The sequence below is a fragment of the Liolophura sinensis genome, chromosome 10, assembly GCF_032854445.1.
Source record: "Liolophura sinensis isolate JHLJ2023 chromosome 10, CUHK_Ljap_v2, whole genome shotgun sequence".
Lineage (NCBI taxonomy): Eukaryota > Metazoa > Mollusca > Polyplacophora > Chitonida > Chitonidae > Liolophura > Liolophura sinensis.
In genome coordinates this window covers 5,984,665-6,044,171 of record NC_088304.1, presented here as the reverse complement: position 1 = coordinate 6,044,171, position 59,507 = coordinate 5,984,665, and the positions used below count along the sequence as shown (strand labels likewise).

Sequence of the window (59,507 nt, the reverse complement as noted above, 5' to 3'; positions counted from 1 at the left end):
TAAAAAATCCACATGCAGTTGACGCTTGATTTATTTGCACTTGAGCAACAACACCTTTTCCAAAATGTCTGTACTTCTGGAAGTACCTTCTTGTAGTCACAAATCCGCAGTGACGTCCAGCACTAGCTTGTTAGGAGTTGAAACCGAATCCACCACTTGTGGTCATTGCATTATCTACGTGTACTTAGTCAAGGACAAGCACCCATTTTATTGCCACTGTATTGCCATGATATGGCTGAAATATTGTCCAGGTGGCGGGTTAAGACATGATCATTCATTCATGCATTATTACCATTGTGACTGTAAACGTAGACATATTCCTTCACTGTCTGATTGCATTCCACATACTAGTATGTTATAAAAGCCCCAACAGATTCCAATTTCTTTTCTTATACTGGCCTAGCGTCCTTGAAATTTCGACGCTTAAAATATTCAGTTCGTGACCAGGGAAGGTTAAGGACGATTTCATTTGTTATCGAGCAAGTCTCGTGCAAGAAAAGGATACCAATATTAAGACTATATCGGGTACCACGGAATATAATTTCACATTGACCTTCAAGAAAATAACAAGCCATGGTAGTATCTCATTACCATTGTATTCTCCTGTTGACACACTTATCAAACACATCATTCGTAACTACTACAGCTTGTTATCAGAACAAGGTATTTGCTAGGTTTGTGATTTTTTTTCAAGCCCATACGCCTATATACATATATCTATACATCTGTAGACCCACACTAACCATCTGTTAAATAGACAAGGTATAGAAGAGGCTTAATTCCAACAGTATCGCCTTCAGCTCCCCAAAAAGTCCAACCGAAAAGATAATATAAAATATAATACGAACGACTTATTTTCAGAGTAGCTCGTATTGACCCCCTAATCAAAGACAAGCTATTGAAGAATCTTACTCCCAGAGTACCATTAATCAAGCAGACAAGCTATAGAACAACCTCACTCCCAGAGAGCCATTAATCAAACAGTCAGGATATTGAACAACCTCACTCCCAGAGAACCATTAATCAAGCAGACAAGCTATAGAAGAATCTCATTCTTAGAGAACCATTAATCAGACAGACAAACTATGGAAGAGCCTTACTCCTACTGACCGACTATACAGGCCTCTCACCGTACACTCAGTGCCAAAGGAGGAAGTACCGAGATAACTAATTTTTTATAGTTTTTACCCTACTTGGGATTGAACTTACATTTACGTATTTGTTGATTCTTTACCACACTGTGATTGAGTATAATTCATTTTATAAGAGAAACCGGGGTACAGCTACACCAGCTGAGAGCCATTTTCCACTTGACATGAAATAAATAAATAAATAAACAGAACAAAGTTTGTACTCTACCTGAACATTAGCCGTAAAAATACAGCACTAGCTGGTATATATGTAATCAAAAGCCGATACCTTCCTATACCTGTCATTTGAGAAAATAGTAATGGAAAAGAAAACAGTACTCAAATGATCGGTGAAGTATATATACCTCAGGGAATTGAACGTATTCACTGTTGAAAGATACTATAACTATATCAGCTGAAGCTTGAACAATGCGTTTAAAGTTGATGAAAATTGACAAACAAAAAATAAATCATATAAAAAATAGGCCTACTAGTCAAACAGAAGGCCTTCCTAAATGTTACATCCTATGATAGCTTGTGACCTACATGTGCGTTTCAGTAAACATATATTTGTCCTCTCCGGCCGTACGTGGCAAGGTGTGTCAACAACCTGCGGATGGTCGTGGGTTTTCCCCGGACTCTGCCCGGTTTTCTCCCACCATAATCTTGGCCGCCGTTGTATAAGTGAAATAATCTTGAGTACGGCGTAAAACACCAATCAAATAAATAAATAAATAAATAAATAAATATTTGTTTCTGAAATTTCACCTTTCAAATGACATATTGATCATATGTTTCCTCCGGATAGAAAGAATGATTTGTTTATCTTTTGAGCGACTGCAGCTGGACGCCCGTTACATCATGCATATTTATTTCTTTAACTGTTGATTGAAGCGATACTGAAGAATTTTTCATTTAGAACATGCCGATCGGTTTTCATGTGTGGATGACAACGAGTTTAACCAGCGACACTTTGACGAGTTGCAGACGAATTTTCTCATACAGAGATATATGCTGATATATCACCGGTGGCATTGGACTGCGCAGATGGACTTCTTTGACGACTTGTTGTTACTAAGGCGCCGCGAGCAATGAGAGCAGTGAGATCCATAAATTTCTGTCCAAGATCAGGATTGAACCCATACCTCGTGTGTCCTACAGCGATTAAAGGGCAAACCTTAGAGCAAACACCTTAATTAGCCTCAGTGACGAAATTGTCCTACAATGACGAAAATGAAAACACCTTAATTAGCCCTCAGTGTCCTATAGTGATTAAAAGACAAACACCTTAAACAACCTCGAGTATCCCATAGTGACTAAAAGGCAAACACATTAATTAACCCCGTGCGTCTCACAGAGACTGAAGGGCAAACATCTTTGTTAACCGGATGCTTTCTACAGAGACTGAAAGATAAACACCTTAATTAACACCATGTGTTCTACAATGCACAAAAGACAAACACCTTAATTAATCTCGCTTGCCCTACAGTGACTGAAAGGTAAATACATTAATTAACAGAGGCTGAAAGGCAAACACCTTAATTAACATCATGTGTCCCACATTGACTAAAAGACAGGCACCTTAATTAACTCCGTGTGTCTTTGCAATGACCAAAACGCAAACACCTTAGTTAGCCCCGTGTATCCTACAGTTACTAAAAGTTAAACACCTTTGTTAACCTCGTGTGTCCTTCAGTGACTGAAAGGCAAACACCTTTGTTAACCACGTGTATCCTACAGCGACTGAAGGGCAAACACCTTTGTTAACCTCGTGTGTCGTTCAGTGACTAAAAGGCAAACACCTTTGTTAACAGGTGTATCCTACAGTGACTGAAAGGCAAACACCTTCGTTAACTATGTGAGGCCCCATATACATGTACAATCTCACCACAGTGACTGAAAGGCAAACACCTTCGTTAACTATGTGAGGCCCCATATACATGTACAATCTCACCACAGTGAAGTAACCATCTTTTGTAACATTTTTTTTGTTAACTGTCATTGTGGCACAATTTTCTGTCAGTATTTTTCATAACCTGTAATGAATAACATAAGGAATGAGTGTTCGTGTGTTTGGGACAGCTTTACTTCAGACGCAAAGGACTGTGGGATCCGGCACTCATTTACCATCCTTGAGACGATCGCCACGTTTTGATTATGTCCTAACGAAATTCCATTTTAATCTTTTTCAGAATAAAGCCATGTGATCGTGTATATAGTGTGTCATCTGGGTCTTTTACAAGACTACAAGTCTTTTAGATGTATCCTACGTCGACTGTAAGGCAAACACCTTTGTTAAACAGGTGTATCCTACAGAGACTGAAAGGCAAACACCTTCGTTAACCAGGTGTATCCTACAGTGACTGAAAGGCAAACACCTTTGTTAACCTCGTGTGTCCTTCAGTGACTGTAAGGCAAACACCTTTGTTAATAGGTGTATCCTACAGCGACTGAAAGGCAAACACCTTCATTAATCAGGTATATCCTACAGTGACTGTAAGGCAAACACCTTCGTTAACCAGGGTGTATCCTACAGAGACTGAAAGGCAAACACCTTTGTTAATAGGTGTATCCTACAGAGACTGAAAGGCAATCACCTTTGTTAACCAGGTGTATCCTACAGTGACTGAAAGGCAAACACTGAATAAAACCCTCCACAACTACCCACTCCCTTCTCACAGTTAAACCTAGTATGGCTATACCAATGTTATTTATTTATTGATTTGATTGGCGTATGGTAGTAAATTTTGCACTTAGACGGCGGAGGTGAGGTAAATGGGTGGAGGAACCTGGATATCTCCTAATATAATACTATGCATGTCATTATACATACCACTGCTATTTTCGAGACAGAAACAGAATGTTTCTAGATGTTTGTGGTGATAAATAACCTCTCACCATAGAGGTTCCATATTTTGTTGTCGTTTCCTTTAGTAAAATATAGTTATATATTTAGGTAAACGATAGCCTTATACAAGTAGGCATACAATTCTGCCAGGTAAAAAAATTAATTAAGCGACGCTGTACGTACATATATAGGCCTATATACACACCATTGCTCCATTAATTCAGTATCACCTTAATATTTGTACAAGTGGTGAATGTACTAAATAAAAATTCTATAATCTAAACCCGTCATTTTCTGGAAACATGCGCGTTTTTGTTAGGCCACCTAATGGTGCACTTGAAAACAATGTATGCGGTGAGCCCCGTATACTCCTTACAGCGTAGGTGCCGCTTTCTACTCTGACTTTACCTCAGTGCCAGTACGACACCTGTTGGCTCGTTGAGGTTAGCCCTACCACTGGTGTCCTTGCGCGGACCTATGAGCAGCATTCATTCATCAATTAAACTATGTCAGGTGATCGTTAAAATCATGTTGAGCATACTTTAAATGAAGAGAATGCATGTGCATCTAGTATTAATAGAAACAAAAGTTGAGGCAGAGATTAAGTGTTTTCTGACATCATTCCTGCCTTATAACCGTGACCCCAGTGACCTCTGCGTTGTTCAAGATTTCTGTATAAAATTTGATGTAAAGCGAACGTAGAGAAAAGACGCAAGTGTATGGCGAGACCCCTTCGTGTGGACCCTCTTCTCCCCTGCGCCTGCTACCATGGTGAAGCTTGAAAATGGCTTACAGTGCTTGTGAGCGTGAAGTCTTGTAACACAGAGTGTCGATTTACACCGATAGATTCTCTTAAGTTGACACAAACTGGACTTGTGCATGGTTGTTTTACTGTCGGGTAAGTTTTATGAACTGTGTTAAGCCGCCATTTGAGTTCCTCGAACAGGAAGAGGACATAATCCAGAAAGCAAGGTGTGAAAATGCTTGTCACAAACCAGTCATAGCGCATAATACAGTATGTTAACGATATCACAAGGCTAGAAATTTCACGTAAGGCGTCTGACTTCACTGTTCGAACTATTAGACTATTGCGGTAGATAAAAATATTACCATTAATAGTATTAGCTAAATATTAAGTTATACTGTTAAGCTTAATTGCAAGTAGGGTAATAATGCAGTTTCTTTTTTGTTTGTTTTTTTAGTTTTTGTATTTTTTTTTGTTGAATACTGTATCCACTACTCTCGGCCAGTTTTTATATTTATTAACAAAAATTAAGAATGACATTTTTTTCTAAATTTTTATACTCATGTGTTATGGTGTTTGAACTTGGGTCCAGTTGTTCAAAACAGGTTAAAGACTTAATAGCAAATTTAAGTTTAAGCCAAATCTTCTATTTTACACTTATCCTTAAAAATGTGCGTAACATTATATTAAGTATAAACTAAAACCGCTGGTGTTATACTCTGTCTTTGGAGTACTGAGTTTCATGATGAAGTATGACTTAATAGGCCTACCAGTATTAGCAAATACACTTTCGAAAAACTGGGCCCATGTTTATGATTATTGCATGGGGTATTATAAAAAATGCCTATTGAAACAAAATGGGCCTACACTTCACATTATTATGGTATCGCAGTAATGTGTCATGCAATCCTTTTCATATCTTTAAGGATTTTCAAACTACCGGCAATTCTCCAAACAGTACTTCATTGTTAATGTTGGTATGTATGTATTGTAATTTCTGCGTAGACCAAGTACACGAGTGTTGCTTTTCCTAACAATGGCCGTAAGCTTAACTGTTAGGCCTATTGATGAAAGCTTCTTTTTTTTTTTATGCAAACAGTTTACATCAAAATACTGGTTATGATGCACTCTTAATCAAAAATAGGCACTGGGCAGATCTGTCAGCAACCTGTGGATGGTTGTGGGTTTTCCCCGGGCTTTGCCCGGTTTCCACCCACCATAATGTTGGCTGCCGTCGTATAAGTGAAACATTCTTGGAGTACAGCGTAAAACACCAATCAAATAAATAAATAAGCGAAGAAATGTAGTCAAGCAGCAATTTTCGGATGGCTCTTTATGTGTTCAAGCACAATCAAGAAAGCTTCCTTGAGTCTGGTTAGAAGGATCAGTAGTTATCTATAATAAATATGTGTGGCCAGTAAAAGTTGAAACAGTAAACATATAATTGAAGGCCTGAAAATGAATTTCGCATAATGAAAGATTTCACAATTTTAATGTGATTGCTATACATGTACATACATCTATGTACACATACATGTGTCCTACTTTGTTAAAGCGTAATGAAGAGTGTTTAAATATAATGAGTTTAAAAAATCGAACAATGGCAGTTTAAGTTCCCCAAAGTGACACCAATTTTATTTTGTGTTTTGTGGGTGAGCCTACACTAAAAAACCCAAAAATGGAATAAAAAAAAACTGAAAATGAACCTTTTCAGTTTTTTTTTTATCTGATCTTGAGCCTTTTAAGAATTTCCTTATTTCCAAGGCTTTCTGATCATGTCAATATGTCTTCAAAAAGAATAAATTTAGGGAAAGTCAAACATTTTCCACAATTTAGCTGACTTTTGTTTTAATCAGTTTTATTGTTATTTTTATATCCTCCTCTGACATCGAAATTCCACCCGTAAAACCACAGTTTGAATTGATATGACCTTATTAATGACTGTTTCAAATGATGTGGCCATAAAATTTTATATTGATATATGTATATACATATATGATCAGTGCTTAACATCATACAGTTGGTTTTTTTAAACTCATACAACATTGATCAACTTTTTGGCTGGAGCTAACTGGATTAAATTTACAAATAGACCAGGGGGGAGAATGTATGGACTTTGATCTCAAGGGTATGTGTTGTTTTGCGTTTTTGACCCTGACTGCATGATAAAGTGGCACATATAAAGTGCTGTTCTGTTCTGTTCCATTCTTATCCCTCTAGTACAATCCACTAAAAAACCAGACGTGTAACTCATCTTGTATTTACTTAATTTATTGGTTTGGACTGCAGGGTAAATAGTTAATCAACTTCCCCTCAGTTGTCTCCCCTTGTGAGGTTGACCAGTGTTGTAAATTTTCAGGTTTACGAGCAAAAGAGCTCTGAGTTGATATTAGGTTAAATATAAGATATTTCAGTGGAATCAAGTTTTATCACAAAAAAAAATCACAGGAAGAAATTTAGCGATTATAATTTATTATAATGAAGAAATGGAGAAAGTTCTTCATTTCTCAACATAACTACTATCTGCGAAAATTGAAACCATTCACTCACTGTCTTGCCAGGCACCTGATTGATTGACAGTGTGTTTGGTCACTCATTCAACCAGTGTGCTGTAAGTCAGTCTATCAGTCAGTGTGTTAGGTCACTCAGTCAGTCAGTGTGCTATAAGCCAGTGAGTCAATCAGGGTGTTAGGTAACTCAGTCATTGTGTTACGTCAATCACTCAGTGATTGTGTGAGGTCAATCTGTCAATCGATGTGTTAGGTCACACAGTCAGTGTTTGGTCAGTCAGTGTGTTAGGTCGATTAGTCAGTCATTGTGTTTGGTCACTGGTTCAGTCAGTGTGCTGTAAGTCAGTCTATCAATTTATAAAACAGTGTGTGTGTACATGTCTGTCTGTGTGACCATCAGATTGCTGCTGTAGTTGTTCTGTTGTATTAAGCAGACCTACTGTCTGAGTGTTACCGTCCACCAGTTCTACACATGAGCATAATTATTAGCCAGCCGGAGGAACAACTTTTGCATTGTAGAGAATGGTCAGATTGCCGATTTAAACATTCTCTTTGTGTTTTCATATTTCATATGTCTTACTTTTTGTAAATCCTTTTTTTTTTCCCTCTTTGGAAATGACTTTTTCTTATTTGCAAAAGAAATTTATGAGATAGGGTATAAAAATATGGATTTCCTTAGTAGGTAGAAAATCTTTCAAAGAATGAAAACAATTAAAAATGTTCAATGAGATTGTGATTGATGTGTTTGTTTTGTGCAGTCGCAGGATGTCCAGTCTTGTGCCAGGCTCACTGTTTGAGACGTCTGGTCTGAACCGGCGGTACACTCCCACAGAGGTGGGCCTGAAGGCAGGTGATATCGGCCGCAAGTTTGCCAGGTATGTTGTTTGAGACGTCTGGGATGAATTGGCTCTACACACCCACAGAAGTGGGCCTAAAGACAGGTGATATCAGCCACAAATTTGCCAGGTATGTTGTTTGAGACATCTGGGCTGAACTGGCTCTACACACCCACAGAAGTGGGCCTGAAGGCAGGTGATATCGGCCACAAGTTTGCCAGGTATGTTGTTTGAGACGTCTGGGCTGATCCAGCTCTACAGACTCACAAAAGTGGGCCTGACGGCAGGTGATATCAGCCATAGGTTTGCCAGGTATGTTGTTTGAGAAATCAGGTCTGAACTGGCTTTACATACCCACAGAGGTGGGCCTCATGGCAGGTGATATCAGCTGTAGGTTTGCCAGGTATGTTGTTTGAGACATCAGGTCTGAACGGGCTCTACAGGGCATGACTGCAGGTGATATCAGCCGTAGGTTTGCCAGGTGTGTTGTTTGAGACATCAGGTCTGATCTGGCTCTACAGGCTCACAAAAGTGGGCCTGATGGCAGGTGATATCAGCCGTTGGTTTGCGAGGTGTGTTGTTTGAGACATCAGGTCTGATCCGGCTCTACAGGTTCACAAAAGTGGGCCTGACAGCAGGTGATATTAGCCGTAGGTTTGCCAGGTATATTGTTTGAGAAATCAGGTCTGAACGGGCTCTACAGTGGGCATAACTGCAGGTGATATCAGCCATATGTTTGCCAGGTATGTTGTTTGAGACATCAGGTCTGAACCTGCTCTACAGGCTCACAAAAGTTGGCCTGATGGCAGGTGATATCAGCCGCAGGTTTGCCAGGTATGTTGTTTGAGACATCAGGTCTGATCCGGCTCTACAGGCTCACAAAATTGGGCTTGCCAGCAGGTAATATCAGCCGTAGGTTTGCCAGGTATGTTGTTTGAGACATCAGGTCTGATCCGGCTCTACAGGCTCACAAAAGTGGGCCTGACGGCGGGTGATATCAGCCGTAGGTTTGCCAGGTATGTTGTTTGAGACATCAGGTCTGAACCGGCTCTACAGGCTCACAAAAGTGGGCCTGATGGCAGGTAATATCAGCCGTAGGTTTGCCAGGTATGTTGTTTGAGACATCAGGTCTGATCCGGCTCTACAGGCTCACAAAAGTGGGCCTGACGGCGGGTGATATCAGCCGTAGGTTTGCCAGGTATGTTGTTTGAGACATCAGGTCTGAACCGGCTCTAGAGGCTCACAAAAGTTGGCCTGATGGCAGGTAATATCAGCAGCAGGTTTGCCAGGTATGTTGTTTGAGACATCATGTCTGGTGTACAGTGTTATAGGGAATGGCATGAAACATTTTGTGCTTTGTTTGTCCCTTGTACATGTAGCGTCTGTTACATGTGCAAATTACTATTTGGTTTATCACCATAAGAAATATATCAAGGCTGGGTGTAAATATAAGACCTCAGATGAAAAGGGTATAGGTGTCTCAATTACATCTCAGATGAAAGGGATAATTTAGGTGTCAAATATAACACCTCAATCAGAACTAATTACTAATCTAGTTCGGCGTCAATCATAGCAACTCATATGGAAAGGGTAAGCTTGAAGTCAAACACACATGAAACACCTCAGATTGAAAGTTTAAGCATGTCAAGTGTAACCCCTTAAAATGGAAAAGGTTAATGAATCCTTGAAAAAGCATATGTAACTTATTTAATAGTTTAGCTTAAATAATAACTAATTTTGTATATAATATGTAAGATTATCAAACTAGAAAATATGTCAACTATTCTTTGTTTTTAGAAAATTGTAAAATCATTTTTTTTTTCATGTGGATTTTAAAAGAATGATTATTTGTGCATTTTTAATTTTATCACATGCCTACAGTAATTGTTACATGCAGACAACTTTCTCTAAAACTCCTCAGCTTAGCATGTTCCACATAGCCTTCCTCGGTAAAGTTTTACCATTGACCAATGAACAACTTTATTTGCCCTAAAATACTGTGTACCCTTTGAGATTTATTTAGACAGATTGGGTTACTCAACTGCCTATATCAAGTTTCAAAATTTTTTTTCTTCTTAATTTGAACGTGGCATAATGTGGTCCTTAGTCTTCATATAATTCCGACTCAAATCCATTTACATGTGGTCTTGTTTGATTTTAATACCTTTATATTGGAAAACTGCATGTACCTGTCAGCAAGACCCTTGATAAATGGGGATTGGCTAAGGCCGAAATGGATATCCTGTCAATGTGGCTTTAACTGATAACCTGTTATCAGACCTCACCTTTGCCATTATGGTTCCACCTGAGTGAACTCGTTAGCTATAGCACAGGCAGATGAGGGCTTTATTGGCTCTACACTCAGCCAGGTGCTTGTACAGCTGTGCTGGAATTTGAAACCCACAGCGCTATGCCAGGACACAGGTATGGATATTCTCTTGTACTGTGTATGGATGACAGATTTAGTTTAAACAGCAGAGTATGTTAAACAATCTAACATTTCTCCCGTTGACTAAATTGCACTATTATCCTGATTTTGAAAGGTCTGTTTATCTTAGAAATGTGTTTTGTGATTTGTTTGAAGTGTATGACGAAAGTAATATTTTATGACATTTATATGCCTTTAAAAGTACACTTTTGGGGGGCAAAATCTTGGTTGTAAACTGGTTAGTACGGGTATTCTTCTGACTTTCCTTGTGTATAGATCCATATAAAGATGCTCTGTCTGTCTCTCAAATTTTGAAATCTTATCTTTTAACAGAAAGATAAAATATTCACAGAAAGAGTTGCCCGAGTGCATGACAAAATCAATTTTTTGCGGATAATTCCAAATGTACATGTACTTGTTCTGTTTTTTTGGTGGGATTGAGGGAGGGGTGGCCTTGATGTTTTAGGTTTTTATACTTTACAGCTATCTTTTTTTGCCCAGGCCTTTTTTGGGATGTATTTGGTGTCTTTTTTTTTTTAGTAAAAGGAAAACGAACATATGTACTTACCCCTTGTGCTGCAATTAAAATGATTACGTTAGTTTTGTGCAGAGTGATGGTTTTTATTATGTAGGAAAGGGAACGTAGATGTGTGGTACAGAAGACCTGATTGGCTCTTCACTAAAGTCGTTTACAGGTGCATTTTGACAGCCATACCTTAGTATTAGAGCAGTCAGTGAAATGTTTATCACATGTATTCATCAGTTCATAGTGTGTTACTACAAGTTAGAACAGCAGTCCTGGTTAAACAGAACTCTCGGAGTTTATAAGTATAGAAGATACAGATGAGCCCCCTTAATCCCCAAAATTTTTTTTCTTTGTTTTGTTTTTTTGATAATTGAGTTACAAGACAGAAGGTCAGGTAAGATCATTTTTGTTTTGTTTTTTTTTATTGATAATTGATTTTTTTTTTTTTTTTTTTTTTGATTGGTGTTTTACGCCGTACTCAAGAATATTTCACTTATACGACGGCGGCCAGCATTATGGTGGGTGGAAACCGGGCAGAGCCCGGGGGAAACCCACGACCATCCGCAGGTTGCTGACAGACCTTCCCACTTACGGCCGGAGAGGAAGCCAGCATGAGCTGGACTTGAACTCACAGCGACCGCATTGGTGAGAGACTCCTGGGTCATTACGTATTGATAATTGAGTTACAAGACAAAAGGTCAGATAAAATAAGTTTTGTTTCATTTTTTGGATAATTGAGTTACAAGACAGAAGATCATGTAAGATAATTTTTGTTTCAACCTTTTTGACAATTGAGACAGAAAGTTAGATAAGATAATATTTGTTTTGTGTTTTTGACAATTGTTGCAAAGGTCAGATAAGATCATTTTTGTTTTGTTTCTTTGACAATTGAGTTACAAAACAGTAGGTCAGATAAGATCATTTTTGTTTTGTTTTTTTGACAATTGAGTTAGAAGACAGAAGGTCAGATAACATAATTTTTTGTTATCTGTAATGGATGAGGAATTTTCATTGTAACATGATACGATCACATCACATCATCTAGCTTTTTCTTTTATATCCTCAAGAAAGCATTTTTTGATTTCATTCAGGAGAGATATGTATTCTTGGTTATTTAGTTGCACACATCACCCCCACTTGGTCGTCACACAAAACATGATTGGATCCTGAGTTAGAGCTCACCTCAGAAATTAAACACGCATTTCACCGCATTTATTTTTGAGCGAAAAAGAAGAAGTGACAGCTTTTCTGGATAAAAGTTCTTAAACCAGAATAGTCAACAGCAAGTTTATTTGAATATGATTTCGATTTTGACTTTCCATTAATCATTCTTGAATCAGAATGCACATGTATATCTTCATTTTATATGTTCTGTTATGATAAAGCATTGTGCGTCTGTCTGTCTGTCTGTCTGTCTGTACCATGTTTTGGAATTGCAACCTCATCTACAGAACCACTTCATTTAGAGAAACAAAAATTTGTTGACACTCATGTCTCTTCCAGCACAATAAAAGACTTTTGCAAATAAGTCACATGGCTTTCATATATACAAAGTCTTTCTGTGAAATTGACTTTTCATGTCAACTCTGTATTTGGAGAGTATTTTACTTAAGAGTTATGATAAAGCATTGTCAGTGTGTCTGTCTGTCTGTCTGTCTGTCTGTCTGTCTGTGTCTGTCTGTCTGTCGCAACCTCATCTACTGGACCACTTCATTTAGAATTACAAAAATTTGTTAACACTTACATGTGTATGTCCCTTCCAGCACATTAGAAGACCATTACAAATAAGTCACATGGCTTTAAAATATGCAAAGTCTTTTTGTGATATTGACTTTTCATAGCATCTCTGTATTTGGAGAGTATTTTGTTTAAGAGTTATGATTGAAATGGGACAATCCTGTGTATTAATAACCTTCATAGCACGATCTATAATTCATTTATTCAAGATAGACTCGTCTTGAGTTTGTGAAATCATTGGGAAGCTAGGAAGTAACCAGAAGGATGTGGTCAATGTTAACACCAAAGTTAATTTGACAGGAACTAGCTGTTTGGTACAGGACAAAACTATTGCCATAACATTGCAACTTTTTCAGTACCGTGAATAGCTGGAAGATTATCCATTTTCTCCTGTAAAAACTTAAAAATTAATTCCAGACTTGATTCTTGAAAGAGAAGTCATGCAAAGGTACATGTGCAATATCAACCTGTCAGAGCTTATTCCCTGCCTGATTTGTCAGTGTATTGAGCAGTGAACGTCCACATGTCCATGGCATATTGATCTCTGACATGTTTGATCACTTGAAATGCCCTTACTGTCCCGAGACTGTCAATAAGGGAAGCCTTATACACAGGCAATGAATGGATTATTGATTATACACTCAGTGTTTATAGGATAACGACCGAAAAAAAGATATTATTATTCCCGTCCTCAGCAATATTTCCGGACGTTAATTGGAAGTCGGCAAGTGTGAGACTCAACGAGTGCTTTCTACAGCAGACTTTTCTTTATTTGCAACACGTTGTTTCCTACCATAAGTGGTGCCATTAATGGTATGACTGCAAGTTATTTGCTTGAGTAATTGAAAAAAGTGTTCACTGCAGTTGTAGCCTTTGAGATAAGTAAATACCAGTTGTATCAAAACATTGAGAGAGCGTGCATGGCCATTGTACATGAATATGATGGAGTGTCAGGGAAAACAAATGCTGCGCTTGTGTCTGTTCAGATTGGTCTGGTGACAGGACTAATAGCTAAAGCTTCACAACGTGTCAGGCAGATTTAATTTTTCATTCATATTTTGTATTTTGCCCCTTTATACCCAGCTTAATAAAGCAGATTAGAGAAGGCAAAACCGTATAAAGTTGGCCTCCTCATTGGATGTTCATTAACAATTCTTGTTCCTTGCTGGACTAAATAAAGCAGATTAGAGAAGGCAAAACCATATACAGTTGCACACCTCATTGGATTTTCATTAACAATTCTTGCTCCTTACTGGACTAAATAAAGCAGATTAGAGAAGGCAAAACCATATACAGTTGCACACCTCATTGGATTTTCATTAACAATTCTTGCTCCTTACCGGACTAAATAAAGCAGATTAGAGAAGGCAAAACCGTATAAAGTTGCACTCCTCACTGGATGTTCATTAACCATTCTTACTCCTCACTGGACTAAATAAGGCAGACTGGAGACAAAACCCTATCAAGTTGTTCACCTCATAGGATGTTCAGTAACAATTCTAGCTCTTTACTCAGTTAAATATGATATTTGAAATGCTTTGTTTTTCTTTGGAAATTTTGGTACTTTCACTTACTTCCCCGTTAATTATTTCTGACCATTTTATACTGTGTTTGCAAGAACAGTCTGTCTCCTTCTGCTTTTCTTGCTTAGACTTCATTTAATAAGAGGAGTAACACCTTTCAAGATAGTCCCTAATCAATAGCACTGCATTAAGACCTGGTTTAGGTGACCAATTTCTGTTGCGTCCTGTGTGAAGCCTGGGGCCTGGCTGTCACCATGGGGATCATGATTTGTGATATTGCACAACTCCCTCCATTCTGAAGTCAGTTCCAAGGCGTCACTTTAGGTTTGTCCGTAGCAGAGCATGGGCACAGGCTACACGAAACCATGGCTCCCCGCTGGGCACCTGACAAATCTACTAATGTATAATGGCAGCCGATTCATTTTGAGCAGGATTTGAACTCTTACCTTCATGACAATCACATAAGTGTACAGTCTACTTGTCTGAACAAGTGAATTTCCTATGGTAGGCCTGGTTGACAACCAAATGTGCTGTCCTGCAGATTTGAATACACAAAATACATACAGTATTAATGAATGTAACAGGGATTGTTATTTGTCTTCCGCAGAGAGCCCTTTAACGGTCACCCGTGGCCCAGAAACAGTCCTGTGTCCCGAGTGTATGATGTGGTCAACACACCCACCAAACTTATACTCCTCAACAACAAGAAAACACGGGTAAGGAATGAAAGCAGGAGATTCTCTTGTTCTTGTTTATTTATATTTAATGATCTTTCCAGGCTCATTCTGCTGAAGCACTGTTTACATCCAGCAGAATTCAGCTCCTCACATTATAGAGGTCGCATGAATTTAGCTCCTTGCATTATAGAGGTCGCATGAATTTAGCTCCTTGCATTATAGAGGTCACATGAATTTAGCTCCTTGCATTATAGAGGTCACATGAATTTAGCTCCTCACAGTATAGAGGTCGCATGAATTCAGCTCCTCATATAATAGAGGTCACATGGTTTCAGCTCCTCACATTATAGAGGTCGCATGTTTCAGCTTCTCACATGATAGAGGTCGCATGAATTTAGCTCCTCGCATTATAGAGGTCACATGAATTCAGCTCCTCACACTATAGAGGTCGTGTAAATTTAGCACCTCACACTATAGAGGTAACATTTTCAACTCCTCACACTACAGAGGTCACATGGTTTCAGCTCAAATTAAATAGGTGGTATGTTTCAGCTCCTCACATTATAGAGGTCGCATGAATTTAGCTCCTCACATAATAGATGTTGCATGAATTTACCTCCTCATATTATAGATGTTGCATGAATTTACCTCCTTACGTTATACACGCCACATAAATTCAGCTCCTCGCATAATAGAGGTCACATGAATTTAGCTCCTCGCATTATAGAGGTCGCATGAATTCAGCTCCTCGCATTATAGAGGTCACATGAATTCAGCTCCTCGCATTATAGAGGTCGCATGAATTTACCTCCTCACATTATAGAGGTTGCATGAATTCAGCTCCTCACATTATAGAGGTCACATGAGTTTAGCTCCTAACATTATAGAGGACATTGCATGCCTTCCACATCTTTCAGATTTGACTTTCTCTAGGCTTTAGAGGAAGTGAATAGGGCAGTGGCATAATTTAAAAGATAAATGAAAAAAGCTGTGCCGATGTGCGTGATTATAGCTATCAAAACAACTTTGTTGGGGGTAGCCCCAAATTGGAGGCACAAAGCTGATCTTGCATTTCTAGATTGTTCCTCAATGATGTCATTTGCAGATATTTCCCGCTGTTGGTGGAAAATATGCATAAAATAGAAGTCTAACTAGGGAATATGCCTCAAAAATGGAATTTTTTTTTCAAATTGTTCCTTAAAACATATTCATCATTATATAGTACCTTTTCATATATCTTCTTAGCCAGAAGGTTTGTCCGCTACCTGGCAATGGCCGATGATTGCTACACCAGTAAACCTGGCAGCCAATGTGTATTTGAATGTTAAAGTATGGCATTCAAAGAACATTCAAATATGTAAACAGATAAAAATTTATTATGTGTTTTCTAAGTTTGTTACTCAACATTTTCGTGGAATACACCAGAATGGTGTCATGTTTGGTGTCAACGGCACAATGTTTTAGTGAAGCAGCTGTTAAACTGTGGCAGTAAAGCTCTGGACTGTTGTGTTATAGGGAGACACCATTATGATGGAGGAAACCTACATGTATGTTGACAGATAACAGTGATAGCAATACCAAGTCTCCCTATTTGAGTACAGCATAAAACACCAATCAGTTAAATAAATAAACCAAGGTAGTCAGTTGATGACTTAAGTGACAGCAGTCTGCTGTCCCTGAGTGTGAATTCAGGAACAAAAAGAAAATGGCTGGCTTAATGCATTGGGCACAACACCTGTGCTGAACATTTTCAAATAGTTGATGAAATTCGGCCAAAGTAAAAGTAGTTCTGTTTTCTCTTACATAAAGACAAGAAATGTGTAGCTTGCACCTGGATTTTACCAGAAACCAGCATGCTTATACATGTACACTTTTACTACACAGTTTATGCAATAGACAAATTGGAATTGATGATTGCTTATCTCGGACTCAAACTGCTGATTAGATTTATATTTATAACTGTTAATGTACATGTGCATACATGTAATGTTTCATCAGATATTTGCAGTGAGCCGTATGCCTATATGTAAGCCTCTCAGGTAGTACGTGAGAAGGTCTGGCAGTAACCTGTGGATGGTTGTGGGTTTCCCCTGAGCCCGGTTTCACCCACCATAATACTGGCCGCTGTTGTATAAGTGATATATCCTTGAGTGTGGCGTAAAACACCAACCAAATAAAATAAATAAATATGTGTAAGCCTTTCGTGCTGAGAGTTCTAATAGGTTTGATTGTATACGTGGGTGTCCGTGTGTTATCAGAAATCCCACCTGTCATCTTCCCCACCAGATCGATCTTTCCTCACATTCACTGTAGAGTCATGTCAAACTTTTAGGTAATAAATTGATTACACAACCATGCAAACATTGAGGGAAGTAACTGTTGATTGGGCTATTGATTCCCAAAATCGACGTGTATAAACCTGTTTTAAACGATACCTGCAAATGAAATTATATAAACTCTTTTACATTGTAAAGTTAATGTACAGACTATTCTCATGTTCTAAGATCTTCTGCAGATTGTTTCTTTTCTGATACCTACAGCTGTGCATTCAAAAGTACAGTTACATTTGTACTACAGCTACCCTCACTACACCACATGACTACTTAGTATAATGAATGCTGAGCATACATGACATGTAAAGCAAGCATACTTTCATACGTTTGTGTGTGTAGTTTAAGCTTACTGGATAATTGTGTATGTATCAAAAGTGCTCTTGCTTTCATGCGTATGGAGTGGAAGTTGATTTAATTGCATTAATGTCATGTGTATAAGTAGTCCATGCATGCTAGTTTTATGGGTGGATGAAACTGGATCTCTCAAGATAAGCCACCAACCTTTAACATGGGCCGTCAACTGCTTATTATATATATATATATTTATACTTTATTTTCTGAGGGTGACAAATGATGAACATTTAATCCGTCAGTTACAAGAACTGTTCTTCCCAGAAACCCTCTGACTGGGTGACAAAACACCAAGCAATACAAAGCAATACAAAGTAATACAAAAAGAACACAATCAGCAAAGGACAGATTACAATCAAGATATTAATCGTGTATATATTGAAAATGGGTAAATGAAAAAGTATTTACATTTTGTTTTTCAAGCATGGTCAAATGAAACTTTTTACGAAAGGCTTTTGGAGATTTTGACTCTTTTTAAGTCCCTTTCTAATGAGTTCCACAGTTTGGGACCATTGTATGAAAGGCTTTGTTTGACGTACTTTGAGGAGGGAAATGGCACTTGGAAATTATCATTTGTGGTTGATCGGAGATGTTTTGTAGTTGCAGAGTTGACAGGTGTAAATAGTGTATTCAGGTATGTTGGGCACATTTAGTATCTTATAGTTGAGTTGCTTGAAAAGGTTGGAAGTTGGTCTTAAATAAGGGGCATTTAGTATTAGTCTAGCTGCTCTTTTTTGAAGTTTTGAGATTCTTTCTATCTGGTAATTGCTGGCATATCCCCAGATCATGCAGCAGTTGTTGATATGTGGCAGAATGAAGGAATTAAAGACAGAAATTTTTTCATTTTTTTTTTCAGTATGTGTTTGTTCCTGTATAATACAAGAAGTTTGGTTGTGATCTTTTCACAGACAGAATCATTGTGAGAATTCCAGTTAAGGCTTTGATTAATATGAAGACCAAGAATTTTGTCAGATTGTAGGAATTTAAGATTTGAGTTGCTCGCTGTAATGTTTATACGAGTATCTGGTTTACGTAATTTATGTTCAGTGCCTGATAACAGAATAGTTGACTTGTCAGTCACCAAGAGTCTTAAATACTCCTTGTCCGAAAGTGATATTGAACCCGCTCCAAATAACAGTACATATTCACCTAAGATTATCAGGTGTATATATTGACCTATGATAATCAGGTGTACATACTGACCTATGATTATCAGGTGTACATATTGACCTATGCATGATTATCAGGTGTACATATTGACCTATACATGATTGTTAGGTGTACATATTGGCCTGTGATTATCAGGTGTACATATTGACCTGTGATTATCAGGTGTACATATTGGCCTGTGATTATCAGGTGTACATATTGACCTGTGATTATCAGGTGTACATATTGACCTATGATTATCAGGTGTTCATATTGACCTGTGATTATCAGGTGTACAAATTGACCTGTGATTATCAGGTGTACATATTGACCTGTGATTATCAGGTGTACATATTGACCTGTGATTATCAGGTGTACATATTGACCTGTGATTATCAGGTGTACGCATTGACCTGTGATTTCAGGTGAACATATTTACCTGTGATTATCAGGTGTACATATTTACCTGTGATTATCAGGTGTACATATTGGCCTGTGATTACCAGGTGTACACACTGACCTATGTTTATCAGGTGTACATATTGACCTGTGATTATCAGGTGTACGCATTGACCTGTGATTATCAGGTGTACATATTGACCTGTGATTATCAGGTGTACATATTGACCTGTGATTATCAGGTGTACATTTTGACCTGTGATTATCAGGTGTACATATTGACCTGTGATTATCAGGTGTACATATTGACCTGTGATTATCAGGTGTACATATTGAACTGTGATTACCAGGTGTACATATTGACCTGTGATTACCAGGTGTACATATTGACCTGTGATTACCAGGTGTACATATTGACCTGTGATTACCAGGTGTACATATTGACCTGTGATTACCAGGTGTACATATTGACCTGTGATTATCAGGTGTACATATTGACCTGTGATTATCAGGTGTACATACTGACCTGTGATAATCAGGTCTACATACTGACCTGTGATTATCAGGTGTACATATTGACCTGTGATTACCAGGTGTACATATTGATCTGTGATTATCAGGTGTACATATTGACCTGTGATTATCAGGTGTACATATTGACCTGTGATTACCAGGTGTACATATTGACCTGTGATTACCAGGTGTACGCATTGACCTGTGATTATCAGGTGTACATATTGACCTATGATTATTGAGTGTACATATTGACCTGTGATTATCAGGTGTACATATTGACCTGTGATTATCAGGTGTACATATTGACCTGTGATTATCAGGTGTACATATTGACCTGTGATTATCAGGTACACATATTGACCTGTGATTATCAGGTGTACATATTGACCTGTGATTATCAGGTGTACATATTGGCCTGTGATTATCAGGTGTACATACTGACCTATGCATGATCATTAGGTGTACATATTTATGCATGATTATCAGGTGTACATTTTTTTAGAATTTTGTTTACCTTTACATTTTCTTTTACCTTTCACAGAAATACAGTCATCTAAGAGGACACTCAGCTTATGAGGCAGACAGGTATGAAATCCTCAGTTGTTGCCTAGTTTCTAATAAAAAGTGTCTAGGATTGTACACACATACATATGGTTACTGTAAAGTGTTTCTGTTGCCAATGTGTAAGGTAGTATATTACATCTGCGTATTCACACTGTAAAGTATTTGTGTTGCCAATGTGTAAGCTAGTATATTACATCTGCATATTTACACTGTAAAGTATTTTTGTTGCCAATGTGTAAGCTAGTATATTACATCTGCGTATTTACACTGTAAAGTATTTTTGTTGCCAATGTGTGTGTAAGCTAGTATATTACATCTGCGTATTTACACTGTAAAGTATTTTTGTTGCCAATGTGTAAGCTAGTATATTACATCTGCGTATTTACACTGTAAAGTATTTTTGTTGCCAATGTGTGTGTAAGGTAGTATATTACATCTGCGTATTTACACTGTAAAGTATTTTTGTTGCCAATGTGTAAGCTAGTATATTACATCTGCGTATTTACACTGTAAAGTATTTTTGTTGCCAATGTGTGTGTAAGGTAGTATATTACATCTGCGTATTTACACTGTAAAGTATTTTTGTTGCCAATGTGTGTGTAAGGTAGTATATTACATCTGCGTATTTACACTGTAAAGTATTTTTGTTGCCAATGTGTAAGCTAGTATATTACATCTGCGTATTTACACTGTAAAGTGTTTTTGTTGCCAATGTGTAAGCTAGTATATTACATCTGCATATTTACACTGTAAAGTGTTGTTGTTGCCAATGTGTAAGGTAGTATATACAGCAATAATTCCGGATCACATTCTCAAACTTCACAAGCTATTGCTGCATGCAGCGAATAGTCCTCTATTTTTCACATCTCACAAATTTCCAGATCTGCCATCTTCCTGTCAACAGGGTTGATACTTGCTATAGGCTTTATTATCACTTGTGCTTTACTGTACATATAAAAGTCTTCAGGAGCCTACTCTTTCGACAGCCAATGACATTGCGGCCTGCATACTGCCAGCCAGGACATTTTCAGCCAATCATAGATCGTCCCTCATAAGTGTGTATTTCCTTGTTTTGCACTAAATGCATGTACATTTGGATCTGATTTATTTGTTGACACAACATTATACAACAGCTGTAAGCAGTGTTATGAACAGCGATCAGTGTGCTTTTATTAAAACAACAGGCAGTGGAAAGTCACTGTATTATTAGTCAATACTAGTGATATGGAAAGAGGATGAACAGCCAATCAATATAGCCTAAGTTGTTGTGAGCAGATAAAGTCTATCAAGTCTGTTTTGCCTCAAAATGATCATCCCACAGATAACCCTTAACACGTCAGTGTGCAGGAAGGTATTTTTTTTTTGGGGGGGGGGGGGGTCTAGCACTTCTACATGTAGTGTGAAATAGAGTTATTCCAGACACAGTATACTTCTCATCACAGCTACATCCCATGCTCTTTTGAACCCCTGTCAGTGTCAGTAACAAAGGTGAAATCTGATTGAACCATGAATCATGCATATTAATGAAGGAAAGTTCAGGGCTTTGAAGAGTTCCTATGGCTCAGTAGATCAAGGTAGATGGTGTCAGACATCGCTAGCTTGATTAAATGAAGATGAGATCTGCATTTTAAGTCTGGAAATAGGAAGTACAACTATTCGAAGGAAGAATAAGTTATAAATAAAATGTTACATAGAGTTCAGTCAGGCTGCTCAGTACATCTTTTTCTTGACTTCCAGTATAGGTATGCTAGTTAATGTTAAGGTAAATATAAATGCTTTTCCTACCTGAAAATAGAATGTTAGTTATGTGTGAAAACTTATGTTGTTATTCAGGCTCCCAGTACCTGATCCAGAGAGACACTTCTCAGGTAAATTTAATAACATTTTTTCTATTCCTTTTCATGAAGTGTTATTTGGATGGCTTGTTAGTGCAGTCAGTGCAGTGATATTCCAGTGAGGCAGCACTATAAAGACTTAAAAAGTGGAAGTGATCGATTGCAATTTCTTATTTATTTGATTGATGACTTATGTCATACTCAGTAATAGTTCACTTATACAACGACGACTAGTAGGATGATGGGAGGAAACTGGACAGTGCCCAGGAGAAACCCACAACCATCCGCAGGCTGCTGACAGACCTTCTCACTTCAGCTGGAGTTGAGCTCACAGTTGCCACATGGGAAAATCTTGTGTCATTGTGCTCTACTAGCACGCTAATCACTAAACCATCCCGGGTCTTGATTGATTATTACATTAAAATGATTTTTGAAACTTTGCACAGTATAGCTGAAAAATTTGACTCTGAAGTCAGACACACATTACCAGACAGTATAATGGAATTCCAAAAATTCCTTTGTATGCATGGATATTAATTGATTGCTACTACATGTACCTCTGTAAAGGTCAAAAGTTGAAACTCATATTGGTCTGGTTGAGTCACAGCAGGCGAGGTCATAGAGTACTGCACTGGTGATGCAGCTGGAGTAGTATGGCATCACAAATAAGGGCATATTGCAGAAGTGTAGCCAGAAGAGAAAAGACAACAAATAATATAACCAGTTATTCAGGAAGAGGGATGTAACAAGACCAAAATGGCCACAGCCAATTTTTCTTGATAAGCTTGGGGAATTCATTAAATCAGATTTTAATCTGGAATTATTACAATGCGATGGGGAAAAAAAACAACTGGAAAAATGACGTCGCGTCACTCGTACACCGTGTACACATGGTTACAAGGCAAACCAGGGTTCATAACTGGATGAATCAAAATTGATGAGGTGGTGGCAACTTTGATTTTGTCAATGTTTGGGATTTTGCTTTACTTTGAACTACAATATCTCAGTTATTGCAAAATCATGAAGACAAAAAGTGATGCTTTTGAACTTGATGTGAGATTGTTTTATACGTCAGTGCATACATCTAGTAGTAGCAATACTGGGACCATGATGTGAAAATATTATTTAAAGAAATGATAACACTAGATGAAATGTAAATATGCATCAGTAAATTAGCCCATATCTAGTTTCACATTTTAATAAGAGGTATGTCTTTTATTTTTGCGATCTTGCATAATCAAGATATTGCAGTTCAAAGTAAGCAAAATTTTCAGAAATTCAAAAGTGCCACCATGCTATAATTTACCCCATTGATGCATGAGTTATTTCTACAAGTTTACCTGAGAACACACCTGTTCCCGTTTTTGTCACACAGATACTGTTTTGCCTTTTAAGCCATATGAGCATGGGATACGGGAGATGAAACATTGTGCTTTCAGTTTCTCTATGATGGCACATCCCTATGCATAGTAAGAATATTAAAAGTTGATTTACAGAGTTAATTTGCACATCAGAAAGAATGGCTGTGGCTGTTTAGGTGTGTTTCCATCCCTCATCTGAAATAACTAAGCTTATATTATTTGTTGTCTTTTTTCTTAATTACGTGTTTGTTCACATTGCTTCTGCACTTGCCCTCAGGCCTGTTTTTTTCCCTCAGCAATACCCAGGAAATGTGAAAACATGTGATTAATATTTTCTGCATGATCGTATGTTATTATAATTTGGTGACTCGTTGTTCTTCCTTACAGCTTCAGTATCTCCAGTAAACAAGGACCTACACATAGAGTGTAAAAACTCCAGGTCCCCACGCTTCACCCCTACCCCTACAGGAGTAGAGTGGATCAATCAGAGTGCACGACCACCCAGCCGATTCTCAAGTGAGTCTGATCAGCAGTCTTTGTTACATACCCTTAGTTATTAGGTATATAGTATCATATAGCAACGCTCGTCTGTACATCTACGCAGGCAGGGATGCATGTACAACAACTTTTCTTGCCTTCATTTTCAAAAGAATTCAAAATGAACCAAACGTGTGGAAAAAATTTCTCGTAACATCTTCTTGAGACAATTAAATTGCACGCCCATTGAATTGAAAGCTAGAAGTTCATCTGAGGCAAGTATTTTTCTCTCAGCTGAACCCAGGTACCCAGTCAAGGCTCATGTTCTTCTTCTCATTGTGTGTGCTTATATGTATTTTTTACACCTTTGATGTTCAAGTTTTCAGCTTGAAACTATACTCCAGTCCATGGAGAGTTTCAGATGTAACAAAAGTCTATATAAAATGCATGAAATTTTCCAAAGTTACAATGTTGCATTTGTTAAAATTCAGAAGATGTGCCATTGCTCATTGAATGTAAAACCAGGACGTATCCTGTGCACTTGAAACCTCTGTCTGGCTTGCTCAGAGTTAATTCCCCTCTAACTGAACTCTCTGATGTCAGTTTACATGTTTATGTCTAACCAGATGGCTCAATGGTCAACCCTCGTCACCACCACTCCTGTTATGGTCACTCTGACTCACCAGGCTATCAACTGGACACTCCAGCCATCTCACCCTCCACAAAAATTTCGCGCCTCAAGCGAGGCCCCCCAAAGTGTAACCTAGATGACACAGGACTGACGTGGGGTCAGAGGTCATACCTGTGGAGTATAGCTCGCATTTACAGTTCAGACAACATCCGCAGACAAAAACAGCAGCAGTATTTTGAGCTCCTGAGGGGAGAGATTAGAAAAGGTATGTTTACCTGGGCCTCATTTCATTTGATAACTGTAATACTCAGATGTCAAGTTAATTATCATTTGATAAACAGCTGAACACAGGATCCAGAAGTTCATATTTTTAGATTTTTTTAAATGCAATTAAATGCATTCAGATGTTTGAATCATATGGCTTTCTAGACCACACTGCCTGTGGCAGGTATCATATAATCTTTTGTTTCTTTTCTTTGTATTCTCCTGCAGTTGAACTATTTTTGAATATTGTTTAGGTCAATCTTTAATGTAAGTGAGAGAGATTTCAACATAAATGGCTGTGTTTAGAGCATGAAACTATAGTTTGTTGTAATGTCAGAGTACTGAAACACTCACAGTATAGTTCATGAAGCCCATCATAGAACTCAAACATTTGATTGCAGTTTACTGTCTTAGAAAAAAAATCTAAAAATATAAATGCCTTTTTTTTTTGCTTAGGGTCCAGCATTCCATTTGATCAACTTTACCTTATTGTTTAGGTGTCATTCATTTGTGTTTAGTTTGGTTATGCATTATGCAGACCTGTGAACTGCTTTGTTTAAACTTTCAGGTAGATTTCTCTTTTGTTTTATGCAATGAACTAAGCTGCATAGATCATTTTTTTGTCCTAACTGAAGACTTCATTTTTTTTTTTTTCATATTATATTGAATTCGTATTTATTGGTCAACATCACTCACTGGGCTTTGTTAAAGCTGAATGGTGGATGAACCAGATGGATTTAAAATTGAAATCACAATTTTGTCAATTCCCTTTTATATTCCTCAGAAATCTTAACTTCACTTAGGAGTCAAAAAGTTTACATTCTCAAAATGACATCACAATTTTGACAACTAGCTTTTATATTCCAGGCAATCTAAATTTCACTTCATGTGAAAAAAATCTCACATTCTCACATGAAACCACAATTTTAGCAATTCTTTTGTGTATTTCCAGCGATATAAATTTGGCCTTATGTAAAAAGATTCTCACATTCTCAAAATGAAATCACGATTTTGGCAACTGTCTTTTATATTCCTGGCAATCTAAATTTCACTTTATGTGAAAAAGCTAACATTATCAAAATATCTTTGGCACTTGGTTTTAGTGGTATGATGGGAACAGATGAGTGATGGAGGAAAAAGTTTTATATCACATTATGAAAGAAAAGTCAGCCAAGAAATATGGGTCTTAAAATTCACTGCATGTTTCATGGGAAGTGCTCGAAAATCCCATCATAATATCTCATCATGGTCTCATGATGCCAAGCGCGCTAAGGGGGAGATAACTTCAAATAATATATAGGAGTTGTCTCCCTTAATGTGCTGAATCATCCATCATGTTTCATTTGGCTTGAAATGAAGAAAGTACCATTACATTTGTTTAATTGTGTCAAGAGCAGTCCCTTTATTTCCTGCTTGCTTCAGTTTTAAATCTGTTAGGATCATGCCAAATTTTTTACACTTTTCAATGATATAAAAATATCAGTTAAATCAATATGTAATTTATTGAGCTAGGTTCACACTATAAATTGGGGTTTCTTTGGAAAAGATTTGGTGGCTTTGACAGTTGTGAGAGCTCTAGAAAAACTTCAAATAGAATACTCAATGTGTATGCTTCCTAGGTACTGAATGCTAGTATACACTCAAAGGCAAAGAATGAAGTACATATACTAGTATATCATATAAAAGACCATAAAAATATTCTAGAAATAGACGAATTTTCTTTCTGCTAGAATTCATCCAACCGTGTCAAATTCAAAAGTGTGTGTGTGTGTTATTTATTTATTTATTTGATTGGTGTTTTATTTTGGTGGGAGGAAAGCAGGCAGAACCAAGGGAAACCCACAAGCATCTGCAGGTTGCTGATAAAAGGAATAAAAAGGTTTATCTAGTTGATTCGTGTTGAATACAGCATTTTTCATCTCTGAAATTATCACATCTAACGAGGCGTATCACGAACCTCCAGACTATAAACACTGACCAGACCAGCCAAGCAGCCTCACTGGTCAAGATCTAAAATTCCTGATTAGTCCCTTCAAACATTGTTGGAAGGATTAAAATGTGTTAACAACTATAGAAAATGTAATTCATGTATGTTATACTCAATACAGCATTTTTCCTCCATTTAATTATACTTTAGTACTCTATTTGTGGTAATTTCCCTTACTGCCCCTCTCCCTCGTTATAATATGCTTCATTATTTGATGAGAGTGAGTAAAACATGGTCTCAAGTTTTTCATAAATGTTGTTGTTCTAGGTATCTTACAGAAAACCTATAGATTTTGTAAATTCTTTACACTGAGAAACTTAGTTGTCATGTAAAATATTTCAGTGAAAACAATGACGTGCTGATTTGGCATAACATTTGATGTCCAGCATTGTACTTTGTCTTTTCCCATACAGCATATGTGTCACAGGTTAACAAACTTCATACAACACACTTCACTTACAACACAGCAAGCAGATTTGTCCCCCAACAACAGTGTCATAAAGAGGGAGAGGTGAGATTGTAAAGACTTGATCTAAATTGCAAAACAAATTACACTTTTAACTTATTGGTCGTCGAGGAAACCATGTATTAAACATACATGTGCATGAATGAGAATCATAACATGTTGATGATGTTTAAAGAGGTGGAGGTAGCTTGACTTGAACTTTCTGTTTTTTATTCGTTCCACTAGGGGGTCACAATAGTGATGTGGTTTATCGCTATGCACAGTACCTGGAGACTCCTCGTAAGACTCGCTGTGGGAAAGACACATGTATTCAGCGCTCCATGTCCGCCCCACCCCGGACCACTCGGTCCACCCCCAGACCTCGAACGGGGTGGGACAACAATGCGAGGTACTCGAATTATACTAGACAATTATCCCTAGGCTAATTCATTAATACTTTTATATATGTTTACAAGTATGATAGCAAATAACATGGAATTAAAGTAACTCCAAGTGTTAAAGTCATAAGAGTAAATCAATATTTTGACCAGGTGTTTGTGCCTTCCTAAGGAAAGTATGCGGAATTCGGAATCTACATGTATGCTAATATATATGTTATATATGTTAAATGATTGAAAATTTTTTGGCCAGATTGTGAGAATTTTGCTGATTTTGTGTAAAACTGACTTTGAATGATGTTTCAGCTGATTCTAACAAATACATGTATGTATCTCAGAGCATATAGTATAGGCACATATAGACTCTGAACTGTTTATTTAATATTCATTTTCATTTCTGAGTGTGGCGGTTAGTTATGCTTTTGTAATATATGCATGCAGAAAAGTGGCAGTCCTGAATATGTAGTCTGTTTTACTACAACCGTTTACAACTCTTTACAACCATTTATGTATGTAGCTTCATAGGTGATACTTTCAGTTTTACCTGCCATTCAGTCAAAACCAATTACTCTGACACATTCACATGTACACACAAATGGATACAAATCACAGGATTTACTGACAAGATTCATTTTCTGCAGCTTCCCATACTACCGCCCAGTTCTGGGATAGCTGCTACACCATGGACTAAACACCCTGGAGACTGATTGACTTCACCAGTGTAATTCACACAAATGACTGAGCCAAACTTGGTACAAAGGGTACCACATTTCTACGATAAAACCAATGGCATTCAGGTCCAGATTATAGATAAACCCAATCATAACTTTTCCTTTATTATGAGAAATGCAACAACTTGGTATGTAAATTATCAGAAAAATCTCCAAAATCCAACTACACTATGTATTTTTCTTTTTGTAAAAGGTTTTTGTAGATACATCTATGAACGGTTTTCTCTGTTTTCTTAGATAACTCCCTGTGCTAGCTGTAACTAAAATTGAACTAGCTGTCAATCACTGATTATCGCATGGTGTCTGTGCTCACTGAGGCATTTTTAGTGCACTTCCTGATTGACTAGATATAAATCAGGAGGCCTAACTGTAAACTGGTCAGTTACTAGTGAGTCCGACCGGGCCTTCACTGACTCGACTTGCATTGTCCTCTCGCTGTTTCATGACATACATGTATGAGTCTGCAGGCTCAAAGGCTGAAGTAAAGTTTTGAAATATTTTGCATCTATTCAATTTGTTTACTGTTTAAATAATTAAATTTCAGAACACCCCAAGACCATGATGTGAAAAGGATCTACTCAAAACGGAAAACAAAATCCAGCCAATCAAAACATTGTGACGAGTCATCTGACATATCATCCGATCAGTCTGGTTCATCCCTGACAATTGACACGGGCAGTTACAGACCAAGGGAGGGAACTGTGAGACCTAAGTCGCGGATAGGACGCACATCTAACCAATCAGGTAACAGATGCTGCACAGAATTTGCATCACAGAACAGATCAACAGTCAATGTAAGAAGAACCATGTATCTGCATCTCCTCGTAAATCAGTTGTGATCAGACACATTTAACCAATCAGGTAACAGATGCTGCACAGAATTTGTATCACAGAACAGAGGGACAGTCAATGTAAGCAGAACCATGTATCTGCACCTCCTCATAAATCAGTTGTGAGTAGACACATTTAACCAATCAGGTAACAGATGGTGTACAGAATTTGCATCACAGAACAGATCGACAGTCAATGTAAGCAGAACCATGTATTTGCACCTCCTCATAAATCAGTTGTGAGTAGACACATCTAACCAATCAGGTAACAGATGCTGCACAGAATTTGCATCACAGAACAGATCGACAGTCAATGTAAGCAGAACCATGTATCTGCATCTCCTCGTAAATCAGTTGTGATCAGACACATTTAACCAATCAGGTAACAGATGCTGCACAGAATTTGTATCACAGAACAGAGGGACAGTCAATGTAAGCAGAACCATGTAACTGCACCTCCTCATAAATCAGTTGTGAGTAGACACATCTAACCAATCAGGTAACAGATGCTGTACAGAATTTGCATCACAGAACAGATGGACAGTCAGTGTAATCAGAGCCATGTATCTGCACCTCCACATAATTCAGTTATGAGCAAGCCATGGTTTAGCGGTTAGAGGTACTCGTTTTTCAATGACTAGAACACACAAAACCGGCGTTGAACAGGGAGTTCATAAATTCCCTTGCTGTCAGTGTTTGTGGGCCATAGACAGTGACAAAGAGAAGTTGATGCTCGCATGGCCATTTGCACAGTCTCTAACGTTCCTTGAAGATTGTTCATCTTCCACCACTATGGCACAGCATATCTGTACCTCACAAGATGTGAGAAAGGTCAAAAAGTTATGAAAGGCATAGTTTTCCCTAGGCATAAAACTGACCATAGTCATATAACTGAAAATTGCTGAGTATAGTATTAAAAATTTCATACTCAACAACATTTCATACTCCACAACATTTCATACTCAACAACATTTCATGTTCCACCACAATTCATACTTCACAGCATTTCGTGCTCCACAACATTTCATACTTATGCTCCACAGTATTTTATGCCTCACAACCTTTTGTACTCATGCTCCACAGCATTTCATCCTCCACAACATTTCATGCTCCACAACATTTCATGCTCCACAGCATTTCATGTTCCACCACAGTTCATGCTTCACAGCATTTCATACTCCACAAGATTTCATGCTCCACATCATTTCATGCTCCACAGCATTTCATGCTCCACAACATTTCATACTCCACATTTCATGCTCCACAATATTTCATACTGATGCTCCACAGCATTTCATGCTCCACAACATTTCATGCTTCTTAACATTTCATGCTCCACAGCATTTCATACTCATGCTCCACAACATTTCGTACTCCACCACATTTCATGCTCCACAGCATTTCATGTTCCACCACAGTTCATACTTCACAGCATTTCATACTCCACAGCATTTCAAGTTCCACCACATTTCATGCTCCACAACATTTCATGCTCCACAACATTTCATGCTCCACAACATTTCATGCTCCACAACATTTCATACTCCACAACATTTCATACTCCACAACATTTCATGCTCCACAGCATTTCATGCTCCACAACATTTCATGCTCCACAACATTTCATACTCTACATCTTTATTTGTTATACATAAAAGACATTATTGACAATACTATTGAGGGCTCACTTTAACAATAATTTGCAACTAATTTGCAATTTTTTGTGACTTTGCGCAAAACATGGCACCTTTTGAAGTCCTTTGTTATTTTCCTGATTTCCTGACAGGGATTAATCTGGGCATTAAGCCTAATCACCAGAGCCAGGCCTAGATTGTAATATTGTGTTCCAAAGGGTTTTATTATAAGCCAGGGCAACCCTTGTGTGTTTTAAATTCTCCTTGCCACTGGGTAACACAGTGGTAAAATTGTTAAATGATTAATGAACAAATTAATGGAGCATTGCTTGGACAGGCCTGCATCCCCTGGTAGATCCACCATTATTACAGTAAATAAGTTTGAAGAATGTTTATCTCACTATCATTGAAGTTACGTCCAAATGTCATTACACTATGATGCTCTAATGTTTTACGTCTTTCTTGTAGCATCAAAGAAAAGTTTGTCCCAAAAACAAGCACCTTTAACACAGGAAGATGCTTCCAAAAAGAAATCAGAAAAGACGGATCAGTTAAAGCAACATATTGAAACAGAGACCTTTAAAACTGATACAGAAACACCAGGCTTGGATGGTGCAGAGAAGAACGATAAAGATTCTTCTCCACAAAAGGAAAGCAATTTTGATGCTAAGCCAGTCAGAAGTGCTGAAGGGAAAACAATGTTGGAAACTGAAACTTACACTGAAGAAACCGATGTGGTTGCCAAAAGTAGAAAAGATCAAGTCAGCAGCAGGAAATCATCCAAGTCTTCAACAGATCTTTTTACTGACTCCAGTAACCACGGTAACAAAACCAGCATTGTTTCCCATTGTAGCAAGGACTCCATTGAAGCTGAACCTTTGTCATCAAAAGAATATAGCAAAGATATTGAGAGCCTTAGCACAAGCTCTAGCAATCTGGGGAAGGAAAGCAAACCCAAAGTGACGAAAGTCAGGGTAGGATCAGCCACTGAGAAAGAAAGTGTCAACTGGAACAAAGACACAACAATTCCATCTAATAGAAGTTCCATTGTTGCTTCTTCCAACAGCAGTCAAACATCAGTCATTTCCAGGAATGAATCTAGTGACGTTCTCAACAGAACATCTGCAAGTCAGTCTCTTCTGGGTAACAAAGAAAACCAAGAAGCCATAGAGAAAGAGAAAATCCCTGAAGCTGACTCCAAGAAAGAAATTTTGATTCTTTCTGAAAGCAGTAATGATAAAGAAACTTTGGTAAAGACTGAAAAGAAAATAGACAATGACTTCAGTTCTGGTGAGGAGGGAAATTATCAAAATTCAAGAAGTTCAACAACGCAAGATCATCCTGAGAAACCCCAAACTGAGAGCACTCTCAGTAATGAGATGATTGTTAATGTTAATGAAAATGACCAAGATTACAATTCAAAAGTAGCAGAAACTGCTTTAACAGAATCCTCAAAGAAAGACACTGAAAAGGAAGTTGTTCTTGGTTATAAAGAAACCTGGGATCCCCTGATTGGGAGAGTTTCACCCATACCCTCCATTGGCAGCGATGACCTTGAACCTGTTGACCCTGAACTCTTGGAATACTGAAGATGAAAAATATCACGTTTCAAAGCCTCTTTATATTAACAACCATTTTTTCCAAGTCACATATCGTGCAAGTTCACTTGTGGGTTACCATTTTCAAATTGTTGCCTGTAGGCCACTGTATAAGTGCAGTAAACCAGTTAGGTCCTGGATTAGCACGAGATACATAACTAGATGCATGTATATGGTATATACATATATATAACAAACTATTACAGGATCTGCGATGTCATTGTGATGTACTGTATTTCACCTAAAGTTTAGTATTTTCTGAGTGAAGCATTTTGCTTGATTCTGATCGATTCATCCACTTGATAAGGCCGTATAAATGTCTGCAATATGTTGTAATAGGAATGTTGACAATGACAGTAAAATATAGAGCTTGAGACTCATTTTCGCAAAACCTTTCGTAACTCATGTTTTCATAACTTTTCTCATAATGATGGTGTTACAATCTCGACCAGGTTGTGTAAGAAAGAGATTTTATTCACCAAGTTTTGTGAAAATGGTGTGAGGAAGGAAAACAGAGTACAGATTGTAATGTCTGGGTCTGGTAATGCCTGAGCCTAGTCCATTGTGCCGCTTACAGTATTATCAAATTAATAATCACTCAGTAGTCATTGTCATATCGTCAATATTTGATTTATGTCAAAGAAAACCTTTACTAATGTAAAGTGTAAGAGAATAATTGTTCCTGAAAGGCTGGCATAAGTGAGAATGTCTGCTGCAATGTGCGGATGTTCGTGGGTTTCCTCCCACCATAATGCTGTCGTATAAGTAAAATATTCTTGAGAACAGTGTAAAATACCCATCAAATAAATAAAAAAATAAACGAAGGGTTGGTGATTGCAATTTGCTTTTGAAACACTGAATTGTAGAAACACTGAATCGTCATACTGCATTGTGTTAAATGTTTCATTTGTGAAAAATCCTTCTCTGCATGTAAGTGGATTGTAAAGCAAGCCGCTCCCATATGGCTGGATCATCAGTGGCGAGAACTGTAGGGTCAAATCCAGGTCGAGTTATGAATTTCACTGATCTTGATCTGTCAGTAGAGGAAATTATATTTACTTTAATTTACAATATATTTGGTTTGTTAGCAATCTTATTTGAGAGGCATACAGAGAGGAATGGGGTGTTTCATGTTTGTTTAATTTTGTTTTTCATTTGTTTTGTATTTATTTTTTATACAGCAATACTTGTATGGTTTATTACAATTTATCCCAGGATATGTGTGTGTCTAAGCAAAATAATACCAAAGCTCTCGTCTGGATCAAAAACTGATTTTGAATTGTGTTCAAGCATGTTTAGTGACTACAATTGTTTGCTTACATATGTTCAGGCATGTTTAGTGACTACAATTGTTTGCTTACATACGTTCAGGCATGTTTAGTGACTACAATTGTTTGCTTACATACATATTAATACATATGTAGTATTAATTGGTTTGATTTATATATATATATATATATATAGCTTAAATATATAATGTTTCTCTATCACAGGTATTTTTTGTTGATGTGCCTGAGTTTTTCATTACAGATATGCAAGTAATACCTTGCAACAAGAATATATGAAATACTTGTACATCACAATGAAAGAAAATTACATTGACGAATGTGTAATTTTGTCATCAGTTTCAGCTCATGCAATTTTAGCATTGAAGTCCCATTATCCCATTATCATCCATTGCAATGCTTTGTTCAGTCTGCTGTGGTTTTAATACAGGACAGGTGTAAAGGCTTCACTTGTTATTGATATTTTGTAATTAAATGCGTTATGGTGAAGGATTCATGCATTAGATAATTCTTTTAAGGTTTGAACATGCTGTGAATATCATAGAAGAAACTTTTTGTCACGCTTTGCTGGGAAAACTTTTGAATATATTAATTGCCATTCATTTTTGTGCTTTTACTATTTACAAAATCAAATTGTTTGATCAATTTTTGTTTTTTGGTTTTTTTTTTTTCATCTTTTCGGTACTTGTTTGTTCAGTGTCAGTAGAGGTTGTGAACTATGACAAATCTAATAAGGAAACCAATATGGAAATACCTTTGTTCTGCTTACTTCCCCACCGTTGGTTTTTATTCATACCCTTAGCTCTCGTCAGCCAATTGGCACCTGATCAGCAAGACCATATGCTTTAATCCAGTTCATTCTTAAGTTGTGGCTTTAAGTCAGGAGGTTTGTCGTGTGTGTGACAAAGGGCGAAATTTCTGCCTGGGTGGAGGTCAGGAGGTTTGTCATGCATGTGACAGAGGGCGAAAGTTTCTGCCTGGTTTGAAGTCAGGAGGTTTGTCATGCATGTGACAAAGGGTGAAATTTCTGCCTGGGTGTCAGTCAGGCGGTTTGTCATGCATGTGACAGAGGGTGAAATCTTTTGCTTGGTTGGAAGTCTGGAGGTTTGTCATACATGTGACAAAGGGCGAAAGTTTCTGCCTGGCTGAAAGTCAGGAGGTTGTAATACATGTAACAAAGGGCGAAAGCTTATTCCTGGTTTGAAATCAAGAGGTTTGTCAGGTATCTGCCTAAGGTTGGTGGTTTACTCCTGTTTTTCTCCGTACATCCATGAACCTGTTAGCTGCTGTAGGCTACCAGTTAAGTATTCTTGTGGAATATTGTTTAACCCCAAGCAGATAAATATGTTAAATACTTTCTTCCCACACCAGACAATACGAAAAAACAAGTTATTGCCAGTTACCATGTCAAAATACAGACGAATGGATCAACAAGTACCTGGAAAATCCCCAGAATTTGACATATTCCTACAATTGACTTCAGTGCCAAATTTGATTCAATTCAGCCCATTAGGTCTAGAGATATCACACTGTCAGTGTTATTGTCTGCTACAATGATTAAATACAAATGCTAAATCTTAACCAATTCTTAGGGACATTAGGCTGGAAACCAGACTGGCCCATCTATTATGGAGACATAGCACAGCTGTTGCCCGCTACATGTGGCCAATACATGGCTCATTTGGTTAGCACGCTAGTGCAGCGTAATGACCCAGGAGCCCCTCACCAATGCGGTCGCTGTGAGTTCAAGTACAAATCATGCTGACTTCCTCTATAGACGTACTTTGGAAGGCCTGTCAGCAACCTGCGGATGGTTGTGGGTTTCCTCGAGGCTCTGCCCAGTTTCCACCCACCATAATGATGGCCACCATTGTATAAGTGAAATATTCTTAATATGGAATAAAACACCAATCAAATACATAAATAAATAAAACTACATGTACAGATGAATGGACAGGCTAACAAAGCTGATTTTCTTAAAGGCAAAGAAAACACTAAAATAAAGTATTTATCATATAAAGATCATTAAACACTGTCCAGGGAAATAGTCTGATTTATGTTTTAGTATTTTTCTAACCAACTAAAATACAGGATTCTAGGGTGGCCCGTTGTGATCCAGAGGGTATCAGCGATCTCACAGGAATAATTTTAGCTTGAAACAGTGCATTCATAGCTTTAAATGAAGATGCATTTTGAATGATGAAATATAGCAGTGTATGTGTGTCAAGTGGCGAAAAGCAGAAGTGACATCAAGTTACTGATGTGAATAGTCTATTAAAATGTAATGTACTACTGTTCATACCATAACAAGGTCATTACAAAGTCAGAAAAGGCCACAGTAGAATCAAACATTTTAAATTCATTTTACTAGATCGAAAAATATAGACCAAATCATTTTCCCCAACAATATTTAATGGTGTTTCAATTGACATGCACTTCATGCTAGTGAGTTTTTAAAACATTTAAAACCCATAATATAAAGCTTCAAGAATCAAACTTCTTTGTCTTATTAGTTCTTGAAATATTGTCCAGCTTAGCTTACCAATTTCTTTCAGTTTTTCCACTTGATTTCATCTGAATCATACACGTATTAAAATGCCACGCAAAATGTGCTTTAGGAATAAATCAAGTTATTAATCCACAAAACTTTCTGAAAATGGTTTTCATCTACAATTCTGCTCCTACTGGCTCAACTGGTCAAAGTGCTGTAAAAAAAAAAGGATGAAAGTTCAAATCAAGCTCTTGCTGTTTTAATTGTAAAGCCATGTGCCACGCTTCCATTCAATATCATAAACTGTTCTTGAAATAAGATCTAGAAAACTGATGCTTGATGGACAGACAGACAGACGGTCTGACAAGACGAGGTGTAAACCTATAGTCCCTTCTGGCACCGGTAGGGACCCATAAAGAAAGTAACATAATTCATGGTTTGAGTATACATATATGTTAATATATTACAGACATGACACTATTGGTAATACAAGAGGATATAAACAAAGTTGTCGGCAACATGACTATACTACAATGTATGATGCTTCATTTAACCAAGACTGGGGTAATAATGAGGTTTTAGATATACATGAAACACTGGTCAAACCCTTGAAGATAATCCAGTTTTCTGCTGTGAATTATCACTCGGTGATTATGCTCCGTATCACTTACCTGCAAGCTTTCGTTTCTTTTCAATTCATACAGATTTACTTTCTCACACCAAAAGGATTCAAACTGGGATATATCTGATCCCAGATTCTATCAAGTGAGACATCTTGATTCAACCAGTTAGCTCAGTTGGTAGAGTGGTTGAACTAGATACCCAAGTCATCCGTTGAAGTCTCACTCCAGTAATTATTTTCGTAGAACTTAAAATAGTTCATTTAGTGTCGAAAATTAAATCTGCATGGGCATGAAAAAAAAAAAGAAATGAAGGCCCTACTGCAATTTTTGAACTGTCTCTGGCAAAAATTATTTCTAAATATTTTCCTGAGCATTATTTCATCCAGGTTCAAACAATAGGCGCATTTTCCCTTCTAACATATGAGGGTTTTTTTTTTTTTATATGGGAAACCTAGAACCATGTGACACCACTGAACCACTTCCACTGTGGGCCAACTAGAACCATGTGACACCACTGAACCGCTTCCACTGTGGGCCAACTTGAACCATGTGACACCACTGAACCGCTTCCACTGTGGGCCAACTAGAACCATGTGACACCTTTGAACCGCTTCCACTGTGGGCCAACTAGAACCATGTGACACCACTGAACCGCTTCCACTGTGGGCCAACTTGAACCATGTGACACCACTGAACCGCTTCCACTGAGGGCCAACTAGAACCATGTGACACCACTGAACCGCTTCCACTGTGGGTCAACCTTTCTGGCAGGCAACATATCCAGTAACTTAAAGGGTTCATTTCTACTTATCCCTTTAAGATGTGGATGTCTCATGTCCACTCGAAACAGGTTTCTTCATGTCCTGAGGAACCAATGCAACAAAACTGAAAACTTAAACAGGAAGGTTCATTCATTGTCTTGAAAAACTGACTTCTTACAGACGCGTCTAAACAGAGCAGATATTAGGTATTTATTTAACCCCTAAACATGCATATATATCACATATGAAATTTTAGATGGGTTGACCTTGAGAACAGATAACTGACCTTCAGAACAGGTAACTGACCTTCAGACCAGACCAGATAACTGACCTTCAGACCAGATAAACGACCCTCAGATCCTAGCATTACAAAGCGAATGCGAAGACTGTTAGGCACACTGTATATTGTATATTGTTGTACATCAACATTCACAATAGTACCACACACATGCACATGACTTCACAACTACAGTGAAACAGCCCACAACCACATATCTATATAACACATTTCCATGGTGACATTATTCCATTACAGGCTGTACACTTATAATATATATATATATACAAACATGTGTAAGATAGCTCCTTGTATTAAGATGACAAAATTAATTTAATGAAAATGGACTACATTAAACATGCTCCATGCAGTGGTCACAAGCTAACTGACATTTAATGTACATATGCTCATTTAATTATAACATTTAACTTTAAAAAAAAAAAAAAAAAAAAATTTCAGACTGCAATGTGTGACTGTACAATATGCTGTAGTGTTTTATCTACTCCATATAATGTAGCAATATCTGAATTAGTATTGAAGGGATAAACAATCGATGCTAACTGGCTGACAGTCTAGGTTAGGTATAGCCTGGACTTGCCTATCTCTAACACCAGCCAATCAGAAAGGATTCTGTACCCCTTTTAGTTCCAAACATACATGTATTCCGTGAAACAACAGAGAAAATTTTCCCACATAAAGTGACTCGGGCCTAAACTGTGTAGTCTGTTGCTCCTTTCTGCCTTTTGCGATGACATCTGGTCAGCTAACTGGTAACATAGTACTCCAGTATTACGGAAGACAATGGACAGTCTGGCCTGGACCCGAATCGTCATTACGCAGGAAAAGTTGCCTTATTTCAGTAAAAGCCACCATGTATCACACTGGTTACCTACATGTAGGTGGAGGCTATTCTGCTGGCTACATGAACATCTCTAAATCAAAACTGGTTATTTGCTGGCATCACCATAAAGGTTGTGAACACAGAAACAAAAGCAATGAAAGCACTAATCAAGTGTATGCTATTCAACCTTACATATAACTTTATAAGAGTATAGAAATAACCTTATTACACGTAAAAAGCATTCAAAATTGATGCAGCCATCATCAGAATGCCCAGCAACAGCCATGCCTTTTTATTTCACCACCAGCATGAAGCCTTGGGATTACTCATTGGGCTTCATGAATAATCCCACTAACATCCAATATGATGACCTCACATCCTGTTTCCTTCCATTATAGCCCTGTATACCAATTGTAGGCCAGACTGTACATCACACAGATAAACTTGATCATGATTCCATCAGTAGGTGAATATAGGTCAAATTGCTTCCCCTTGTCAACAAACTGTGGTACATCAAGTCCTTCAGGTTTTATACATTTGCAAGGATTGAATTCAGTAAACATAAAAAATTAAAATAAAAGTGAATGACTTCTTCAGATATACATTGTAGTATATAAACATACAAGTTTAGGCAGTCTTTCCTTTAAACACGGATACAGTTAGTAAATGAGTAGGAGTCCTTCTACAATCAAAAAAAAAAAGAAAATAAAAAAAAAAACATCATATTCATAATTATTCATGTATATAAGTGGAACTTTCTGAGTGAAAACATCAATGTCCATTGGGATGATCTGCACAAGCATGGCCACAACATAAAACGTCTTTTCTACGCCTTCTTGTATTCTATTCTTTCCACTTTGACGTCGTCCTGGATCAGCTTGTACACATAGGCTACAACCGTTGACTGTTGGATATCCAAGATGACAAATGATGGAACAACACTGCTGAAATTCAAAAAAACAGTTGATTAGCCATATCAGCATCCGACGGCAAATTTTATTCAAGTCTAGTATTAAGTTTCGGTACTATTGGTCTGAATTTATCTTAAGTCATGTATGTATCATACCTTCCAAAACACTTTGTTTTTTTTTAATTTGGAAAGGGTCCCCAAAACAGAAATTTTAACATGAAGGTGATTTTAATTAAAACATTCTATGCCACAGTTGACTGAAAAACAGCTATTCTCATTAGCTTTTCCAGTTGAAATGTGGCAGTCTATTGCTATTGCTTGGATTATTACTCTATTATTATTATTTTACCAGTGGTGAAGTTAAAACAATTTTTTCCAATATCTAAATTTATTCTTTTCATTTCCAAAAATAAAGAACCTTATTGAAAACTAAAATGTGAAGCCTTAATATATGAAGATGGAAACTGACCTGTCCAGGGCATTGTATGCTCCTGTGGCTGAGCCAGGATTGATGTAGAACTTCCCCTCATGTTCAAAGGCTTCAAATTTGTGGGTGTGTCCAGATATTAAGATATCCACATCCAGCTGTCGTTGAGTCATGGCTAAACTCTCTGTGTCCCCCCAGGGCACAATCTGGTGACCGTGGCAGAGGCCAATACGAAACTGACCTACTGTCACTACCTTCTGCTCGGGGTAGTTTAAATTCTGAAAATAATAATCAGAATGGCAGTTTCTCAGTTACACTGATCTGATGATTCACAATAACGATAAACAACAATACGCCAGCTTATTTACCACTTTAAATTAATTATTTTAAAACACAAAAATCCAACTTTTATTATGCTGACCACAGAAGGTTCACTTGATGTCTTAATCCCACTGACTGGAAACTGGGTGATGACACTAACTTACCTTTTAACAATTCAGCCTACACTAGGTCACATTTACCTAAAATTGTCTGGAAGCTAGTAAACCAATGATTATTTGTTTCTAAATTCAAATTATGTATGAAAGATGTTTATTTGTACAAGAAGGTCTGTCATTAATCTGCCGGCCTGGAATGTGCATTCACCTCAAATATTACACCAATTTAAAGGGAAATCCCATTAACAAAGTTTATGAGTTTCCAAGGGGTAAATGATTAAGACCCCGATATTCTGATTTGCTTCCCATAATCATAAACAATTTACATCCAGCCTTTGACTCAGTAAGTGCATTTCAATTTGAAATTTTACAGAGTCACACAGTAACAAAATGTTTTGTCACTTTGCCTCAGAATATGAAATATTGCCTGTCACACATACATATATAGATGTAAACGACTGAGTGAATGAATGAATGAATGCTTAGGGTTTAACGTCGTACTTAACAATTTTTCAGTCATATGACGACAAAGGAGTCCTCACAGTGCATGTGTTGTGCCTTCTTGTTGCAAGACGGATTTCCACAGATCTTTTTATTTGGTGCTGCTTGACCAAAAGCAAGAAAGCCGCTCCACCTAAGCCATTATAATGATAGGGGTCAACCAGTCGTTGCACTACCCCCTTAATACTGAATGCTAAGCAAGGAAGCTACCTCTTCCTCTTTTAAGGTCTTAAGTGTGACGAAACGCAGGATTGACCCTGGATCTACAAGCCCCGAAACGGATGCTGTACCAACTGAGCCATCAGACCGCTAGATGTAAACGACATTGTCCTTTCACACACACATATCTGATGTCATTCTCCAAAAACTGCCGCACTTGACATCATTTCTACATGGTTCTATATAACGCCATATCAAGTGCATTATTAGTTCCAAAGAAATTGTTCGTCAAGGTCATATCAAGAGTCACTATGGTTCTGGAAAACATTTGGCATCCCAAACCACTGGCTGCCCAAACAACATGCAAACAAGCTGCATTAAAACTAACAAGTAAATAATACAAAAATATGATGGTTCACCAATAAAATCATATGAATTTCTTTCATTCACAAAAAGCTCTTAGAAAGCATTAATTATCTTTTGGAGTTCCTTTTTTTAATTTTCTTTTTGGCACAGTCACAATATCACCATTAAAGTTTGTGATCAGAATGTTTTTCCAGATATGGCCCTGTTAGTACCAGTGATGTTATTCTTATGTACAGCAAACCTTTTTGAACCATTGGGTTCATTCTGTTCTAAAAATGGCCATGGAGTGGCTCGAGTATTTACCTCATCAAAATCCCCTCGTACGACATGCACATCACTGGCTAACGTCTTCAGATAGTCAAATGATTCCTTGGTGCACAAGTTGCCCGTACATAAGATGTGTTGTATTTTACCTGGCACCAGCAGCTTTTTGAAACGCCCAGGTAAGCTGTTACACCTGTGAGGAATGTGAAGGTCGCCTAATACTAAGACCAACTGAAACATATAAACAGATAACATATCAATGTACCATACTATATATCATGTTACACCTGAAACAGAATCATTGAGATTTCACTCAATAAAACATAACAAGAATTCACCATCACATTAGAAAATATGAATCTCTTTGTAGGTTTTTAAAGCTTTAACGGTTACAACTTACAGAACATATTGTGGGGTTTATTATCAAGATTGCATTTATGTTGTGTACACAATCAAAAGTTTATGCTGTGGACTTTCACAATGCAGGCTTTACCGCAGGCTTAAGTTCAACACCATAATGTATTTGAGTCAAACAAAGTCTGACTCCGATTTTCACTCCAATTTATTATTTTTTTTTCCTAAAAAAATTAAACAGCATGACATTGTTATTTAAAAGCTGCCCTTTGAAATTCTCACAAATATTGACATAACAAGCAATATTTTATGGAAAAATCATCTTCAGATTTTAGTATTTATGCATAGAATTACTAAGTACAATGTTTTAGTCTGAGACATAAGCGTTTAACTCCTTGAACTATGCAAGGCCAATGTCAACAATTTTTTACTTCTTATGATGCCATAAATGCACATGCAGCCTCCACGCAGAGGAGTTTTGATTTGAGTCTCAGACTGGTACCTTAGGAGGGTATCCAGATGTGCATGTATGTACGCTTGGGAATTTACGTCGTACTTAGCAATTTTTCAGTCATATGGCGAGGAGTCATTAGTTGTGTGTATAACTGTTTTCTTGTGGCAGGGAAAGTCCATTTCCACGTGTTATACCGAAGATACCCGACAAGACATTCCACCCAGCCACACAACACTGGACCAACCCATCCTGTCAGTGTTGAGAAACAAACGAGGCAGCAACAAATACCATTTTAAAAGTTGTTGATATGACCCAACAAGGGTTTGATCCTAGGTCTCCTTTGAGGTGAACACTTTAAACATTTGGCAACTGAAATGGTCACCCAGCAAAATATAAATGACAATTACTACTGCCTTAATTGTAGTAAGCTCAATGGCTTTGGAAGCAACAGATTTTTAGCTACCTGTAGGCATTACAGATCCTTACCGTGCATTGTCGATAGTCAGAATGAATGCTTATGGCACTTCCAACCATATCAAATTGAAAATCGGGAGAGTCTACCCGTGCAATATAGATACGAACTTTCATGTGACAGGCTTTTATATTTTATATGCATTTTTTACAGTAATAAGGATATGTCAAAATAGAATGAAACTGGACATTTAGAAGAGCTGTCTTACCCCATCTTGTCTTCTCCACCCCTTGGTTTCGAAATATGGATAAGAGTGTGCCAGAATCAAAGATAGCACACTATTCTAGGGGTCATTTATTCTTACCGCTATTTGTCTTTATTTTACAGCTATAAGTGTAATGGAGATTATTCTATTTTGGTGAAATATGCATGGTCCCTCCATAGATTTTTCTATTTTGATTATGCCCCTTTGTTTTCTCTACAAATCGGGAAAAAGGTGTCACTTAACACTATATTTTGACATTTTCTTGGTATTTTCTAAGGAAAGGGTTCATCAGTTCAACACCCTTGGACGTCAATGTGTGAATAGTGTTTCTATAGTGTTCACTGCATAAGTTTTTGAGTTTATGGACCATACACGGACTACACTACATGTTCCAATTAAGGAAGAAATGGTAGGAATTGAATCTAGGAAGACTTAAATATTTTGCTGTAATGCCTACTACCTGTAACTGTTCATACTAAATTTGTACCTCTACGAATGGGAAATTCATAAAACTCCTTCCAGACACACCCTAAAACCCTACTAGAAAGGTAGTTTTCCTGTAATTTTCACTTATGTACACCTGGGTGCACCCCCAGCCTAGCTGCGGAATGTAACTCTCTGAGTTACCCTGAGTAAACTGGAAAGTTCCCCTGAGTTATGAGGAATAACTGCTTCTAATGTTTCTGATCAACAGTAAGCCACGCTAGAGAGGATTTAATGCGCATGTAAAGATGAGCTAAATGAGGGTTACTGTAAAACATAGATTTGAAGCAATTATACCCCGTAACTCTCCCAAAACATGGTGTTTGTCGGTACAGAGGGTTACTATTCCCCTGTCTGCTTTAATCGTCAGCCTGGACCTGTCAACATGCTCGAGCTGCAAGTCTAAAGTAAATTGTCACAGACACAATCAGAATGCCAACTCCCCTGTGTTGGACGAGGTGTAAAACCTACAGATGGATAACAATGTTACCGGTGTAGGAAATCTGTAGAAGTCAAATCACGTAACAAGCAGACCCCGCCCCCACCATCATCATCTGGCCACAAACGGAACATGTAATTTGTGTCTTAGTGTAAGTACTTCGTCCAGGTCGTGTTTCAAGCTAATTCTACTTTACGTCAAAGACAGTTTCGCTTTTTTCATTCGGCTTGGGCTTCCTCAAAGCTTAATATCGGTCCAAAATAACCCAAAATTACTCACCATGATTGCTTTCCTACTTCTAACAACAACAACGGCACCTGACATCGAACATTGAGAAAGCAAATTTCATTGGTCGGTTGAAACTCGTACATTTCTAAAAGTAGTTACATAAAGGGTGGAAAAAAGGTACTAGTGTCTTGATTAATGATCCAATGAACATCGACGTATTTTATTCGGCGGGAACGACTGTCTTGTTTGATGTGATATGATGTGATATGTTGCTGTCAGATGGTTTTACAATATTTAATACTTTCGTAATTGTTCTTGTGAACCTGAATGCATTTAACCTGTACAGCAGAATACCTTATACAACACCCAGACTACATTCGGGTTGAATTTTGTCAATGTTGTCGCTGAAGTTTGTGGAAGTCGTCGCATTATCTAATTTGTTTCAGTCGCACATAGAAGCTGGGTTGGATAACATAAGACATGTATAGATTACAACTTCTGTCTATACTATGAGCGACGTTTCGGGTGAGTGAGTGAGTGAGTGCTTGGGGTTTAACGCCGTACTCAACAGTTTTTCCAGTCATATGACGCCGAAGAAATCCTTATGGTGTATGTGCCTCCTTGTTGCAGGACGGATTTCCACCGCTCCTTTATCTTGTGCTGCTTCACTGAGACGACTTACCGAAGGCAAGTAAGTGGCCCCGCCCGAGCCTTTATACTGATACGGGTCAACCAGTCGTTGCACTATCCCCTTCATGGCGAGGTTTCGGTATACATACTAATAGATGCTTTGTTACTTACTCGCCTTCTTACACCTCTGATAGTGGGTTTATACACTTGATTTCACGGAATATGTTTTACAGAAGTTTAACTATGTTGACTCCCACAACACTGAGGCGTGGTTGGGGGAATTGAGGTGTGGAAATCGTATGCTTATAACAGAACCAGAGGATATCAGATATAAATAACACGATATTCCCAAACTGAATATGGTAAGCTTTTCTTAAAGTTTCTTAAAATTTCTTAAAAACATGTATAAAATAATTTTTAAAAATAAATAAATAAAATCGAAAACAATAAAATAAAAACAAGCCTCGTGTCTCCGTGGCCAAATACAGCTTTCTTGTCTGGGAAATCTTCTAGTAGTCTTATTTGGACTACATTATTTTCAGATATTTTCAGAAATCGAAAACCATGCCTTTCATAATAAAAAATATGGTGTGAAAATTACTTTTTGACAGTTATTACACATGAATATATGATTTTTTTTCATCGTCAGGAAATATATAAACTATATGACTTAATACTAAATTGAATTGGGACCAGTCGTGAGTTCGATTCTCTATCGAGTGCGTGGCTGGGCTATTTTCTCTGGTGTCGAGTGAATTCAGTGTTGTGAAACGTGTGATGGATAAATTTTGAAATAAAGGAAGAGATATGTCACCATGGAAAAACTGTTGTCAGTCAGGAAGTACACACGTAGCATTTAATACTAATTATCCAAAAGACTATAATTAATCGTCTATAAAATATAGGTCTAAGTTGACATTAACTGAAGGCGTCCTAGGAGCGTGCATATTGTTGCTCTGATCATGCGCTCTCTTATATATAAATTCATTTTTGTTTGACTTTATAAAATTGCTTTTACAAAGTTTAATTGAGGTTATTAGAGGACCTGGTATGGTAAGGCGGGGGAAGAAACTGGATCCCGAGAAGCGAAAGTGACAATAGCTGTGAGTGACAGACATCTGTTAGTGCACTGTACTGAGGAGGATGCCTGATAGACTAAGGCAGAAATACAGACTTTAACCTTTGCTAAAATATGAAAAAACGCATCGCATTGTAAAGTTCATGCTTTACATATGAAGACAAACGTTAACCAAAAGGAAACTTTGAAAGCACGTAGAACTACAAAGATAAAGATATTTTTCTGGTTAACTTTGATCTCCATACTGTAACTCAAAAAGGCCATTGCCTCGTTTGAACGAAAAACTGGTGAATTTGATCGAGAGTGCATTTTTGGACGGTTATTGTTCTCTCTGGGACCGATTCTCCAACTTACCGTACCAAGTTCTTTACGAACTTAAAAAATAAGCATGTCTCGACACCCAAAAACAGCCAGTTGTTCATAAGAATGTAAGGAATTTTACAGGGTTAATAAAGATTTAAAACGTAATATCCATGTTGGCTTCCTCTCCAGCCGTACGTGAGAAGGTCTACCAGCAACCTCCAGATGGTCGCGGGATTCCCCCAGGCTCTGCCCAGTTTCCTCACACCACATTGCTGGCCGTCGTCGTATAAGTGAAATATTCTAGAGTACAGCGTAAAACGCCAATCAAATAAATAAATAAATTAATGTAACGTAATATTTGAAAAATCATCGATAATAGTGTTTTGGTCGTTATCACTGTAAGGCGTATTTCAGATTTTATCACAGATATCCCTACTCTCTTCTTTTTTCTTTTCCTTTGGCGTGTTTGTTCTTTGAAAGAACATACCGATGATGTGGACTATGATTTGGGTGGCCGTGTAACCATCCCCAGGCTGACATAGCATGCAGTTGTGTACGGTGTCAGCGTAACTGCATATCTTGTTAATTACGATACAACTGACTTCTTATTAATAACTCTAATACATTTTAGCACACTAAATCACAGGTCGTCCAAATCATGAGCTAGTACAAACGCACTTAGACGTAACATCTGTCTGATTATTCGTCCTAAAGTTGACTTGAAATCTTGCATGAGCGCAAATACACATACAGGAGGGTGGGATTAACTAAGATCTACCGGGACATCTTATAAGATTAACTGTAAAGCTATGTAAACCAGGTTTATAAAATGTGATAACAGCACACCAGATTGACTGACGTGTGATATATATCACAACAATTTAACTTAGGTAATCATACCACTAAATGTTCTTTCTATCTAATTCTGCTTAAGAGATGCTGATATAGCTGCTGCTTTAAGGGCTTCGGCATATAAGCATTTATAAGATCAGTTCTAGCCCAGAGACGTTTAACAAATCTCACATATATCACCACATAACTCCACTTTCTTTTTACCAAATTCTGCTAAAACCATGGTAATATACAGGCCGCTTTAGTGGCTCGACATAAGCATTTATATGATCAATCAGAATAAAACAAAAAATTAACTATCAGATTTCCAATTTGCCTATATGCACTATCATGGCTGCTTTGGATGTTCTCGAAATGATGTAATCTTTTAGACTGCAAGCCATATAGCCTGTAGTCCTTCTTATTAGACAAGGTGAATTTCACAAGCTCTACATATATGCAGAAACATCCCTGCAGCGGAAGAAAGCAATCCATGTAAAAGCATCAGCCAAAAACACATGCAATGAGAAAGAATGTATATAGAAGCTTTTAATAAAACACACTCTACAAAGATATAGCAAACAGTGATACGATAAACATATAAATATCTGAACAGCATAGGAAATCACATTGCATTTTTTTTTTCACAAAAAAAGATCTTTGTATAGGAGAAAATAATAGAATATCTGAAAGATTAAAAACAAGCACTTTGTAAAGTTTAAAGCACACTATGAAGCACAATTTGTATGTTCTTTGTCAGTTTTGTCGCTTCAAACAGTTGTCTCCCTTTCCTCCAGAACGTCAAAGCTCAGCAGGCATGAAGTATAAGCGACGCCATTACTGTCTCTGAATTCATCTATCACCTTGACGACGGAGCCAGATACACCAATGAAAATGTCTCTTTGCCACGAACCGTCAGCCATCTGGCTTAGTGGGAAAGTCTTGCCAGATACGGAAACGGAAAGTCTCGCGGCTTTAGGGACGTCCAGTTTGAATGTTTGAACGCTGTTTGGGGTCAGTTCGCCATTCAGTGGAGAATGGAGCGTACAGTCCGTCCATTTGGAATGAGGCACCGGAAAGGGGCAAGCCCTGGGGGAGTCGTGCTGGGCAAAGATCAGACATCGGTAAACACAGTCTAGCGGTACCGTGACATCTTTTGTACCGTACAACGAGAAAACGTAGTAACCCTGGTTGCGGCAACGGAACGAATAACGAAGTCTCTTGTTGGTCCTGGACGTCGCAAGGGCCAGTCGGTCCACATCTATCAGAGCTCCTGATTGGCTGTGATGATACTGAAAGGTCTGAGTAACGAAGACGTCGTCAGGGATGTTAAAGGTCACTTCAAGGTCACTGTCATCAGCGAGCACAATCAAAGGGTCAGATGTTGAACACGACACTCCCAGCGTACCGCTGACCGGGGTTGGGCCGTAGAAGGGAACAGGTGGGTGTGGTACTGGGAAGGGATTGTTTGGGTGACCCCCTCCCGTAAAGTCTAGCTGCACAGAGCAAGCAGTCTCCAGGGACCGCGGTTGCCAGTAGTCTCCCACATACACAGAGAAGTAATAACGCCCTGGATAAGGCAGACTCACACGGAAGACGACTGTGTTGCTATCCACGACCGTCTGAAGAACGCAGTTCTCGATTCGATTCATCGGGCCCGCTTCACAGGTTTCCAGGACGGATCCAAAAGCGAAAATCTCTGGAGTGTTCAGGCGAATCTCTACCACCCCCGTGTCTGTCGTCATCCGAGAAAAGACAGGGGTCGGAAACGACAGGTCGTGGTGGAAAAACGCCGACTTCAGTACAGGAAGATGAAGAAAGTCGTCCATGGAAAGGGGTGTGTCAAGAAGCTGCCATTCCGGATCGTCGGGATAATGCTGGGAAATGTGGTCCTCAGCTTCTGTCAGAAAGTAGAAGTCATCATATCGCTCAACAGTGACGTCATTCTCGTCATCTGACGTCACATGGCGGGCCGCCCACACGCAGTTGACAAATCTCCACGTACCGTCTATGGAAACAGCCGTCCAGCAGTTCCGGAAAATGTCGGTCAGTGCCATGTTTGGTTTGTATCCGACACCTTTCGACCAACCCACGATGATGCGACAACTGAGCCCGGCAATTCTGTAAAAACATAAAGTATGGAGAGTCAAATAGTCAGCTATAGATAATATCGCGTTCCTAAAATCTGCAATCTTCGAGAAAAAGTAGACTAGTGGAGTGTCTTTTTATCAAACCTAATTTTGTGCAATTTTAACTTTTAGACATAAAATTCAAATTATTTACCTGCAAAGTTCCCGGTAGAGACGATGATAAGAGTCGTGTCCAGTCCTGTAAACCTGGAGAAGATCGGAGGAGGTGATATTCCCTGACACAGCTACAACCCAGCGGAACAGGACCCTGAAGACAGAACAAAGAGGAATTAGCATCTAGCATTTGTCTTGAGATATTGTTTTTCAGCTGAGATGGGAGATGTTATACCAAGATCAACATTCTGGTTCCCGCATGTCTCAGGCAGGGCAATAGTCCCATAACTTTTAACGATTGCGGCACGATTCAGAGGGATCTTTCAAAACCTTCAGAAGAGCATAATAAAAAGTGTATGAAATAGTGAAACAGGGTAAAAAAAAAAAGTGTTATACACTTGCCGAGTTAGAAAGGGATGATTGTGTGAATTTTTCTTTTTGTGTTTAATATCCTTACCTAGCTAGATCCTTTTCGTTTTGGCAAATCGCTGTAAGGTCCTGAACCACGTCATTCAAGTTGGTATAATCACGTGATGACTGCCGCAGTGCATGCTGGTCCAGTTGTGTGAAAATGTCATCCAAATAGGCAACAGCCTCTGAAGCTGAATGATCTTTCTTGACACTCTGTTCTTTTTCCAACGGTGTTTCCTTTAATAAAAAAAGTTAATTGTAGCTGATGAGTAATATTAACGTTTGAATATAACAATGAATGGAACGGAAGTAGCTTCACGTACAATCCTTAGTCCAACAGGGTTTTAAGACATTGCATTTAAAACAACTGAATTTACTGAGATACGTAAGAGGGTTTTCATAAAGAGCAGAAAGATAATGTGACAACTGACCTGATCGGTTTTGGGTTTGGTATGTGCTGTTGTCTCCTCAGGTGTCGATATCAATGGAGCAAGGAGGCGGGAGTTCTCGTCCAGCTTGTCAATAGCACATGAGAGATCTCGTGAGGTTTCCATCACTCTCTGATAGACTTCGTCAAAGCTAGCCAGAAGCATCAACGTGACGTCGCTCTGCTCTTCGCCAATGCAGCTTTTATTTTTGCTGACATCACCGGTAGAATTGTCCTGAAAATAAATCAATAAATTGTTAATGAGAAACCATTAATGGGGTTATTAAGTAGTCTATCTCTTGGTATATTGACAATGAAACACTCGTTCTCTGTATATTTCTCATTAAAACCAGGAGGTCATCTGGCTATCTTTAAAGCCTGCGCGTCTGCGTGCATAATGCATAAATCCTATTCCTGACCAATTTCGTACAGATTTATAAAAATGTGTCCCTGGACTAGAAAGCAAATAGCTAGTTTAATGCTTAGCGTTTTCGTTTTGTAGACGATTGAGTGTAAACCTTACCTTTGAAGTATGGGAATTTTGCGACAAATCCCATGACCTTTTCTTAAAGGTCAGAGCGCGACTCATGTCCTTCATCTTCCGTTTCATCCGAAGGGACGCCGATCGACAGAAGTTCTTCGTCTTTGAGTGTTCGTAGGTATCCGTGATCTTGTCCAACATGTCTGTGGTCTCGAGCTTTCACGTTTACATGTATTAGCAGGTTAACTGTGTATCTTCTCTCGTCGAATGTCTGAGTTGTTATGACTCCTGTTTTATGACGGGGAGATTATATACACCAAAATCTGCCACGCGGATTCCTAATGCTGATTGGCTTGGCCGTTCCCGTGGGGTGAAGCCCTCCACTGGTAGGGCTGTTCCGTCAAACCCACCCATCCCCTGTGGAGCACTGATTCCCTTTGTCGTGTGTGTTTGGGCTTACCCTTTAACAGGGCACCAATGGGGGGACTTTCTGTCCACTTTATCATGTATATGTAATGATCATAAAGGGATTTCCCCCATACCGTGAACACATTTGTGTCACTGTCAGTTAACACCTGTGACTGATAAGTTAATATTGCAAGCCTGTCCAAGCACATTTGTCTAAAGAGTGTTCCGTAAGTTTACGCACCACACCGTTTTATTTTCTTTAGTTTTTTTTTTCACTGAAAAACTTGGTTTCCATGCACAACACTTTCAGTAAACAAAAGCACGCGACACTTTTTTTGTCAACAAATCTATACAGACATAAACAGATTGCAAATTTAAAGACGACCGGCAATCCAATCCAACAGTTTATGTATTAAAGAATGTCAACATTCTATTCGATGTCATTGTATGCAAACTGTTAAAGCATAATTTCACAATGAACTTGGCAAGAAACTTAAGCGTTCACGTCTGTTATCAGGCACACTGTCAACCCGTATTTTAACATATATTTTAACATATTTGTATACTGACATTTTCACCAATTTATAACTTGGATTTGTTACTCTTCTGCAAGGCTGTGCTCATCTAGCAATAGTAGATATGGACCTTGGTAAACCACAGCGTAATTCGGCATGGACCATCACTTTTTCAAGATAGCCAGAAACCTTGTCGAATTTACGATGACTTCCACTCAACCGTACATTATCCCTTTAAACGCTACCTCTGCTTACAATGGGCACAGCAAAAGTCCAAGGGTGAAAAATTCAAGCCAATTTAGATTTCGCATGATGCAGTAATGCGCATGTGGGGCGAAAGCCCTATGACGCCCGCTTCGTCTACACAGGAAGTAAGCCAATTGTGGTTGAAGTTTACGATCGATAGATCTTCTTATCCACCCTACCAGAAATTCCGGTTGTTTACAAAAGAGCTTTAAAACCATGTGTAGGAAGTGCAACAAAACTTCAACCGCAGGTCTGTTCATGAATATACATCTTTGTTAGTTCAGGTATATATCTTGGATAGTGATGGACGCTTCCGGATAATAAGTTTATATTTTAGCATATTTTCAGAGAGCAGGTTATGTTATTTTCCAGTTGGAAATCAAGGAAACCTCAGATAAGTTGGTACAAATAATTTCTATTATTATATTACCTGAAAATATACCTACTGTTTTCAAGAAACTTTCACCTAAAAAGCGCAATGTATAGCGAATAAAATGCACGAATTAACTGGTACTGAATATTTGTAAAGTGTGCCGGATATAGCTTTATTAATAAAAGACAGTTAAATGTATACAGTGATAAACATGACAGGTGAACATGACCTGCGTTCCGTCTGATTCATTTGATTTGATTGTTTCTGGCTATACATACAAATTTACCGGATGTAGTTTCCATCTCAAAGCCATGGTTTGCATTATCGCATCTCCTGCAATGAATAACTATACATTTTTTTGATATAACTTTAGATTTAATACACTTAAATCTAAAGTATTAATTGTGCCTGGCTTAGAAATTTGGATGAATGTTATAGATTGGTACTAGATTACGAGATTATGTGGCCTTATGTGGATGGCGGAGTGAATGTATGGCTGATGCGGGTTTCTGGTGGTATATACACTGATGTTATAAAATGGTCGTCTGCTAAGTGTGTGACTTCCAAGCACTTACCCATATCATGTGCATTTCCGTGTGGGATACCTTTGAAAAATGTGGATATCAGTTATTGTAGAGGAAATTGTTAAGACCTTTGATATGACTGTAAATTTATGACTGGTATAGCTGTAAATCTATTTATTTATTGAAGAACGTATCACTTATACGAACTTTCTCTTTCGCAGAAATATGAAGTCTTTTCCAATTCCAGTATTGTCATGGAGATTTGGTTTGATTTGATTGGTGTTTGATGCCGTACTAAAGAATATTTCACTTATAAGACGACGGCCAGTATTATGGTGGGAGGAAACCGTGCAGAGCCACGACACAGGACCCACGACCATCTGCAGTTTGCTGCAAGACCTTCCTGCATACGGCCAGAGAGGGAGCCAGCATGAGCTGAGCTTGAACTCACAGCGATCGCACTGGTGAGAGGCCACTTGTCATGAAGAGATCGCGAACTGAACTAACTTAATCTAAAAGTCTTTTTTTTTTCTTCAAGTACTATCATAAAATTAGATACAAAATAACTTTTATCTGAATGACATCTTATACCATATTTTTTCGCATCCAAGAAATAACATTATAGCTTATATTACATTTTACCAGAATTTTTTTGGATAAACATTAATCCAGTTCTGGGCGGACATCGGTCACTCTATAGTCATATACGGATTATGAGGGATTAAAAGCAATTATGAGAGTTAAGATGAAATGAAGATACCTAGCCAGACCAGATTAACAGCTTGATTGGACTAATCCTCTTAAGACGTAGTTGTCTGATTGTGATATATAGCTCAAACAACAAGCCTTGAAGTACATCCGAGTTGCTGGGCTGTTAATTTACTTGTCCGCTTAAACCCCCTTAAATTGAATCACGTGACACTAATCCCTCTTGGCGTTTGTTCCGGAAAACACTTTGGTGTCTCAATGTTTCAATCCTTTCTCATCATATCTTGTAAAAAAATTAATTTACACAAAACTAACATGTTTTAGCCAGAGATTGTATTCCGTGTTGAATGGCCTCACAACAACTGGTAAAGGAAACGATTGAAAAGATAATTTTTTTAATTATTGTACCGATTAAAGAATCGATTTAACAGTATATGCCTGTACGTAATGGCAGCTATATGTGCTATCTTCACTGTCAGCCAATCAGGGGATTGGTTATCCCTATACATTATTACTTGGCCCTTTCTTCTCCAAATCATGCCGCCTTCTACACCGGGCGTAAGTGTGAAGGTATGCAGCAACCTGAGGACGGTCTTGGGTTTCACTTTCATAATGCTGGCAGAAGGTTAAATATTCCTGAGCACGGGCGTAAAAAAAACACCAATCAAATTAATAAAATCAATAATATGATATTACAGAGAGAGACGAAAATCAAGACACATTGAATAAGAGTAAATGTAGAACTGTTTAATAAAATATAATTTTGAAGTCTACAAAGATAACACACGTTGATATTACAACAGATATATCTGATCAGTATGAAACCACACTGATTTTATCCGAAACCTTAGATAAATAGATTTTCAAGGAAACAATAAAACATCTGAAATATTAGAAACAAGCACTGAGGAACTTTGTCAAGTTTATTTAGCACACTATGAAGCACAATTTGTATGTCAGTTTTGTCGCGTCAAACAGTTGTCTCCCTTGGTTCCAGGATATAATTCAACAAACAGGAAGTAGAGACTCCATTACTGTCTCTGAATTCACCCATCACCTTGACGACGGAACCAGATTCACCAATGAAAATGTCTCCTTCCCAAGAACCGTCAGACGCCCGTCCCAGTGAGAAAGTCTTACCAGATACGGAAACGGAAAGTCTCTCGGCTTTAGGGACGTCCAGTTTGAATGTTTGAACGCTGTTTGGGGTCAGTTCGCCATTCAGTGGAGAATGGAGCGTACAGTCCGTCCATTTGGAATGAAGCACCGGAAAGGGGCAAGCCCTGGGGGAGTCGTGCTGGGCAAAGATCAGGCATCGGTAAACACAGTCTAGTGGTACCGTGACGTCCTTCGTACCGTACATCGAGAAAACGTAGTAACCCTGGTTGCTGCAACGGAACGAATAACGAAGTCTCTGGTTAGTCCTGGACGTTGCAAGGGCCAGTCGGTCCATATCTATCAGAGCTCCTGATTGGCTGTGATGATACTGAAAGGTCTGAGTAACGGAGACGTCGTCAGGGATGTTAAAGGTCAATTCAAGGTCACTGTCATCAGCGACCACAATCAAAGGGTCAGATGTTGAACACGACACTCCCAGCGTACCGCTGACCGGGGTTGGGCCGTAGAAGGGAACAGGTGGGTGTGGTACTGGGAAGGGATTGGTTGGGTGACCCGCTCCCGTAAAGTCTAGCTGCACAGAACAAGCAGTCTCCAGGGACTGCGGTTGCCAGTAGTCTCCCACATACACAGAGAAGTAATAACGCCCTGGATAAGGCAGACTCACACGGAAGACCACTGTGTTGCTATCCACGACCGTCTGAAGAACGCAGTTCTCGATTCGATTCATCGGGCCCGCTTCACAGGTTTCCAGGACGGATCCAAAAGCGAAAATCTCTGGAGTGTTCAGGCGAATGTCTATCACCCCCGTGTCTGTCGTCATCCGACTGAAGACAGGGGTCGGAAACGACAGGTCGTGATGGAAAAACGCCGACTTCAGTACAGGAAGATGAAGAAAGTCGTCCATGGAAAGGGGTGTGTCAAGAAGCTGCCATTCCGGATCGTCGGGATAATGCTGGGAAATGTGGTCCTCAGCTTCTGTCAGAAAGTAGAAGTCATCATATCGCTCAACAGTGACGTCATTCTCGTCATCTGACGTCACATGGCGGGCCGCCCACACGCAGTTGACAAATCTCCACGCACCGTCTATGGAAACAGCCGTCCAGCAGTTCCGGAAAATGTCGGTCAGTGCCATGTTTGGTTTGTATCCGACGCCTTTCGACCAACCCACGATGATGCGACAACTGAGCCCGGCAATTCTGTAAAAACAAAAAGTATGGAGAGTCAAATAGTCAGCTATAGATAATATGGAAGTCCTAAAATCTACAATCTTCGAGAAAAAGTAGACTAGTGGAGTGTCTTTTTATTAAACCTATTTCTGTGCAATTTTAACTTTAAGACATAAAAGGCTTCGGATTATTTACCTGCAAAGTTCCCGGTAGAGACGATGATAAGAGTCGTGTCCAGTCCTGTAAACCTGGAGAAGATCGGAGGAGGTGATATTCCCTGACACAGCTACAACCCAGCGGAACAGGACCCTGAAGACAGAGCAAAGAGGAATTAGCATCTAGCATTTGTTTTGAGATGTTGTTTTCCAGCTGAGTTGGGAGGTGTTAACATTCTTGTTCCCACATGTCTCAAGCAGGGCAATAGTCCCATAACTTTTTACGATTGCGGCACGATTCAGAGGGATCTTTCAAAACCTTCAGAAGAGCATAATAAAAAGTGTATGGAATAGTGAAACAGGGTAAAAAAAAAGTGTTATACACTTGCCGAGTTAGAAAGGGATGATTGTGTGAATTTTTCTTTTTGTGTTTAATATCCTTACCTAGCTAGATCCTTTTCGTTTTGGCAAATCGCTGTAAGGTCCTGAACCACGTCATTCAAGTTGGTATAATCACGTGATGACTGCCGCAGTGCATGCTGGTCCAGTTGTGTGAAAATGTCATCCAAATAGGCAACAGCCTCTGAAGCTGAATGATCTTTCTTGACACTCTTTTCTTTATCCAACGGTGTTTCCTTTAATAAAAAAAGTTAATTGTAGCTGATGAGTAATATTAACGTTTGAATATAACTATTGATGGAACGGAAGTAGCTTCACGTACAATCCTTAGTCCAACAGGGTTTTAAGACATTGCATTTAAAACAACTGAATTTACCGAGATACATTAGAGGGTTTTCATAAAGAGCAGAAAGATAATGTGACAACTGACCTGATCGGTTTTGGGTTTGGTATGTGCTGTTGTCTCCTCAGGTGTCGATATCAATGGAGCAAGGAGGCGGGAGTTCTCGTCCAGCTTGTCAATAGCACATGAGAGATCTCGTGAGGTTTCCATCACTCTCTGATAGACTTCGTCAAAGCTAGCCAGAAGCGTCAACGTGACGTCGCTCTGCCCTTCGCCCATGCAGCTTTTATTTTTGCGGACGTCACCGGTGGAATTGTCCTGAAAATAAATCAATAAATTGTTAATGAGAAACCATTAATGGGGTTATTAAGTAGTCTATCTCTTGGTATATTGACAATGAAACACTCGTTCTCTGTATATTTCTCATTAAATCCAGGAGGTCATCTGGCTATCTTTAAAGCCTGCGCGTCTGCGTGCATAATGCATAAATCCTATTCCTGACCAATTTCGTACAGATTTATAAAAATGTGTCCCTGGACTAGAAAGCAAATAGCTAGTTTAATGCTTAGCGTTTTCGTTTTGTAGACGATTGAGTGTAAACCTTACCTTTGAAGTATGGGAATTTTGCGACAAATCCCATGACCTTTTCTTAAAGGTCAGAGCGCGACTCATGTCCTTCATCTTCCGTTTCATCCGAAGGGACGCCGATCGACAGAAGTTCTTCGTCTTTGAGTGTTCGTAGGTATCCGTGATCTTGTCCAACATGTCTGTGGTCTCGAGCTTTCACGTTTACATGTATTAGCAGGTTAACTGTGTATCTTCTCTGGTCTAATGTCTGAGTTGTTATGACTCCTGTTTTATGACGGGGAGATTATATACACCGATATCTGCCACGCTGATTCCTAATGCTGATTAGCTTGTCTGTTCCCATGGAGTGAAGCCCTCACCCGATGGGGCCGTCCCATCAAACCAACCCACCACCCTGCGGAGTATTGATTCCCTCTCCCTTGGGCTTACCCTTTAACAGGCCACATATGGGACAATTCTCTGGCCCCTTTATCTTGTGTATGTAATAATCATAAAGGGATTTCCCCCATACCGTGAACACATTTGTGTCACTGTCAGTTAATACCTGTGACTGGTCAGTTAATATTGCACGCCTCTCCTTACACACTTATCTAAACCGTTTTCCTTGACTTCACTGGCCACACCATTTCTTCGTCCAGTGAATAACATGGTTAGTATACACAACTGTTTAAGTGTTTATGTTTATCACTAGGGACTTGTATTCTCAACAAATCTATACAGACTTGTATTCTCAACAAATCTATACAGACTTGTATATAGAATGAGTAAGACGTTTGCTTTGTTGTCTCAAAGTTTACATTAGTAAATAAAACTAATGTGTATAAACAGTATGTATTCTTATGAAATTCATAGACGACCGACAAACCAATCCAACATTTTATATCTTATTTCATCAACTCTATTCGACGTCATTATATGCAAAATGTTAGAGCATAATTTGACAATGAACTTGGTAACAAACTTGAGCGTTTACACGTGTTTTACCAGGCCCATTGTTAACCCGTACTTTAACGGATTGTGTTTCACATTTTACATGATTGATGTCTTCACTTTATTACTCTTCTACAAGGCACTGCTCATCTAGCAATAGTAGGCACAGACTTTTGTAAACCACCGTGTAATTCGACATGGACGAAACCTAGTTCAAGGCAGCCAGAAACGTTACCAAATTTTCGATGGCTTCCGATCAACCAATCATCAATACTCTAAGAGCTAAATTTTGTTAAAATCGGCACAGCAAAAAGTTTAAAGGGTGCGAAATTCAAGCCAGACAGCATTGCGCATGATGCCGTAGTGATGAAAGCCCTATAGCCCTTTCATGTGTGATGAAAGCCCTGTATGACTCCAGCCTCTTTTACACAGAAAGTAAGCCAGTTAGTGATATTCGGTTACGGTTTATGATCGTCAGATTATCTTGTCCACCCTGCTATCAACTTCGGCTGCGCTGTGGGGCGCTCCTTGGCTACATGTTTACACACGAGATTAAAAACCATGTGTATATAGTACAAACTTTCAAGCGCAAGTCTGTTCATGTATATATATATTTGTTGGTTCAAGTTCAAGTGTAGGCCTATATCCTAGTTAGAGATGAACACTTCCGAAAAACATTTTAATCTTTCGATTATTTTTAGAGAGCAGATTATGTTATTTTCCAGATAGAAATCAATGAAAAGTGAGATAAATTTGGTATAAATAATTTGTATTATTATATTGCCTCAAAATATCCGTACCGTTTTCAAGAAACCTTCATGTAATGTATAAAGCGCAATGTATTTCCAAAATGTACCGGATATAGTCTGTATCAACAATAGACAGTTAAAGGTATACAGTAATAAACATGACAGGTAAACGTGACCTGCGTTCCGATTGTTTCATCTCTGACCTTACATAAAAATATTTACCACTTTTTCTTAAGGCAATATCATAAAATGCTATACAAAATAATTTTCACCTCAAGAACCGCTTCGTGGGATACTTTCCCCGCATCCAAAAAAAATAACATTGTAGCTTGCATGACATGCAACCTGAAATTCTTTGGATGGACATCAAAATCCAGTTCTGGACGGACATGGGTCACTCTACATAGTCATATACGGATTATGAGGGATTAGTAGCAAT

At 38.4% G+C, this 59,507-nt stretch overlaps 4 protein-coding genes across 4 annotated transcripts; 1 reads left to right on the top strand and 3 right to left on the bottom strand.

Annotated features, from left to right (window-relative positions):
* Window positions 1–4,807: 4,807 nt before the first annotated feature.
* Window positions 4,808–33,871, top strand: LOC135476629 (uncharacterized). Its single transcript, XM_064756719.1, has 10 exons — window positions 4,808–4,876; window positions 7,992–8,108; window positions 14,891–14,999; window positions 20,250–20,293; window positions 22,106–22,140; window positions 23,856–23,984; window positions 24,572–24,841; window positions 27,519–27,681; window positions 28,946–29,145; window positions 31,334–33,871. Exons 2-10 carry the CDS (start codon window positions 7,999–8,001, stop codon window positions 32,452–32,454), a joined length of 2,181 nt encoding a protein of 726 aa, XP_064612789.1. The 5' UTR covers window positions 4,808–4,876; window positions 7,992–7,998; the 3' UTR covers window positions 32,455–33,871.
* A 3,847-nt stretch (window positions 33,872–37,718) lies between these two features.
* On the bottom strand, window positions 37,719–42,061 carry LOC135476459 (vacuolar protein sorting-associated protein 29). The gene is made up of 3 exons (XM_064756489.1): window positions 41,846–42,061; window positions 40,122–40,357; window positions 37,719–39,686 (listed from the first exon to the last, which is right to left on the bottom strand). The coding sequence occupies exons 1-3, from the start codon at window positions 42,059–42,061 to the stop codon at window positions 39,569–39,571; spliced, it is 570 nt and encodes a 189-aa protein (XP_064612559.1). The 3' UTR covers window positions 37,719–39,568.
* Window positions 42,062–48,053: 5,992 nt separating this feature from the next.
* Window positions 48,054–51,046, bottom strand: LOC135476458 (hillarin-like). Its single transcript, XM_064756488.1, has 5 exons — window positions 50,888–51,046; window positions 50,369–50,599; window positions 49,984–50,174; window positions 49,567–49,680; window positions 48,054–49,404 (listed from the first exon to the last, which is right to left on the bottom strand). The coding sequence occupies exons 1-5, from the start codon at window positions 51,044–51,046 to the stop codon at window positions 48,054–48,056; spliced, it is 2,046 nt and encodes a 681-aa protein (XP_064612558.1).
* A 3,543-nt stretch (window positions 51,047–54,589) lies between these two features.
* On the bottom strand, window positions 54,590–57,566 carry LOC135476457 (hillarin-like). The gene is made up of 5 exons (XM_064756487.1): window positions 57,408–57,566; window positions 56,889–57,119; window positions 56,504–56,694; window positions 56,100–56,213; window positions 54,590–55,934 (listed from the first exon to the last, which is right to left on the bottom strand). Exons 1-5 carry the CDS (start codon window positions 57,564–57,566, stop codon window positions 54,590–54,592), a joined length of 2,040 nt encoding a protein of 679 aa, XP_064612557.1.
* Between the last annotated feature and the right edge of the window lie 1,941 nt (window positions 57,567–59,507).

Coding starts and splice junctions, on each gene's coding strand:
- LOC135476629 (XM_064756719.1), top strand. CDS start 7,999: ATGTCCAGTCTTGTGCCAGGCTCACTGTTTGAGACGTCTGGTCTGAAC. Junction 8,109..14,890: donor ATCGGCCGCAAGTTTGCCAG/GTATGTTGTTTG, acceptor TGTCTTCCGCAG/AGAGCCCTTTAACGGTCACC. Junction 24,842..27,518: donor GAGGGGAGAGATTAGAAAAG/GTATGTTTACCT, acceptor TCGTTCCACTAG/GGGGTCACAATAGTGATGTG.
- LOC135476459 (XM_064756489.1), bottom strand. CDS start 42,061: ATGTTATCTGTTTATATGTTTCAGTTGGTCTTAGTATTAGGCGACCTT. Junction 40,358..41,845: donor TACGAGGGGATTTTGATGAG/GTAAATACTCGA, acceptor TATTATTTTCAG/AATTTAAACTACCCCGAGCA. Junction 39,687..40,121: donor GCATACAATGCCCTGGACAG/GTCAGTTTCCAT, acceptor TTTGAATTTCAG/CAGTGTTGTTCCATCATTTG.
- LOC135476458 (XM_064756488.1), bottom strand. CDS start 51,046: ATGTTGGACAAGATCACGGATACCTACGAACACTCAAAGACGAAGAAC. Junction 50,600..50,887: donor AAAATTCCCATACTTCAAAG/GTAAGGTTTACA, acceptor ATTTATTTTCAG/GACAATTCTACCGGTGATGT. Junction 50,175..50,368: donor CCAAACCCAAAACCGATCAG/GTCAGTTGTCAC, acceptor TTTTTATTAAAG/GAAACACCGTTGGAAAAAGA.
- LOC135476457 (XM_064756487.1), bottom strand. CDS start 57,566: ATGTTGGACAAGATCACGGATACCTACGAACACTCAAAGACGAAGAAC. Junction 56,214..56,503: donor AACGAAAAGGATCTAGCTAG/GTAAGGATATTA, acceptor CTCTGTCTTCAG/GGTCCTGTTCCGCTGGGTTG. Junction 55,935..56,099: donor CTCTACCGGGAACTTTGCAG/GTAAATAATCCG, acceptor TTGTTTTTACAG/AATTGCCGGGCTCAGTTGTC.